Consider the following 72,089-nt stretch of genomic DNA (forward strand, 5'->3'; position numbering starts at 1 on the left):
AAGCATCGCGGCTTGTAGTTTCTGTTGAGCCAATATCACACCGTTCATACGATGTTTCAGTGCCCCAGGACAGACTTTCACGGCCACCTCTGGTCCTTTACAGCCACATAATTTAATGATATTTTAGTTTAATTCTACTTTATTCACCTTCTGGTCATCACAACCCCGTCCTCCAGAAGTTACATGCGTTAGTAACAGTGTGCAACAGAAACTAGCTTTGAGAGGAACGTAGTACTGCCACAGTTACTGTTTTACTCAATATAATAAGATAACTTGTTAACTAACGTATCTGCCAAGTTGCAGATTACCTAAAGTAGCTGTACAATCTTTACTGATGACATATTAAAACTGTTTCTGTATAAAATCCAGTCTAACAATATAATATCTGCCTGTAGCTTCTACAGCATGATTCATGTGTTCACAGCGCTTATTAAAGTAGTAAAAGAAAGATCCTGATCCTGGAAGGATCTGGATATAAGGTTTTCTTTCCAACAGTAAGAGGATATGGAAAACATAAATTCATCCTTTTCACAATCATCCAGATTTTACGTCGTTAGACGATCAAATGTGGATCAGTAAAGATGAACAGATCATTGTTTTTATGTCCTGACAAACTCTTCTTTACAAAGATATTTTACAACAACAGGATGCTTTTTGACAAATGATATTCACCAAAAATAAAACAACAAACAGCCTTCAGTGATTCAACAGTAAACAACAAAAGAGAAAAATTCAGTTTGTTACAAAGTTCAGCTTCTCAAATCTGTCCACAGTGAACCCTCTTCACAAACAAATCAATAAAGGATCTTTGATAAAGAAAATAAACCAACATGAGTTTCCTCTGGTACCAGTCAGCTGATCATCTTCATCACACAGGAGAACAGTCTGGAAGTGACGCTGCATGCTAACGCTAAGCTAGATGCAGGCTAATGCTAAGCTAGCTCGCACACAAGTAGGCACTGATGGAGAGAAGAGATACTGAGAGAATCATTGATCCTTCTCTAGACCTTGAAGAATGAAACTGAAGCTCATTTTGAGGTGCTGGTTGTTGGATCTTGTTACCTTTGGACAGAGTGAGGCTTTATGCTAAGTTAAGCTAACTGGTTTCATATTTACACTGCATTTATATTTTGGGCATTTAGCAGGTGCTTTTGTCCAAAGTGACTTACAGTAATTCATACACCGATGGTGGTGGCTGCCATGCAAGGTGCCGACCAGCACATCAGGAGCAGTTTGGGGTTCAGTGGCTGTGTCCAAATTCAGGGGCTGCAGCCTTCAAGGACGCGGCCTTTGCGGCCCATGGAGGCCGGGTCCTTTGGAGAGACCTTGAAGGCCGCGTCCACCATTGTTAAATGGGACGGTCCAGCCTTCGGAGTATTTCCTGGTTGCGTCACCAGGTGTTCATGCATTAAAGTCTGTTTTGGTTCAAATCTATCAAACGTGTACATTTATTTATGTGTGAACAATGTGTCAAATCTGAATTGAATTATCAACATTACAAAATAAACATGAACCCATTGGTGAATAACAACTATATTTACCATAGCAGTACCAGCGTCACGTATTTTAACTGAAAGTTAAAATTTGGAGGTTTTATAGTCCCTTGAAGTTTAACATATCTGGCGTTGGATGTTCAAATGAGTAAAAACCGAGTATGAACCCATTACTTAAATTTAAATGTCATGTCTGCGCCACTTGATGACGCCATTTTCTCTTGCTTCCTCTTCTGTTTCGGGACTGAGCAGCGGTGCGCAAAGGATCTTGGGATATGTGAGGCCGCGAAGGATAGTAGCGATGCGTCCTCCTAAACGAGGGTGGGGAAGGCTGCATTTGTGGGCTGCATGTGGAGCAGCCTTCGAATTTGGACAGCCTTCGCGCAGCGTTGTGATGTAATTGGCCTTCAAATGCGCCCTTCGTGGGCTGCAGCCCCTGAATTTGGACACAGCCAGTATCTTGCCCAAGGACAATTCGACATGTGGAGTTTCCACTACAAGTTAACATTTTTCATGTGTTTGTGTTGTGGTGTGTCATTATAATGAGGTGATTTGCTTTTTTTAGTGTCCTTTTATTTTCACGTTAACAAAGAATTGACCCTGACGTGATTTGAACACGCAACCTTCTGATCTGGAGTCAGATGCGCTACCATTGCGCCACAGAGTCTTAACTACAAAACATGAGGAACAAGAGGAATCAGTGTGAACATCTGAGAATGAAAGAAAATAGATTTCTCCAAATGAACAAGTACTTCTGATTTTGACCCCGACCTCCTCTGATTGTAACAAAATGTTTGTGAGCATTATCCAGACAAGAATTAGGGTGAGGTGTTTGTTGGATCTTCTCCTCTGTTAACCGTCTCATGACCCCTCAGATCTATCTTGTGACCCTGTTGTTGGTCCAGACCCCTGACAGTATTAATGTCATCAGTAAAAGTGCTTTCATGTCTCTTTATGAATCACTACACAACACTTCCTGCAGTTGTTCCACATTAAAAGCCTGTCAGAAAAAGTAAAGGATAAACGCTTTGAGCCACTTGAAGGCTTTTAATTTGAAACATCTGCGCAATTTCCTCTTTAAAACATATAAAGATGCATTACATGTAAATTTATATCTAAATGTTCCTGTTTACAGCTTAGTAATCACAATAATTGATCTGGAGTCCTGCTGCTGCGTCTGTTCGACACACGGGGAGATTTTGTGTTCAATCAGTCGATGCGACGCCGCGACAGCTTGAGAGCGGCCGCCTGATTCGTTCCCGCGTCCACGCCACAGCTCGTTTCAAACCTCCGCAGAGAAAGCAGCGAGCCTTAATGTCCCACTCGAGCTCCCAGAGTCGTAGTCTGTAATTAAAGGGTGATTAAGAGGCTGGGCCTGATGAATGGGAGCCTAAATACTCTAAATACCCCATGCTGCTGTGCTGTTGGACACAGCGTGGAGGACTTAATTGATTCGGGCTAATCAGTGGTCAGAATTAAAACAGTCACAGTTGTCTGGGAGAGAGAGAAAGAGGGGGGAGAGAGAGGCGAGAGAGGGGGGAGAGAGGGGCGAGAGAGGGGGGAGAGAGGGGGAGGAAAAGTGAGAGGAAATGAGGGAGGAGGAGGAGAACAGAAGGTTGAGGAGGAGGAGGAGATGTGTGTTATTGTGGAAGCAGCTCAGCAGAAGGCGTCTGTATTATCCTGCATAAATTAAGGACGCACACACACACACACACACACACACACACACACACACACACACTTTACCAACACACTGGCCGATATTAAAGGAACAGTTTGTCGGACAATTAGGTGATATGGAGACTCATTAGAGACGAACGTGACGGCCAACGACACGTCCGACTTTGGCATCCTGACGACTCAAACACCCGACTGACAGTTAAAGGATCATTCTGATGTTTTCAACTGTGATTTAGTTCTTTAACTGCTGTCAGATAACATTTTACTCAACAAATCAACTGCTGAGATGTCAGGACACAGCAAGGTGGGAGCACACATTCTGGGAGTAACATGTTAACAAAGAAAATAAATCAGAGCTTGTATAAAATAAAATGTTCTATTAAGCCAGAGTTACTACAAGCTGCAAGCAGAGGAGGAAGAAGTACTCAGATATTTTACCTAAAAGAACAGTTCACCCAAAAAAGTAAAATCCAGTCATCATCTCCTCCCTCCATGATGATATAAAGTCAGGTTTATTTAAAACATCAGATGTCTCCATACAGCTCGTCTGCTGTGATCACAGTCTGCAGAAGAGAAGAGATTACAATCTGATCTGAGGAGACCATATTTACACCTTTATTAAGATGAAGTCTTAACTGGAGCTGCTGAGCTAACAGAGTTAGCATGCTGAGCTAACAGAGTTAGCATGCACGAGCTCGACTGCACATCGAGGTTGTTAAATTATAAAAAAAATATAAAATTTAATAAATGAACTAATAAATTATGATGTATTAATACATCATAATTTATTAGTTCATTTATATTTTGTATTATTAATCAGAATGTGCAAAGTAACTAAAGTGATCAAATAAATGTAGTGGAGTGGAAGTATAAATGATCAGAAAATGGAAATAATCATGTGCCTCAAAATCAGTACATTTACTCAAGTACTGTACCTAAGTACAGTTACATCTGAGGTACTTGTACTTCACTTGAGTATTTTCTGCTACTTCATACTTCCACTCCACTACATTTATTTACGTTTGATAACTTAAGTTACTAGTTACTTCTCAGATTACATGCTGTATCAGAGCTAAGGTGGCACATTTTAATAATTTATTTCATCTGCAATCAGATAAATATTATGTATAATTTACTGATACTTTACTACATTAATATCAGATACTTAGGCCTTTACTCAAGTACTAGTCCTTTGGGTGACTTCCACTTTTACCAAAGTAATATTTTAACACCAGATCTTTACTTTTCTGACTTTTGAGTACTTTTTACAGCACTGCTTGAGTAAATGTACTTAGTTACTTTCACGTTAAGCCTTCAGGTAGGTTACAAAGAAACATCCTGGTTTTCTAAGTCAGAAACAAAAAGATTCGTCTCAGGTAATCATTGAATATTCTTTCTGCTACACCATCTCTGGATTCATGTCTCCAGATATGAAGTCAGAAGTGGAGGATATTTCTCCAGATGATTCACAAATGTTGGATGTCAGAGTGACTTTGAACGCAGTACAGATAACCTCACAGGTCCTCCAGGTCGTCATGTAGAGACTCCTGTATGTAAACTGAATATAATTCAACTGTATCTGTGTGACGACCTCTGACCTCCCTCCTGCTGCAGACTGAAGTCTGAAACACAAATAGTTTCAGCAGCATATGTCATGTTAAGCAGGAGCCGCCGTCCTGCAAAATAACTTCATCAAACAACAACAACAACAACGCCGCTGTGAAAACACGACGCGACGCCGGGAAACAATGGCCGCCTTGTGTGTCGGTGCGTGTTTGGCACGACTGCGCGGTGAAATATGTCACGGCAGCATGTTCGGCCCCGGAGTGGAAGTGAAGTCAACGCCTCCGGTTCTCACAGCACGAGTAAAACTGCAAATGAATCACAAGTGATGCACAAATTTTAAAAAAACTGTCTCCAACTCACAATGAGACGCTACACACACACATTAACACACACACACACACACACAGGCAGAGACATGCAGACACACACACACGCTGTCACACTCATAGTCATGTTTAGGCCCAATTAGAATCAACAACTTCACATATCTTCAGCTCCAGTATCAGGACATGTTACTGTTCACTCACATCACACAACACACACAGTGTCACACATGACAGACGCTCACACACACACACACACACACACACACACACACACACACACACACACACACACACACACACACACACACACTTCACAGTTTCTCAATCATAAATAATCTCAGAATGATTTCAGGAGTTTGTGTTTATTTTTGTTTCTGTCAACTGTTAATTTCTGCGTTTGGTTTCATGTGTTTTCTAATAAATCCGTTCAGTCTGCTGTTCAGCTGATGATCCAGAGCGTGTGAGCAGAGGACAGCATCATCTCACAACATCATGTATTACAGTGTAACAGTCACTGCAAAGTCTAAGTACTCTTACTGTGAATACTTAAGTAAATTTTCCTGATTATACTTACATTCTTTTACATTTTCGTTGCAGGACTTTTACTGCAGCTCTGAATGAAGGAGAGTCAAAATACAACATTTCATATTGTTGTTTTCTGAAATGTTACATATTCTGAAATGACCTTGTGTTTTCCCAAATGTTCTGTTTTGTGAAATATTGTTTTGTTTTCTTAAACATCATTTTCATGAAACGTTGTGTTTTCTTAAATGTCATGTGCTCTTCAATGTTTTTTTCAGAAATGTTTTTATTGTGTTTTATGAATGGTTGTTGTGTTTGGTGATGTTGTTAGTCTTTGTGTTTTGACCCTCAGGACCACCATACTGAACACTCCCTACGTGTGAGACACAGAGCTCGATCACATCGACATTTAAAAAACAGAGAAAAATCAGTTTTAGGGGAATCAGTGAGTTGAATGAGTAAATCTGTTTAACTTTGAGCCACAGAGCTAATTTTTTGTGTAAAAACTGAAGGAGACAAACTGTCGTCTCCACTTTCAGGTGTAAAAGAAGGTTTGAAGTTGATTAATCGAAGATGTGATTAAAAGAGGACAACTTAAATCCCTATGTGGTGCCTTTTCAGTAACAGCTGGAAACGAGGCAGCACCTGGAATTCTGACCTGAACGGTTCCTCCTGGTTCAGGTTTGAGGAAGCTGGAGGTTGAAGGTCTGAAAGTTCTGTTCGTCAGTCGCTGCTCTGTATTTACTCCATCGACTCAGTCACAGCGACTCCACAGATCTGAGTTCAGCCGGCGGTCCAGAGACGTTTCTCTTCTGAAATAGAGTTCAAGTGTTCAAGTGGCTGTTAACAGCTTAAATAAACAGTCTCCCAGCCGACCAGCTGAGCGTTGCCTGGAGACACATCAGCAGGTCGAGCTGATTTCTTTCCTCCTCTCTCATTTTATTTTCTAGGAGATTGTTCCCGATTCTAATTAAGTGGCTGTGAAAATAATAATTTGATTGTAATTGAGGCTCAAATTAATATTTTTTTTAATGAAGAAAATAACAGAGTAAGCTTAACGATATTGCCAACATACTAACAAATGTTTAAGGGTTGGAAAAATAATGGAATTATTTTACAACTGGTCTCAGAAATCCCAAGTATTAACATTAAAAGTCTGAATAAAGTCCATTTGGATGAGATTGTGCATGTTGGAGACAGAACGGTGTAAATCTAAGAGGAATAGGTGGAGATATCCTGACTTTTACTCTTTAAACTTCAGATCCTACATTTCCCACAATGCACCCGGTCATTTGTCATTCATTAGCGCCTCACTGCCTGGTAAGCATCTTTCAAAAGTTAACAATACGAGGTAATCATTTCAGTTTTTGCAGAAACACCTGCTAGCCTGACGCTAATTCTCTTGGTGCGTCTCTTTCATCGGCCCGGGTAGGAACAAAAAACTGAAACTTTAGTTCCTGCTGCTTCTTTAATAAAATAAAAGGATGGGAAAGACGTGAAATTAAGGCATCACAGCTGATTTATAGTAAAATCACATGGCTGCTTGTCGGTTGGTGAAGAGTCGAGTATCACATGACTTAATTATTACTTCACATTTGTGTGTGTGTGTGTGTGTGTGTGTTAAAGCAGCTGCTCTCTGTTGGTCCCTGATGACATCACTGTGGTTTGGTTAATGATGGAAGCCAAGCTGCAGGTACAGATGGCTGAGAGGAGACAGTTACTAGTATCGGTTGTGTGTGAGGCATGCTGGGAGCTAGTTAACTGTCAGCTGAGGTGGTCATTAGTGTATCTAAGGTCTCCTCTTGAAGTCTCTCTGATAACAGAGCAAACAAACTGAGTAAACAAACAAACACACAAACAAACAAACAAACAGCATCGATCGACACATGAACGACACCTCACCTGCATCAGGATCACACATAAAGCCTCCCTTCTGCAGGTGAAGCTCGACACTGTCAGGTGTAAAGAAGAGCGACGGTAACACTCGCTGTGGTTACATTGATCAATATTTCTGATTGGAGTTTCAAAGCTGAACTGTTTACATGGACGCAGAATATATTGATCAGACGAGACGTGTGTTTTCATGTCCCAAAGAATTCAATCAAACATTTTTTGACATGCACAGTGGTTCAACTGATGAATTGACAGATTTTTGAATGGAGTTTGGTTTGTTCTGTTCTAACATTTCATTCTGATTGGCCTACTATTCTATTATTAGTGGAATATTTGAGTATTAGTTGAGTATTTCGCTCCATGTAAACACAGCTAGAGACAAGGACTGAGGTAAAGACGATGTTAGATATTCCAAATGAAGTAGAAAACAGGAAATAATAAATGAAATCAACAGATACAAACATTTCAAATTGAGTACATTTTGATTATTTTCTGGATTAATCGATTAGTTGTTTGTTGGTGGTCAGTGGTGACAAATGTTGATCCAGATGATGTTCTCAAATGTTCAAAGATATTCAGTTTAGTGTCATAGAAGAGGAAAGAAAACAGAAAATATTCACATCTAACAAGTTGACAGCAGAGAAATATGACCTAAAAATGACTCAAATCAATTAACTGATTAATCTCTACAGCTCTATTTGTTTTTGCAGCACATCCACTATCTTGTTTAGTATCAGTATTTAACCAACAAGCTCATTTAGCAGTTAGTTCAGGCTCAGTTAGAGACTTGAGAGAGAGAGAGTTGGAGCGTTTAGCAGCTAATGAGACAGATATTTCCCTCAGGAGGAGCTGGTGGAGACCAAAGACGGAGCTAAAAGAGGGTCCAGATTCATCAGGTAACACAAACACGACTACAAATGAATGATAATGTTGCTACACAACTTCTTTATAAGATGATAGTAAGCTAACACTTGACTCAATTATCAATTAATGAAACGTGATTTTGGAATTTCTTTGAAAACAGAAATTGGTAGGAGTGAGCACTCTTACTTTCTAAACCCGTCTCTACTGTCAGCCATTTTGTAAACTTATCTCGGCACACACTCACACTGTGTGTGTTATCCATCAGTACACACTTTAACACAGGAGTAGGTCTGTGCCACACCTGGCAGGAGTGTGTGTGTGTGTGTGTGTGTGTGCGTGTGTGTGCGTGTATGTGAAGCCCATGTTAATTGTGACCCGTGGGCTGTGTGTTAAGTCTTTGTATAATTATCTGTGTAATTGTCGTGTATTTTGTAAAGTGCCAGATCATTTAACTCAGGATTAGCTCTTCTCACCTCCAACGGCCGAGGGCGGTGCTCTGCCACCACCACCCCTACCTACACACACACACACAGTCACACACCTCCTGTCCATCCCTGGTGACACCCGAAGGTGCTGCTGCTGCTGCTGCTGCTGCTGCTGCAATATTCATAAGGAAGTAAAGGGGTTTTAAACATCTATCTTAACTGATGTCTGCTCTCTCTCTCTCGCTCTCTCTCACACACTCACACACACACACTCACACACACACACACTTTCTCACTTTCTCTGCTGCTCTGTCGTTCTTTTTGTTCTCTCTGACACGTCTTGAGTTAAGGAGGGTATCAAGTCGCTCGCCCATCTGTGATGCAGACTGCATGAAGCTGGCTGACACACACGCACGCGCACACACACACGCGCGCGCACACACACACACACACACAAATAGAGTAGACACACACAAACAGTTAAAATATACACAATAATTTACATAAATATATTTTTTTACCCGTGAAGCACACGTACATCCACAGATGTACATACGAGCTCACAAACAAACGTCCTGCTCAGTAAATATCATGCTCATTATTACCCTTTAAAAGCAAAATGAAAAGGTTTAAATGTTAAATGTAAAGACACGAATATTGGACGATATTTTCTGAATAGACTCAAAAATCTATTATCGACATATTCTGACGAAAAGTAAACTCTCATAAACAATTTATGGATTTATTGCCTCGCAAACATCAAACAGTTGCAATTATTACGTTTATATAAAGACATCAAATAAAATAAACAGATAGCAAAATCTCACAAGGATTGGGCAGAGATTTTTATTTTGAAGGATACGTGTTGACACTGTTGGTCTTTTATTTCTGTTATTTGAGTAAACTGGCTGTATATTTATCTAATGTATAAATCAATAACTCTCATTAAACCCATATTTTGTGTTTTAACAGATAGTGCAGTGATTGTCTGACCTCTCCTGACTCTACGACGCGTTACACTACGGCTGGTTTTACTTCCTGTTTCAGTTCTGGAGACGGACAGTACATTTCTCTTCACTCTGTTTCAAAATGTTCAGTTTGTTTCTCTGTATGTAACATCAACATGTTTTCAACAGGTGCAAAGTGAATATATTGATATTTTTCTTTTTTATAGAGCTACTTTTATACTTTTAGAACAGAACAGATCTTTATTTATACATTTAAAAAATAAAAGACATGTAATTGGAAACACAGATACCTCTTTAAAGGTGCAATATGTAAAAGTATTGAACTTATACTCCTAGCGAAACAGCATATTACCAGAGTAGCTAACAGTATTCTGTTTATGATTGCAGCTACTGTTAGCTTGTGAGCTCAGTTAGCTGTGCAGCTAGCTGAAGTGTTGTTGATGGCACCACTGGCACAGGACCTTTGGACTGGGGGAAGAATGAGGTTTTCAGGCATGGGGCTAGCTGGTTAGCATGCTAATTTCAGTAGATATCTCTGCAACACAATGCAAAACTATATTTTTTCACATTCTGTTGCTAATTTTAGTTATTTTTTTAATGTTCTTATATTTTTCACCTTTAAGTTCTGATGTAAACTTTGAGGAAACAAGCAGAGGAAACTGAAGATGTCTGAATAAATGATTACACTGTTGAACATCTCGTCTCTGCTGCTGTTCACACAGTAGTTGACAGTCAGTTTCATTGGCTGACAGCGTTTCTGTTCACGGGTTAGACGATTTAATCCTCATCAATTACAGTTTGAGTTTCTCTCCAAGTCGACACCAAACGCTGCTGCTTTCCATCAAACTGCTCGACCTCGCCCCGCTGATCAGACCGGAGGCCAAAACATCAACCGCCACAAAAGTCAGTTACTGTTGACTGACACGTGGAGGAGAGACTGTTATAATCTGATAAATGAACTTAAATTGCATCATAAACTACTTAATTAGTCTTAAACATGAATCTTTATCTTAACCTTACCAAGTAGTTTTGGTGTGTAAACCTAAATAAACTGACTATTTAATGTAAACATGATTTCTGGCAGTCACAAACTCTCCACTTCCACCTGGTATTAAAATACGATCTATATCCCGACACGTTCTCCGTCTGGATTTTAAAAAACACATGTTAATGTGTCATTAAGGGAATGTGATCGGATCTGTCTGACTACATCTGGACGTAGTCTGTCTCGCATTGTGTTCAGATCTGTACAACATGCTGAAATCTGTTCGCAGAATAACATTGATACAGAGATTTGTTTTAGAGAGTGAACAAGCAAGAACGCTGACACTAACACAGATTTAGTTACTGATTAAAAGTTTATTCTGTGCAACGAAAGTGTCAAAAAATGTTTGAAAAATTAAAGCAATGAGGATGGAAAATGAACGATAAACAGTAAGAAATAACTGTTTGTAACTCTTCTGCGCAGCTGATCTTCTGCAACAAAGCAAATATGTTATCTACTCACAGAGCGGCCTGCATGCTGGTTCTGCAACAAACCAGGACGACCTGACACAATATTGTTTTAATGTGTTACACATGTCAAATTTACACGAGGGGGCATGTAATCAAAGTTTTGTAAGCGACATGTTTTCACAAAGTTTATAAAGTTTCTCTTAACTCAACAACCCTCAAAACTCTGATTTTTTAAATGGAGCCTGGGGCTGATTTGCAGCTGCCTCAAGAGGACGAAGATTAGGGAATTAGGATTAGGATTAGAATTAGGGGAGAACGAGAGTTAATTAAAACTACCAGGTGAAAACACAAAGGTAAGATGGGATTGTTACAGTTCACGTTATAATACCTGTATAATAATATAATACCCAACCTGTACAGTAATATAAAGTATCTTTTTGAGTATTGTATGTGATATATCAGTCTTTTAATTGCCTTTTTTTATTTTGGTTAATTCACTTAAACAATGTGTTTATTTGTTTCCTGACTCTTTAACCAATAAAGTCTCGTCTATCTGATCTGATAATGTTTCTTCTCAGGAACTGACGGACCTGCTGTTGGACCCGATGGCTTGTTACACTATAGTGACACACAAATTATGCAACCAACATGCTGGTGCAGACAAGTGTTGATCTATATTCATATTAATTTAATTAACCAGTTATTTTGTATTATACGCAGGCTTAATTTGACAGTGAAGAGTCGTCTTTAAACATGCTGCACCCAGACTTTCCCAGAGAAACAACAACAGGCGAGTGCAACATTAACCTCTTTAGATATAATGATTTCATCCGTAGATGAATATAGGGGTTAACTTAAGCATGCAATTAAAATTCTAGAAGCTATTGATGGACAGGCCTGTAAAGAAAAGTCACACCCTGGTTCATTGTGTTACAGTTTCACACACAGACTTCTGGGCCCAGTCCAGAACAAACGAGGTGTGTGCTGTCAGTGTTTACATACCACACAGATACATGATTGGCATTTGGTGTGTAGCTTCCTCTGCTAAAGGGATTACACACACACACGCACGCGTACACACACACACACACACACACACACACACACAGAGTTAACGTTAAGTGACAGATTGTATTACTGACAGAGAAAACTTGCAGCCTCGTGCACATTAACTTTCTTCAGCCTCCACTTGCAGTAAGGGATTTAACATTTTTGATGTTAGCTGTGTTGTAAGAGTCGGTGTTAAATAAATATAAATATGACTATTAAATAAATTGTGTTAACTGTATTGTGAGACATGGGTCAATACAAACATGTGTCTTTAATAAATGTAGTTCTTGGATTACATTTAAGATAACTAGCTTGCTATCTGACAGTTAAAAGCTAGCTAAATTTGCAGGATATTGTGGCTGATTAGAGCAAGCCTGCTAATGTTAGTCAAGACAAGACAGCTACTGCAGCTTATCAGCCATGTTTGTGGGTAGATTGGACGTTAGCTTGCCAGTTAGGATTACAGTAGCTTGCTTGGTATACTTGACAGTGCCAATAAATTGTATTAAGTTAATTTCTGGATTACAATTAAGTAACTTCCCTGATAACTGGCAGTGTAAAGCTAGCTAAATTGGCAGGATATTGTGGCTGGCTGTTAGGCGCCAGTTAGGCCTGTGGTAATGTCCTAATGGTCTTTAATGCCAAGAGTTAAACAGAGAGCATAAATGTATAAATGTATTGAGCTGTGTCATCAGGGGCGGTTTCTCATAGGGGCAGTATGGGCAGCTGCCCAGGGCGGCATGAGCACCCGCAAAAAAAATAAAAAATACCGAGCGGACAGTCGCCCACAGTAACCGGCTCTGTAGCAGCCGCCTCTGGGCTTATCTTGGCGGATCGCCCCCGGTGCCGACCCGTACCGGCTGCTTAAATTTGTTTGCATTCATTTCCTCCGGTTTTTGTATTGCTCATTTACACGTCAAGTCAACTATGTCATGTTGCCGTGTGGGGAGCCAGCGGCTGGGCGCCCGCTGTTTTGTAAAGGTGCGTCTGCTGCTACTGAGAAAGTCTCATAGAGGGGGGAAGGGGGGATAGGTTCACCTACTGGACCTCAGCTCTCCTGGTGCGGGGAGCGGTGAAGCAGGGGATTCAGAATCAGAATTCCTCTATTAGTCCCGCAAACGGAGTAATTTGTGCGTCACAGCAGCCAAAGGACAGTTCAATAAAACAATAAGCAATAATAATAGTCAAAAATAAACAATATAATAAAAAGGTAAGAAATAGAATTGTATATACATAATATGTACAAATATAAACAGTGTAATTATAGACCGTGTGGGCAGTGTATTGTTATTAATAAATAATACATATGAGCATGAAAATTGCCCAGTTAGTGCAAACCAAAATGAGAAATGAGTTATGTATACATTCATATTAGATTCATCTAATAGTGCACAACTAAGGCAATTAGTAGGCTAAAGTCAATCACATCACGAATTGCTTCGGCGCTGAAGGTGAGGTTCGCCCAGGGTGTCATGCAAGCTAGGACTACCACTGTGTGTCATGTATGAACATACACGTGTCTTCAGTCGACTCACGTTTCTTCTGGATTATAATGAAGCTAACTACTGTACCTACTAACAAGTTAAACTTGGCAGTCTGTTGTGGCTGGCTTCAGCTAATGTTAGCCTGCCAGCTACAGTAGCTCTCTAACCAGCCACAAGTGCTCACTGTGACACCACTTTTACGACTTCACCTTATGTGAGCCAAAGAAATGACTGTAGTGCTGTGGGAGTGCTTTTATGTTTTTATGTTCCCCAGGCCAACATCCTCTTAATGTGACACATTGATGTGACCTTTCAAAGAGTTTTACCTCCTCAGCAAGTTAATATGTTCCCCACATTCATCTATTCCCCACATATAAACCAGTTTCCTGTTAAAAAGGTCCAGCAGGGCAGAACTTGTTGCAGATATTGAATGGCGTTAGCGCTAAATGTGAGTTACTAAATAGTTAGTATTTGTTTTTTATCCTTCCAGAAATTATTTTTGTGTTTGTGGCAACTGTAAAACAAAAAACAACCACGATATTATAGTCAAAGACACATTTAACAACAAAGTGCCTCACATCACCACTCTGAGTGAGCTAATAGGACTGCTAATGTTAGCTGTACGGCTATGCTAGCAGTAACAGCAGCGACTACAAGTAAGGTTAAAACTACGTGTCCCTCAGGAGACTTCATAAACCACCTCTGTGTTGGATTCTTTGTCATCAAACTGGCTGCAGTTGGTCTCGGACACCATGTTCACTTCCAGCTCAGTACCGTTAGCAGCTTAGCGGTTACGTTAGCAGCAAGTAAAGACATCAGGAAACTGTGAACTAAATCACAAAGGGTTCAGGTAGAGCGACCAATGACATTGTACATATAAATTATGATCATGTTTCACCCAAATCACTGAATAAAATTATAAATGAGTTTTTTTTGTATTTTTTTGTAAGTAATCAGTGAGGCCCGGCGTCCTACTGACGCTACATCTTAGCTCTGTGACACTCACTGGTTGAAACTGGTTGGTTCAAGCTAACATTAGCACATGTGATATTTTGTTTTGTAGGAAAACATGACTGGATTTTGATATATTAACATTTACAAAAGGATGTGTGTGTTTTTGGCATTGTTACATTGGTGCACAATATGATCTATCTATCTATCTATCTATCTATCTATCTATCTATCTATCTATCATTACTCATCACATCATCCCTGTGTCATGGCAGGTTTACAGTGCGGGAGTGTTGAGCGGTTTTGTAATCGCTGCGTCATTTACAACATTATTAATCTGATTGAATCACCAGCTCACATGTTCCTCTCGACGTCTCCGCATTGTGCCGCGTCCAAAACTGCCTGATTCATCACGTCACTGTCACTCAGGTATGTTGATAGATGGCATCAGTGACTATTTGTGTCAGAGAGTTTTAATGGATGTTTTAAAGAGTAATTTATGGCCACTTGTCACGACCAGTTTACACTTTCAAATGCCAAAGCTTCCCTCCCTCCTTCAAAAAAAGAAAAAAGAAAAGAAAACGTCTTCGGCTACAATCATCGACTCATCCTGCTGCTAAAATACCTGTTATTATCCTCGACAGGTATGAAGACCTACAACCCCGTTTCCCTCCGCTCACATGTTAGGCAACATACCACCGAGGAGGACCGTCTGTCTCCCTCCATCTGTCTGTAAATTTACAACCATCTTCTGTCTGCTGCTTAAATATATAATTATTTTCACATTTCCTTCCTGAAGTGGTCTGAGCCGCACTCTGAAGAATAAAAGGTCCGACTACTACGTGCCATCACATACAGTCAGGTTGTATATGCTAATCATAGGCTATAAATGCACGTCGTTGGAAATTGATGTAAAAAGACAAACAGTTGTCTAATAATCGTGGAAAGGTTTCACCAGGAGAGATAAAAAAAACAAAGAGTTTTGGGGGGTTGGCTCAGGTTTGTGGGCTGGTTAAGTACAGACATGTGCAAATATTGAAGTTTCACAATACATACAATTATCTTGGCACAGCAAACCATCAACAATTATGACATCAACAGATCTCAGGAGGAAAGAAGAAGAAGAAGCAGAAGAAATCGTCCACACAGGAAGCACGAGCCAAAGATTCAGACGCTGCCAGACTTTATCGCTTATAATACAAAAAAAATGTGACACGTGTTGATATGATTGGATCCAGTTTGTACCTGCTGTTAGAAATCCCCTCCTCTCCTGACTGTCGCTGCTTTCATGTTTACTTTTGGTGCCACTTTACGCAGATGACACAATTCTGTACATGCAGTCGTATAGAGAGCCCCTTCAGGTTTACCTCATGGGATCTTGTTTCAGAAAAGTGTCAGTTTGTTGTAATTAAAGTCAAACCTCATGTAGTTTTGTGTTAAAGCACTCAGTGAACTACATCGTCTCATCTACACCAGAACCAACACCAACATGGAGCCAACTGGGCTCAGAAAAGGTCGTAAAAAAGATGAACATCACGATAAATCTGCTCATATCAACAACTGCAGTTCTGGTTCTGGTTCAGTTCTGTGAGCTGCTAATATACAGGAGCAGCTCTACAATGTTTCAGTTAGGAGACAACGTCACTAACGACACTGTCGGCTGTGTCGTCTTTATAATGACGTATTTTCACAGTCTGATGTTTCATCAGTTTGATGACAATCTGACAAACATCATCTGTGTGATTAATGACACAATTTAAACAGGATCAATACATTATCTGTCTCTCTGCATCACTACCAGACAAAGTTTATATATATTAATCTTCATTTTGTTGCACTATTTGCATACAGAACACTAATATATAGACTTTAATTCATGTTGTTGGTCATGTTTAACCCGTTCTTTACACTTCATCAGTCTTAACCTGTGTTTGTTCATCTTCTGTTGTCCTTATTACTGTGAGTTAATTAAGAACAATGAAAAACTGGAGTCAAAGTCCTCGTATGTGTTCACATACTTGTCACATAAAGTTGCATGAGTTCATCATGAAACCTGTTTGGATGCAGTTTAACCAGTGACAGTAACTCACGTCGTATCTCGTGTCATCTTGTCCTGAACATTTCTCCTGGCTGACCTCTGACCTTCAGTCTCTTCTCTGACTTTTTCAGTGTATTGTGGAGGCGATGGGGGTCTGAGGTGTGGGAGGCGTGACAGGGGGAGGAGGGTTCGCTTCTTATCTGATCCAGACCACTTTAGGAAGACACCTGTGGTATCCGGGACGATATATTACCACCTAAGTAGCCGTAAACCCCCCCTCAGGTTGAGTGTTGGAGGTGGGCAGAGCTGTCAGACGGCTGCAGGCAGGAAGTGAAGACGACAGGCGGGAACGCCTTTTATTTATGGAGCCGATTTAACGAGGCGGAGCATCAGACGGTGACGGAGATCAGGTTCAAAATCAAGAGAGAGGAAGAAAAGACGACGGGAAGTAAAAACAACTGACCAGATCTACTAAATTTAATTAAGTTTAATTGATCTGTTATGACGTCTTCCTGCTGATTCATCAATCACTTTATCTGTCGTGAAAAGAAACTAATGTTTTCCAGCTTTCTGCTCTGATGCACAGCTGAGTTTATCCACAATATAATCTCCCCGTTTTGGATTAAATAAACATGTTGCTGCCTTCGCGTCACCTGTACAAGTAAAAAGCTTCTTTAGATATTAAAAAGGTATTTTAATCACCAGTAACAGTTATAAAAACAAAAAATAAAGTCTTGCAGTCAGACTTGAGGTTGTAGGTAAGTTTCCCTTAACAAGAGTCTCATCAATTTCGGTGGATCATGAGATTTTAAAGAGAACTACAATCATGGCGGCCTTAATAACGTCAAGACGAGGTGAAGTATAAAGTCTAAAGAGTGGCGTAGTTAATTTACTCACTATTATAACACATACATGCAGGCATGTATACTCAGATCAACACAATGCATCACGTCCTGTTTAAGAGCTATGGAGGAATTTACTTCATTTTTAAACTGCAGTCATGTCGCCTCCCGTGGTGTCACCTGCAAAACTGTTCCTGGCCTCCACGACTTCAAGAGGTGCAAACTGCTGTAAAAACCAATAATAATGCCAACATGTCCCACATGTCCTAATTGGAAAGTGCTGCATGCACAATAAAGCCTAATTATGAACAGCCGATCAGATCTATCTGGTCTATAAATCGCTGTAATCTCAGCTTTGGTCTCTGATGCAGCTGATTCTGTAGGTGAGAGGGTTTCAGATGTGGTCCGTGATCTGTCAAGCACTGACCTCGTCCATTGTTTTTAGTATCAGTGGACCTATTGATCTATCATCATTGGTTCTGATCATGTGGATCGTTTGCTCTGGTCTGTGGAGCTGATCTGAGCTCAGTCCTGTCAGAGCGTGTCTTTGATCTGCAGATCTTTACCTGCTGGACGAGCTCAGAGGATGTTTGTTCCACACCTCGAGTGTTGACAGGTGTCATGAGGAGGGGGGCTGCTCAGGTGAGTCTGTGTGTGTGTGTGTGTGTGTGTGTGTGTGTGTGTGTGTGTGTGTGTTGGTGATAGACACTCCCTTTGTCTCCAGGTGTGTGTGTGTCGCTGAGGGACACTCATGCATTTCTTCTCATTTATACATCTGTGTGTGTGTTCTCAGTCAGGTGTATGTGTCCAGGTGAAGGTGTGTGTGTGTGTGTGTGTGTGTGTGTGTGTGGGGGGGGGGGGTATGGATCCTCCTGTGTGCCCCTGGGCTCTTCCTGTAGCAGTGTATGTTTCCTCCCCCCAGGCCTGGGGACTTTACAGGATTTAACTGAGGCCGTAACAGCTCCCCAGTGAAGACAATTAGCTGCTAAACGCCTCCCTGCTCAGCACTGTTTGTTTACCCGCCGGCCCGCCATGTTTTCTTTTTGTTCTTGTCCGTGTTTAAAACCGTGTAGCGCCGAGGCGACAGGAAAAGTCCGGAGAAGAAACGAAGAACAACAGAAAGAAAAACAAGTTTGTTGATGTGATGAGACAGATGTTTTATCTCATGACTCTGTCCACTGAACTTCACTGCTGCTCCTATAGTCACTATTTTTATGCTTTTTCTGTTTTCACAATAAAGTTAATTTCTAAAAGAGATTATAAGCCAAAGTTTAGCAAAATTAAAACTGAGCTGTGGTTTTAAATGTTGCTGTGTGATCGTTTCCATTTACTGCTGACATGTTAACAGAAGACGTGAAGATGATTTTACCCGACCAGAAGAAAACTGCATCACGTTTCTTTCCACAATCAGCTTGTTTTCATATATTCATACATTTTAACAAACAAAGTGAACATCGTTTCATTTTTACTCACTCTTTTCAAAGTTTTTATAAGTCATCTATCTTTTACGTTTAAGAATTTTTTTATATACCAATTTCCGGGACAATGCAAGAAGTGTTTTAAATATCTGTGTATTTTATAGTAGTTGTATAAAGTGTGGCACATATGTAGGATACTAGTAGTAAAACTGCAGTACAGGATTATCAGTGAAATATATGTCAAAGAACTTGAGATCTAAATACTCAAAAATCAAGACAAGATTATTCTCGAGGCATCAGCTCAAAAATACAGATGATAAAGTTTTCCGAGTGTTTCTCATCCATTAGAAAACATTTGCACAGCCGGTTTGTTTTTATCGTTTACATTGCAGCCCGTCCTCATCAGACAAACAAGCAAATACATCGTCTGACAAACGACTCAGCACGACTCATATTCATTTTCATTGTTAGGTGGCGACCTCTGGTGGCCATTAGGAGTGTGAATCTTCACTGACGATGTGGTTCGATTAGGATTAATCTGTCATCCGTTCCAATACAAAATTATACTCGATGCATCTCAGTGATCTATTTTACTATCACTTAATACGAGCAGTCAGATAAATCAACATGTCTTCATTTATTTAGAAAGTCCTGCAAAGATCAGACTACGACAGTCTGCAGTATAAAAAGCTTTTAAAGCAGCACTCAAACACAAACTGACCTTAAAGGACAACACAATTTATACTGTTTCACTTTGTTTATATGTGGCGGACCCTGCCACCTTTCTAGCTTGAAACAGGTGAAGGTCAATCATCCACATCAAGGAGTTTTCACACCTCTGGCAGCCACAGTGATTATATAAAGTGATGAGGCTGAGACCAACGAGCAAAGGACGGCTGCTCGTGTCCCGCGCCAAGTAAAAAGTCATCGGTGAGTTCTCTAAACTTATTTTAAACCAAACTGTGATATTTTCCTGAAGCTAACCAGGTTGTTTTAGTGTCTGAAACTGCGACCATTCGTGCAACGAAGGTTTCGTTCATTGTTTCTCTCCAGTGGTCACAGGTCATAGTGTTGGTGTCGTTGTGGGAGCAGTAATATAGGTCATTTGGTAGTTTAGGTTTGAGGACGTGTCGTCACATCCATGTGTACTCGCTTCTTCTACACTGTCTTTATTGACGCATCATTGAGTTGAATGTGTATCACGCTGTGTGACCAATAACTAGACGATCTATAAAGATGTAGAAGAAGTCTGTGTTAGTCTTGAGCTTTAATTAGCCTTTATCTCCTGTTCAGCTCTGACGAGATGACATCTGATAGATTTGGATTCAGTTTGCAGGTCGAGAGAACAAAAGAAAGTGCTTCAGTCCAGAAACGTCCTCTTAGATCATTTCACCGCGTCTCATTTGGGACTTTGACTCTGTGACGTTCAGACGTCTGTGGACTTGTCTGTGACGATACCAGCTACATATAGAAAATGTTCACTTTTAGCGCCGAGACGTGGAGGCCATTTACACGGAGAGCCGGGTGACGGCCGAGGTCGTGCCGAGACAGATCGTCCATCAGTGTCTTCGTAAAAAACACCCTGCTGAGCCTCCTTCACAGTGTCTCCGGCTGCTGGACATGTTTCACATGAATATATGAGGTGTCGTTTTATAATCGAGTCGTAGTTTTGATTTGAGTCCTGAGGAGGAGATGAAACCTGAAACAAGTTCACACTCTGAGGAGGCGGCAGAGGAAAAACTTTACTGCAGCGCGACACAAGAAAAGTCTAAAGAAGAGTCAAAGTCCTGGATGAGAAAAATAAACTTTGGATCATTTCAAGAAAGATGCAGAAAGAGAAAAGAGAGAAGTTCAGATGGGACGAGGAGGAGGAAGACGTAGAAAGACAGAAAAGAGATTTTTCAGGTGAAACGTGGTTGGACGACATTCCCTCACACACTCGAGGAGACATGATGGACGGCGGCACTCGTTTAAGCTAAGACGTTCTGACTTCGACTGTCAGGAGCTTTAAACAAATGTCGTCGTGCTTCCCGTCACTTCATCACGTCTGATGAAACACTGAGTTCGTCTCTGTGACGCAGTTTGTGATCCTTCACTGTACAAGTGATGACAGCGACACAAAACTCTGTCAGTGAGGTAATGAGAAGAAGACATATGTCGACTGCAGCTCAGGAGGAAATACTCACATAGTTACTGAAGCTAAAGTAGTAATACTTTAATACCACAGTGGAGAAACACTTTAAAGTGTTATAATCAAAGGTTACTTAAAGGAAAAATACTCGCTATGCAGATCCAGAATAATATACTATTGATCTGTGATTTTTGATTTATGTAAAGTAAAAAGTAGGTAAAGATGTGGTGTGAAAATATTTGTTATAAGTGAAAGTCATCCATGTGATTTAAATTAAAAATGAAAAACTCAAGTTTTCAGAATATTTAACTTTTAAAGATATAATTACGTTGTCTTCTTGTTTATTTATCACATTTTTAAACCCAAAAACAACAACTTTTCTCATTAAAGTACTTTATTACCCAAATTTTACGACTTGTTCTTTTAGTTCTTCCACTTTATGGCTCCAACAATCTGAAATACTAAACTAATGTTTGTGTAAAGGTAAGAGTAAGAATACTTCTTATGTGCTGCTGATGAATGAAGTTTCCTGAATGTATTGTAACTTTACTGTATCAGTGTCGTCTGTGAAACTCTATAAACTAACAGACGTGATGAGACGACTGTTTGACAGATTTGTGAGTGAAATCTAAAGACGATCTTCAGTCTGTAATTTTATGAATTCTTGTAAATCAAAGTTGAAATTTAAACGGGGACTCCCTCCAATCCCCTCGAGGACCCCGGGGAGTCTCCAGACCTCCGTTTCAGAACCACCGCCCCAAACTGTCACTCAGCGTTTGGGAGCGTCGGGGGCCTGCAGTCATCTCCTAAACGGTAATTTATGTGTTGTTGTGGAGGACAAATTGCTGCAGGAGGTGCACCATTAAGCTAAACTGCATTTCACAGCGACGTGTTTTCACCTGCAGCACAGCTATGCCAAAAATGTCATAACTCAGCGCCGGGCCGCCGCCGGGCCGAGACACAGGCTTTATAAGAGGGAGGAGAGGGAGAGGGGGTTTAATGACACACTGTCAGAGATTAAATATACACTGAGGAGGTTCTCACACACTCATAAACACACATTAATGCAAGTAAACACACCGAGGACACACATAAACACACACACATGTATGATAGGACAGATATTAATCAGAGGTCCAGATATCAAACAGTCTCGGTCCACTTGTGATGAACGTTGGAGGATATTCTGGATATTTCTTACGAACTCATTAAAGGAGTGTGTGAGATGGTTTCTCTGTCTGCAGTCATTAACACCCTCATCACCTGTCGACACGCAGGTCACACAGGTAACCACCAGCTCCTCTCAAGGATAATTAACTGATGCAGGAGGTCTTTTAAAGTTGTTGTGAAGGTATTTACAGAATCTCCAGAGACTTCGAACCATCTGGAGGAAAACAAACATATTTCATCTGATGAACCAGATTTATGAATCTTTTCCCACACTGGAAAAAAGAAGAAGTTTGAGAGTTACTTCAGAACAACAGCGTTTTCTAAACTGTTGATTATTAACGGTTAATTATCATTAGGAGAAACTGGTGGTTACCATGGTGACCTCTCCTCTCAAACAACCTGACAACTGTAACTCTCTCCGAGCATGGTGACGGCAAGACGGCTGCAAGCCAGAGACCACTGTCCGAGATTGTGTTCCAACATTTGTAAGCACGAAACCACTGGATATTTTTAACAAGACGTCGGGACAGTTTCCAGCCGTGTTTGTGGAGACAGAAGCAGGTATTTTGGTGTGTGTACCTAAACCTCACCAGGCCATAAGCTCAGCGTCGTCATAACATAAAACTGAAAACTGAACCTAAAGAAACATCAGGTTGAGTTTATACTTTGCAGAATGTTAATGTTTCTACTTTACTTGTAATTTAGAGTTTATTGTTCCTGTATAGTTTCTACTTTTACTTCTAATATTTTTATTTTACACAGACATACTTTTCATCTAGACTGATTTTTTGTCATTTTGCTGCTGCAGCTCCTGAATTTTCCCTCCAGTGATCAATGAAGGATCATTTGATCTTATTGTGACTTAAAAGCTGAATGTTAACTTCTATTTCAGTGAACCTCTTATATTTTTTTCCAGTTATTTTGATCGTTATGTTCAGAAAATCCTCTGGAAATCAACAAGTGCTTGTAACCGTCTCTTGTATTTCTTGGTTCTGACAAACTAAATAAATGAGTATGTATTCACCAAGTGTACAGTGTCATGTTCTTTAATTACAAACACTAATATTTTACAGGAAACATTTAGGAAATAATGAAGAAATTACAGGATGAATGACTATTTCATTTTATTTCTGTCACTAATTGTTCTTGATTGATGAGTCTGAGTCAGTTTGACGTCCGTTAACATCAGAGGAACAGAGAACATGTTTAAATCCACAGGAAACACTGATGGGACTCATTACAAACAGCACAGCGCCCTCCAGTGGTCAGACACTGAATCACACTGAGTCTGTATCAATAAAACATTTAACATGCTGCAGAAGTAATGTCTTTTAGTTACCTTATTTATTCTACTTCTTATTTTTTAATTAATTGTTTTATTGTTAATTGTCTCTGAAGTCAAAAGTAGTTTCATCATGTTTTTTTGTCTCGTCTTCTACTGCAAACAAAATCTACAAATAAAGTGACCTGAACCTGAAGTACTCAGATACTTAAGTAAAAATACTACATTACGAGTAAAAGTGTGTTTAAAAATGTTTATTTACACGCTGGTAGATAGTTTTTAACAATGATTTATAGATTTTGAATTTAAATCTTAATCTCCAGAGAAACAAGAAACTCAAGATGTCAGATAAAAGTAGTGGAGTAAAAAATACTACAGTGGTTTACAAAGTGTAATGGAGTATAAAGTATCAGAAAGTGTAAATAACTTTTAAATCGAACTTCTGGTTTCATTTAAACTAAGAGTGTTTGTGTTATACAAGGAAGTCACTTTAAAGTGAGGTGGGGAGTAATGAAGTACAAATACTCAGTTACTGTACTAGTATTTATGTTTTCTGACAGCTTCTGACTTTCTCTCCCTACGTCTGAACACAAACATCTGAACTTTCTCCTCCTCACATTTTCAAAACAGGCTAGTTACTTTAGTTTGATGCATTTGAGGTGAATTATGGATTATTTTTATTTGGAATGGGGAGAAAAGGCGTGTTAGTGTCTCGTATCTGCAGAGATTTTCTTATTTTCTCTCTTTGTTGCTGCTCGGGACGCTTTACCAACACAAAATGTGGCTATTTGACGTCCTGGGAATGAGACTCAACAATCAACTATCTTTGTGGTGCGTTCAGGAACAGCTGGGACAAATCCTACTGACTCTACCTTTAACTTTAATAGTCTTTGAATTATATTAATATGACGTGAGCTTCAGTTAGCTTCGACCACAAATGTCCTTCAGAGGGAGACTTTTTACTCTGATACTCTGAGTACTTTTCAGAGCCTGTACTCTGTTACTTTTACTGGAGTAAAGAAGTTGAATCAGTACTTCTACTTTTACCAGAGTCTGTTTTTACATGTCTTTTTTTTAAATTAGCCTAAATGCAAATATCCCATCCAGTTCTGTTATAAGTGACACATTTAATACAAAGTTTTTCTACCATGTTGAGTCAATGTGTATAAATTATTACAGGTATTTGAAAATGCATTACCTTTATATATAATACTGGAATATTAAACACATGAAAAACACATTAAATCTGACAGTCAGACAAAATGATGTCGTGTGTGTATAAAGTGTTTACAATGATAAGCAAATCTGATCTCCTGCCTTTAAGTTGTGTGTTATATTATTGCTTTACTGTCTTTTCCATTAGGCCTATATGCCATATAGTCAGTGTGTGTGTGTGTGCGTGTGTGTGTGCGTGTGTGTGTGTGTTGTCCTGTGAAGTGTCTGTCAGGTTTGGTTCAGAAGCTTCCAGCAGCAGCAGTGAAGCAGCCAATCAGAGTGTGACAGACGAGTGAGAGTCCGACCATCTGTAGGTGGACTGATGCCGACACGATGGCAACACACACACACACACACACACACACACACACACACACACACACACCGTGTACACACACACACACACACCGTGTACACACACGCACGCACACACACACACACACACACACACACACACACACGCACACACACATGCACCATGTAACAACACTCTCGTCCATAAGATAGAGAATACAAATGTGGAAGTAACTGATTACATTTGGTTCTGTAACTGTAACTGTAGTCTCCTCATGAGGATGGATGGAGGCGTCTACATACTTTTGGCCACACAGTGCACTTTAAAGGGCCCTAGTTTAGTGTTTTTGTCAACATGTGAACATTCAGTAAGAACACACTGAGTGCATCGTAGAGGTTTATGATTTTTAAATGAATACATTAATAAAATAATGATTTATTGTTAAACCTTCTTTGTTTACATCAGCTCATCTTCTTCATCGCTGTCTCGGCACATTACTGCCACCTACTGTCAGACAGCTGAGAAGCACCGAGCTGATCAGCTGTTTAATTACTATTTACTATTTTTACTTTACTAAATTACTTACTATTAATTTAATTTAGCAAAATATTAAACAGTTCAGGGAGTCGGTGTGACGAGAGTGTTTGACTGAGAAGAAATTAAGAAAAGCTTTTTGTTTGATTACATTTATTTGACTGAATATCAATCATTTTAATTGTCAGACTTTTTGAACAGGTCAGATAAACTGAACAATAATATTATTATCAGACAGATACTGATACCTATTCTTTTCTCTTTATAAAGTCTGAATACTGCAGGTAAATTGACTTGGATTGACTCGACTTTGCAGAGAAAAAATGATTCAGGACTCGCTTGATGACTTGGATTAAATGATTTGAGTCACAGACGGTTATTTTAGGCTTTATGTAATTATTTCACTACATTAACTCAAGTCGATATATTTGATGTGTATCCATTAAATAAATGATGTACAGAGTATTTACATCCTTCAGTAAAAGTACTAATACCTCATTTTGAAAATACTCACCTACAAGTAAAAATCCTGCATTTACATTTTTATTTAGTAAATAAAAAGTACTTTCAGCAAAATGTACTTTATGTTTACAAAGTAAAAGCATCATTGTGCCCTTAAATGTTCCCTGTCAGTGTTTTACAGTAATATATTACTTTAAGTGTAATATAATGTTTCTAACAGGATTTCAGTGATATTATTACAGTAATCATTGTCGCCCAACAGTAAGTGTTACAGTGACCAACCTTAACTTAATTTCCACCAGAACAAATATCCCCAGAAGAAGAATGGTGTTGGTCAGACTCTACGTTTTTGAAATGAGAATACTCTGATTACTCTGAGTTTATCAGAGAAAAGGAAACATAACAGTCGAGTGCCGAGGAAACTCTCTTCACTCTCTTCAGTGAGAAAAAAGTTTTCAAGTATTGATAATCGATCAGACTTTGATTCTTTATCTGCTGCCCAAATACAACATTGCCCCCCGCTGGATTCATGAAGAACTGCAGTACTCTTGAGCTTCGGTGACTTGATTACTTGCGATGAAACAGTATTAGCTGCTCATGTAATCAGTGACACATTACTCTCAGACAGACATATTGTGAATTATCATAATAATATTTAATTTATGATTATATCTGATGTTTGTGGATTCATTTTTCCTGCTGCATTAACGTGTTTGTGTCATGTGGCTGCTGCAGATGTTTAAAGCTGAGCTCATTTTAACTCCTCTACATCCTGTTGCCCTGTTTAATCTACAGCAGAGCTTCAGATTCTATAAGATCAACATGTTTAATGTGTTTTTATCCACGATGGTTTTACTACAGTTAAACTGAGTTTATTTTAACAACCAAGTCTCCAGAATAAACATCAGATAAGAACGTTTCTGCAAAGCTATAGATAAATTCAAGCTGAATGTTTCTTTATGTTGCAGCTTTATGTTTGTTACAACGCTGTGCTGATGCTCTGTTTAGGTTGAGGCTCTTGGTCAGGGTTAGAAAAACATCATGGTTTGGTTTAAAGTATCTGTTTTGGTCGCCAGGATCACGGATGGAAATGGTCCGTGGAAAACAGCTGATTTTGACGATACAAACATCTGGAAATGTCTCCAGGTCTCCTTAAAAATATCCAGCTGTGTGACTCGAACTGCAGTCCACTATTTTGCAGCCTTGTTGGCTGTAATGACTCCACCACCATCTCCTCCACCTCCACCGCCTGATGTGAAAGTCAGCTGATAATCATATAATGTGAACGTTTGGTACAATTTTCAACCTTGTACGTATCTGTGGTGTCCAGAAACGTTAACAGTGAACGTTACATCCTGGTGACTGGGCTGTAATTAAATAATCAAATAAAGTCAGTAAATAAACTAAAATCTGAGACTCTTCTGAGAACAAAACACTGACTTAAATACTCACTAAATCACCGAATTGTGCCAATTTTCAGTGGATGAAAGCTGTTTTCTAATCATGTTTTTATGAGGATTGTTGATGAAACGTAAAGGAATCAGTCTGCAGGCATCTACATGAGCTAACGTGCTAAAAGATTAAAACGTTTCTGCAGAGGAAACAGAAATCAGTTTAAATCAACAGAAGCGTCCTGATGCAGCTGTGTATAAAATCTGTGTATCTTCCAACAGTAAAACCACCAGATGAGACATTTGCTTGTGTTTTTGGCTCCGTCTGCTCTTCAGTGTTTTATTATCTGTGCAGTGAATATGATTACATCCTCTCATCGCTCCAGTTTCTTTTATTTTTTGCTAATTGCTGCATAATAGAAGCAATAATCTCCCACATTCATTAACAAAGGCTGAAAATTAAGTGTTGGCACCACATCTGCTCCTGAAACCCTCGCCGTCTATACCAGTGAACCGAGCCGCGCTGCTCAGCTCTCTGACTTATTACTTCACTATTTCCATTATCTTATGTTACTGCCGAGAAAAACCTTTATAATCACTGAGCAGGGAATTAAAGAATTAGCACAAAGCGGCGGCGCAGGAGTGCCGCTCGGGTCTATTTGTGGCAGTGGAGAGGTGTTTTCTTCCCGTCACAGTCACCTCCAAGAAAAGGTGAAAATTGAACCCGTGGGGGGTGGGGGGGGTGGGGGTGTTCACCCTCGTCCTCTTTGTCTCTGTCGCCGTCTTTGGCTCGTCCCCAACAAATCCACATCAGAGCTGGTTTGAGTCGACTGAGAGCAGCGAGGCCTCGAGGGAAACACGAGCTGCTGATTTAAAATCTACCTGTTCAACACACGTTCAGACGGCGAGCAGAGACAGAACACTGACAGTAAACAGGAAGAAGAACCTGAGACTTACAGGTGAGAGAAGAGCAAAGGTGTCAGTGAAAGTCACTCAGGACGGACATGTATTAACTTACTAGTTTATTGAAGATCAGAGAAAAGAAAACACTGATTCTGAATATTGGGTCCAATAATCGTTCAACTCATAGTTTACAGATAGAAATAGATTATTGTTTTATTTTATATTTCTCTTACTGTTTAATTTCATTATTTCTTGAACTGTTTCAACTCTTATTTTTGGGGCTCGAGCACAGAACGGTGCAAAGTGTGAAGAATAATCTCTCATACTCTCTTTCTTTGCTCAAAAACTCATGAAACTTTACACAAAATGGAAATTCAGTCGTGGTGGAAATGTACGGGTCTACTTTCACCAACATGTATGAACTTCAGGACACTCATGCCATGACCTAAACCAAACAGGAAGTCAGCCATTTTGAATTTAGTGCTCATTTTTGGCGATTTACACGAACTGATCGACTTTAACTTTTTTGGTCTTAACGACACTGTGATTAAAAGTGATTAAAAGCTGGAGTTTAGTTGAAGGGCGTGGCCGCAGCTAAGACGTTCTTTGTGTGTGTTCGTTTTTGGCAAATAAAAAAAGATTCTGATTCTGATGACATTTCTTGATACGAAGAGGATTAAACCCTTCTGATTTTAAAAACCTCGAGAGGAGGAGAGGTCATGAGACTCAACAGACATCTGTGTTACAAAGAAATGGACTTTCATCTCTGTAGCTCTTCTCCCATCGACTGACCGCTCAAAGTGTTTTACTTAACACTTGTCACATTCATACACTGATAGTCGAGGTTGCTGTGGTTCAGTATCTTGCTCAAGGACACTTCGACCAGCGACTGGGCGACCCGCTCAGTCAGACAAGTCCCCACTTAAAACTATAAGACCTCGTGTTCGGTCCAGCCTGGGATTTAACGGCCTGCTCTTCAGCAGAGCTGTAACATCAGCTAGCTCAGTTAGTTAGTTATCCTCTCGTCCACAAGTAGATGCACATTTCCTTCTGCGTGATGACGCAGAAAGAAAATAGTTCCCTCATGAGACTGCTCACAACGAGGTCTATGGATCGTTTTGCATAACTGGTTGTCATGATCTCTGCAGAGACTGAACGCTGCTGAGTTTTTAAAATTAACATTTACAGATCATAGGTTTGATTTAGCAGCGAGTGTCACTTCTAATAAACGATGAGAACTTCTGCTACCACTGCAAACATGACAATCAGGCTCATCAGAGGCCTAAACTCTCCTCTCTGCCCTAAAATCACTTAATCAGCAGCTCAGAGTTTTTAAAACTAAACTCTGGTCACAGATGATGGTAGAAAACACCGGCAGAAGGCTGATTACACGTCATTCTGTGAACTGCAGCAGTGCAAAAACAGTTTCACCTTCAGCTGACGTTCACAGGATCGAGCAGATATTGAAAAAGTATTTGCTGAACCACAAAGTAGAACTGATATAACTTCTGACTGACTTGTTGCAGCTGAAAAATGAGTCCAGACAGAATTAATGAGAATAAATATTTGGTGAAAACTCGACAAACTTACTGCTCAGTTCAGTCTCTGTGGTTCAGGTTCAAGGATTCTGATTTGAAAAGCAGATTCAGGTTTAGTATCTGAACATAAAGTTCTGTTGACTCGTCTCTCTCGTCTCAGTGACTGTGGTGAATAGAGAGAGCTTTCATCAGCAGCTCATCATGAGGAGCAGGATGACAGGCTAACTGTCGGTAAACGCCTGCTGTTCTGAACCTGCTAATGGCTCCGCTAACCTCTGATCCTTCACTCAGGTACCTGCACACCTTCAATTATCTACATGCACCTGCATTTACCTGCATTCCTCCTGCTGGAGTCTCCTGTGGCCACGGTAAAAGTCACACCGGCGACAGATAAGACATGCAAACCAGGAGAGAAGAGGAGGTGACAGGACAACATGTACACACACACTCTCTCACACACACACACACACACACACTAAAGAAAAAACGACCTCCAGATATTTTTCTTTGACTCAGATTTATATAAATACTGAATATTATACAAATACAATACAGTACCGTCGTCTCTGTATAATAAAAATCAGTTTGACATCAGAGCCCGTAAGTTAACAGACGGTCTGAAACCTCAGAGCGCCCCCTGCAGGCCGACCAGCTGATAACAACAGCAGAGAACAGGACAGTGTGAGCCGCCCTCTGAATGTAACTGAACAGACTGAAACAGAAACACCAGACAGGATTCATACCGACAGATTCAGATGAAGTTAAAGGGTTTTGAATCTGTTTCAAAGACTTTTCAATGACTCAAGGAGCCAAATATTTGCATTTTAGAGGTAAAAGTCTGCCTGATTATATAAAACCTGCTCCAGATGTTCCTCAGGACGGCCGTGTGTCGGCTCAGAGAGCTGAAACATCACCAATCTGAGTGTGACAAGTTTCCCACCAACAAACACAAGTAACTTTACCCCTGAACTGTTCGTACATCACATTTAGAAAAACTTTTTAAAAGGCCCTTTTGTTTAAAATGTAAGCTCCTAACATGGAAGTCTGGGCCCTGAGTTCTGGCTGCAGGAGAAAATGGCCCCTTTCTTTTGTAAATGAAACATTTGTAATGACCTTTTCAACAAAATGTTAAAATACAGGACTGATGTTTTTCTACAGATACAATAAAATAAATAATCTGAAATGTTCTTTGTTTCTTTTTTAATTCTCTGCTCATTTTTATTTTCAATTTAACTCTTATAGACATTTTTCAAATCTGGGTTCAACTTTCAAAGTAAATTTGAGAAGATTTTTTCTTTTGGCACACGCAAAAAAAATAAAATAAATAAAACGCTGGGGGCATCGCAGATCCAGGGTTTGGTTTTGATGATCAGCAGCTCATTTTGGATGATTTTTGATTTAGAGTCAAAATTGTGACACACATAGTAACTTTTAAATTATAGTTTGACAGTTTTTCCACAAAATGAAGTCTTTTTGACAACTTGGATAAAAAAAACTCTTGACAGAGAAGGAACCAACAACCCTACTAGAGACGAGATTAGAAAAATTAACTGCAACACTTTAAAACAAACGTTTTAGCCTGCAAAGTTAATCATTGACAAAAACTCTTTAAAGTGCTCAAAAACCCTCTACTGCACATGTGATGTGAAGCTGAAGACAGTTGTGGGTCTGTGAAGTTGGATATTATCAACTGTTTTCATTTAAAGGCCAAACCATTGATCAGTCTGTTGTTGGAAGTTGTGATGTGATCGTAACAACGCAAATTTAAATCACTCCCTGTGAATTCTGCACAAACTTTCAAACTTTCTAATGACTGAAACTTTTCTGCAAATTTGACCAATATTTGTAGTTTCTGGTGAGTTCTACCAATTTGCAAAAATGTGCAGAACGTTGAGTCAAACATGGACGCCAACAAACTCACTCCCTTGTTTCTGGTTGTGAAGATGCCGACACGACTCGAACTTCCCACATTTACCAACGAAAAATACTTCTAAAGGTCGTGAAAGGCAATTCTGCTTGTTGTGTATGTTCTGCAAAAAAAAGAGGAGTAAACGGTTTTGCATGACGTGCTGTGTTGTGTTGTGTTGTGTTGAAACAAAAAAATGAAAGTCATCAACTAACTGCAAAACACACCCAGAGAATTGTAAAGAAAAAAGTGTAGGAACAGAAAATCTCAAAGTAAAATATGTAAACATGATGTGAAAGCGTTATTCAAAATATCAAGTATGATGTGTGATGAAATCAGAGATGGAGGGTGTGTCTGTGTGTGATTATACCCCAAGAAACCATCAAACAACCTCATTTTATTGTAAAAAACAACAAAAAACATCACATTTTGGAGTAAAGCTGCTGTGAAATCAGCCATTTTAGATCTCAGAGAATCTGTGACATCCTGGATGGACTGAGTCATAAATGAATCAAGAGAATAATCAGATTAATTGATAATGAAAATAATCTTTAGTTGCAGCCTTTAATCCTGCAGACTGTTGATCTGCTCGTCACTTTGGTTCCTTCTCAGTCAAAAAGGGACATTTATTAAAGTTGAAACCAGAGATATTGGATTAAAATATTAATTTATTATCTGGTCATTGAAATGCTTCAGTGTTTAGTTTCTTTCTGATGGTGCAGGTGAAGCTCCCGTCACAAACAAACCATCTCTTTGTTGTTATAATCTGCTACAGTTCAGCTCCGCCTGGTTTGGCTCAGTTTACTTTATAAAGAAGAGAAACGCGTCACGTTCACCAAAGAAAATAAATCTGGAGACGTCATGATGAGGAAAAAGATGTTGTCATAACTATAAATAAACAATAAAAGTCTCCAATTTGTTTTTCTTTGGTGAATTCAAAGTGTCTGTTCCAGAGGGACACGCTGTAAAAACAATAAAAATAAAATTCATTTACTTCCTGCTCGACCTCACTCAGCAGGAAAATAAAAAGTTTTCCAAGCTCCTCTTGTTTGTGAGGAATTTTAAAATGGATCATTTTCTCCGACATGAACAAAAAGCTGAAGTCTGACGTCACAGTATGATGCATGTTTGGATTTCAGATCCGGAGCTGTGGCGCTCCAACACCTCTGCTCTGTTTGCACAATCCCACAATAAAAAAAATAGACTTTAAAGTTTGTTTTCACACCAGCAGGAACAAAAAACCAAACAAGAGCCAATGAAAACAGCTCCGGTTCAGTTTGGTGTAACAGATCGACTCTGTCTGCTGCTCTGAGGTTTGAGGTCAGACACCAAAAAAAAGTTCCGGGTGAGTTTCAGTCAGAACAAAAAACATCATCAGGAGGTTTTAATCCACTCATGAATCAGCAGTTTGACTGTTGAGATGTACCTGATCATATTAAATGTCCGTCTGATGCTCAGGGATAATAAGCTCCAGGTTGGGAATCACTTCATCAGTGTTCAATATGTCCGTTTGTACCATTATTTTCCCATTAGTGCCGTCGCAGCAGCTACAATCTGTTAAAAACAACCCGTTAAACATTTCAGCGACAGTAAAATCTCCGGGAAAAAACTTGACCCACGTCCACCGTCTCCGTTAAGGATCCGTGCAGCTCTGCCACATAATAAAACATTAAAGCCTCCAGGAGGACGAACAGAACCGAACCGACAGCATTCGTCCTCTATCCCAGCAGACACCAGGGCGTCTGGTTCTGGTCACACTCCAGTTTGATGTTGATGACGGTGCAAGGGGCGCCGCTGATGGTCAGCTCCTGTCTGGACTCCACCTGGTAACGGAGGTTAGTCAGCCCGCCGTCCGGATCCACCTTAAACTGCTCCTTTAGGGAGGGGACGGGGAGTTTGAAGAGGTTGATGTATTAAAGTTCAGTTTAATATCATTTTCAATTAACTGTTTGTTATTTCTTGGACTTTCTTCAAAAGCCCCCTTAAAGTCCCTAAAATCTGTACAACATAAACTAAAAGGTTACTTAAGTCAATTATTGTCAAGTCAACAATAATAAATGATTAAAGTGATGAAATTGTGTTGATTCAATGTTGTTTTTGATCTAATTTCACTCAATAAACATACACAGATTCCTGAATGTAGAAACATGAACAGAATATTTCTTGACACTTCACAACTTATTTGAACTCATGTACATATATTTCAGTTTTTGAGATGTTCTCATGTTTCTGAGCCGAGTACAGAGATGTTTGATAGTTTCATCAGCAGTAGAAATATGTCCTCCAGTGGCCTCTTTGGCACTTTCTCTCATTGTGATGAATCGCTTTAAGAGTTTGCCAACATTAGTCCTACATATTGTTGCTTTAATTCTCCACCTTAATGCATGCACACTGGCTGCCTCTCCTTTCCGTTTCTTTCTATCAGCAACGTTATCCGCTTTCTTCTTCAGCGGTAAGTTTTATAAAGTTGACCCAAAGAACCTCACGTTCATGATTTTTTCCTCCCTTGTCATAACAGCAGGTGAGCCACGTGTGGAGGAAATTATGTAGCTGATCAAAACCAACGTGCGCTGAATGACATCGCAAGTTTGTACAAAACAACCGCATAAGTAGGCCTCCATTAAAAGTATCTCAGCATCTCAGTGAATTTACAGGAGGGATGTAACACCAGAGTGTCGCTCTCTGCAGAGCATGTGTGACTGAAAGTAGACGAGAGAGTGAGGGCAGATTATCACCTAGTTAATCAATTCTGGATGGTGTTGTTCTCGTGGACAGATCATCTTCTCCTCCTTGTGTTAATATTGTGTAATAGTGAATCTTGTGAATCTTCAGTGTAGCTGATGAAGTGTTGTACCTGTTTCTGAGCTGCGACTCTCTTCTGGTCTCTCTTCCTCCAGGCCGGGTCGTGGATGTGCATAAAGGTTTTATATCCTGTTGTGATTCCACTCGGTCTGAACAGCTGCACAGAAAACAACAACAGACGTAAATCCAACTGATCGAGTCGTGAACATTAAAACACTTTCTGTAGAAAAACTCCTAATATGAGCTGTTGATGGTTCCTTGTTGTCTTGGGACTTTTACCTGTAACTCAGCTTTCCTCAGTCGTCTGTAGAACTCATCGTCCTCTCGGCCCCAACCCCAGAACCGGTTTGACATCCCGTTACACTGAAGGGAAAAATAAATAAAACAAACCATTTTATTTTCTGCTTCAGAGCCAATGAAGTCACTTCTGTCCAAAAAAAGAAATACTTGTCCTGCGCTCTGATTAAAACTGGTTAAACAGCGTCATCTGGTGGACAATTCAGATCATTACACTTGACTGTGTTGGAAAAGACTTTGAGAATGCCACTTCACAAATTGAACCAGGTGCTGGTTCTGGGCTGGTGTTTCAGCATCACTCAGTCACTGTGTATGTCTCCTGTTTCCCAGCATTGTTAGGACGAGCTGTGGCAAGCTACATCAACTCTTTACAAGCTGCTCCTGACATTGCATGACTGGTCCTCGAATGACTTTTGCTTAAAATTTGGCGTCCATAGTTAAAATCTTTTTGTTTATTCATCGATGGATGAGTCAGAACACGCTGCTCTGGTTTTTAAAAATGGTGGTGATAGGTGGCTTTAGTTGGTCCTTGGTCATGACAACCCCGCTCCCAGCCCCTGATATAAACGGTTCTTTGTTCTAGACCAGCAAACCCTGTTTTCCTGGCCAGGAGCCCAGTTCTTTGGCTGTCAAAAGAACTGGTTCCAGAGTAGGCACTGGCACCAAACCAGCACCTGAACCTCATTGGTTGAAAAGGGGCAAATGAGACTTTTTTTCAGGAACTTAATGAGATGAAATCTGTGAATTCAACTCAACTGATTTTATTTTATTTTATTTTTACTTCAGTAACTTTAGTGTTTATGTCATCACCCTGTATGTTTTCAGCTAGCTTGTTCCAGCACTTCAGTGAAGCTTCATGATGTTGAGAAAAACATTTAAACTGGACTCTATAAGTTCTGACTGAGTTGAAGGTCAGTGGAATAAATTTTAACCAACAGCTGCTGGAAGATGAGAAGTCAGTCAAACTGCTGATGAACAACATTAATAGCCCTGACAGACCCGTTAAAGACACAGTGTGGTGCAGCTCAGTACCATGCTGTAATGCTTCTTGGTGAGCAGCAGGATTCCTCCCACGTATGTCTTGTAGTGGTACAGCGGGTGCAGCTCAGGCGAGGCCACGTGGAACGGGCCGTCCTCGGGGAAACCGTAGTCCAGAGCGTCGTTCAGAGGCAGCAGGTCCACGTCGTGCATCGCCAGGTAGTCCGTGTCGTTCCCGCTCTCCAGGTGACCCACGTTGATCAGAGACGCCCGGTTAAATCTGAGAAACACAAGAAATAGTGCCGTTAGTCTCGTATGACTTTTGAGATTTAAATCAAACTGTTAAGGATCAGTTTTCCTTCTGAATGTTCACAGAAACTAAAAATCGTTGTGAAATTTATAAGATAAAGTTGACAATTAGCTTTGCTATCATCTGTATTGGGATGTTTGTGACAAGTGGAGCTGCAACGATTTGTTGATTAATCAATTAAAAAAACTATTTTGACAGTCGATCAATTGTTTCAGTCATTTTTTAGCAAAAACATCAAACATTTGTTTCTTCTAAGACTTTGCTGCTTTTCGTTGTAATTTCTGACAGTAAATGAAGAGTCTTTGGGTTTTGGACTGTTGGCCGGACAAAAGGAAATTTGAAGACGTCACTTTGGGCTCTGGGAACTTTTTAAGCAAAACACAGCAGACTTTTGGGGTACAGGGACGATGGCGCCTGTCTCGAGGCAGGTGGGAACAGTCTCCTATGAGAGTGAGATGTTAAAAACATCAGCCTGCTGATTGGCTCATGTGTTCAGTACATGGTCATGGATGTTATCAGGACCAGCAGCTTTTCTCATATTAACTGTCAGCAGGAATTTTCTCACATTTCTTGTGGACACTGACAGTAGCCGGTCACCTGGAGATAGACAGATACGTTGAAGAATGACATTTGTCGCAAACATCACATTCATGTCATGTGCTTATTAGACACCGTTCACATCAGGAGGTGGAGGATTAAAAGCCAATAAGTCTGCCAAATGGCCAACTGCTGTTTGAGTCACACCACTGGATGTTTTTAAGGACACATGGAGACGTTTCCAGTCATTTTTTGGCAACTAAAACCGGCTATTTTTCACAGGAAGATGGACCATCTCCATCTGTGATCATGGCGACCGATACAGGTATTTTAAGCCAAACCATGATGTTTTTCTAACCCTAACCAAGTGGGTTTTGTGTCTAAACCCAACCAGAGCACAAACACAGCATTTTGACAAGAGAGAGAAAAAAAGAGCTCTTTTTGAAGAACAACAAAAAACAAACACTAACAGTGGTCAGCACCCTGTCTGTCCTGAAGGCTGGATGCGGTTTTGTTAAAACAATAAAAGTATAATGTAATAAAATGAACACAGACAGATCTGTTGATCACAAACATCTCCGCAGGTCTTCCTCACCTGTAGTGATCCACCTGGTTGATGACGACGATCTTGTGGCGGATCTTCTTCTTGTTGAGGAACGTGTGCATGAAGGGAACGAACACCAGCAGCTCCTCGAAGCGTTCTCTGAACGGGACGATGAGGGCCAGTTTGTGAGGGCCCCAGGAAGGGTCGTCCGCTGCAGATGTCTGACTGTCAGCAGGACAAGGCGGTGGCGGCGGCTGCTGCTGGAGGCGTCTGTCTTCGTGCAGGGCGGCCGACATGTCGCCTGAACAGCTGAGCTGCAGCCAGAGCAGAGAGACGAGCAGCAGCACCATGCAGAGGCCGAACAACTTGTAGATGGTACATCTACCAGACAGGAACCTGAAAACACACAGAACAGAGACAGAATGAGTGACGTCTCCATCTTCAGCAAAAACATACAGGTAACAAGACTCTGACCAAGACTGGAGTTAGACATTAACAAACAGAAACCCTTCTATTTGTTTATTAATTATTATGACAGATATGTACCAGAGGTCAACAGATAAAATTTACTATATTAAATAATCAAATATATCAGAATGCAGCTTGATAATCAGATTTATGATGAACTGTACTGAACTGTAATAAACATTAAAGGAAGTCATGTGTTCACAGCTGTATGAGAAACATTTATTTTTTTAAATAATAAATTATTTCTTTTAACCTCTTTTATTTATTTTTATATGATGTGATTTATTATTCATGCCAACAGATTCAACTACAATCAGAAATGCATTTTTTAAACATCTGTAAAATTTCATACAGAGAAATATAAATAAATATCTGTAATAAACTCAAAACAGACACTTTCACTGGACAGGCAGTTTTTTAAAAAGGAAATTAAAGACTCACATTTTTTTCATCTGGCTCTCAGTTTAAAGTAATAAACTCATAATCTTAGTTTTAAAAGTTTGAATCATTGGTTTTTAAATTATTTTATAAATGGTGATTATTATTATTTTTTTTTACTTTTATTTATTGATTTTCTTTTTCAACATTTTATTGTTGTAATTTTTAGTCCTGTAGATTTTTGTCTGAGCTGGTGATTGTGGGGCGAACGAGCAAAAAGACATGTTTCATGTTTTCTGATGTCTAACAGACAAAATCTGATTATTTAAACTCTCCTGAAGTTTTAACTTCTCTGATTTATTAAAGACGGATGATTTTTAGTTTAGAAGCAAACAAAGACACAAACAACAGGTGAAGCAGACGTGCAGAGAAAAACTCACACACAGTGTTTTAAAGTCACACACACAGAAAATATCCAAAAACAAACCTTTTCCAGCCTGTTTTTTCTCTCACTTGCTCTCAGTACCTCAACATTTACTGTACATCATACTGTATTTACAGTATGTTATGTTATCTTGAAGAAATGATATACAATAAATAAGCAAAAATAAAATAAACTAAATGTGAAAATATTTAATTTATTTGTCTTAGAATTTAATATTTCCATGCAGCATCATATTTTCTTATATTTTCATGACACATCTACAGTATTATAGTTTTTAAGTGCTGCAGTTGTTTGATCAACAACAGTTTTTGTTTAATTAATCATTTAAGTTTAAGTTTTTTGCTTTACTCTGTCCTATAATAAAGTAAATCTTTTGGACTGTTGGTCAGACAAATCAACACATTTAAAGACTTTACTTTAAAATGAAATGTGTGAAGTATGTCTGTCATCAACAACAGTCAGAGGATTCACTGATAATGAAAACAAACATCAGATTACAGCTGTAACCCTCATATTCACACAGAAAGCGATCGTCTCCACAGAGATAAATACAGTTGGATCAGTCTGTTGTGATCGTGTTAGTTCACAGATGCAGAGGAGTCAGTCAGCTCCATTTAGTGTCTCATTTGAAAACGGTTATACTGTAAATATTAAGGACTTTTACTTTAAATTCTGCTTCACTGTTCAGCTGCAGGTGTTTGTTAAGCATCTATTCACTTGTGGTTCTGGTTTCGTAGAGCGAGCAACATTTCTATTAGAAAACAACCCAAAGTACCAAAGTACACAGTAAACAGACACAGTTCACAGCTGGTGAACACAGTTCATTAGCTAAAGAGACAGATATTATTCATTTAAACTTTAATTAAAGCTGTGGTGTGTTTATTTGACTTAATGTGATGTTCGAGACAGAAATGTCAAATATAACTTCAGTGATTACATGAGAGACACAAACAGAGAACAATGCTGCGTTCATGCCACAAAGACAGGACGGAAGAACAGAAAAACCTCCTGCTGTTGTGACTTTATTCTAAAACCACTGCTGGCTTTGTACTCAAAAAATGGATAAATTAGCTTTTTAATTGTGTTAGCAATTCATTAACATATGAAAACTGATCACATTAATCAGCTGAGTTGATTAACTTATTTACTTATTTATCTTTTTGTTGAGACTCCTGTTGATGAAGGACAACAGATAACAGAGAAGTCTGGAAATTCCTATACAACTCAGTGCGCAGATTTACGGTCCAAGCGATGTCACATGAACGCAGCATCAGACCTGCAGCCATCTGAGGGTCAAAACTGTGTTTCAGTCAGTGTTTGATGAAACAAACCAGCCAACAAGGTGACAAACAAGCAGTCGACAACAGAGGTTCCCAAACTGAGTCTCATAAAAACAGATTCATACTCCAGCTCGGTCTAGTTTTTGGTACCAAATGAAATCTTTTCTTATATTTTATTAAGACAAAGTTTTTGTACGACTCGTTGTGTTCAGGAAACATTCAAAACTTTTGGCTGCTTTTGTTCAGGTTTTTAGAAAAGACACATTTTTATGTTCTCAAAGTAATGTCTCAAAATGTTTAGTCCATGAGACGACACCTTAACTCAAATATTTAAACTATAACCGGCTCCACTAAATCTCACTTATAGACCTGGAGGGTTGACAGTGAAACCTGATCTTTCCTACGTTATTTACACAAGCTGAAATCTTCCCTGTAGCTGCTTAGAGAAAAGCATTAGCGTGCACATCGAGGGTGTAAATAAGGACTTTTTAAATCAGCTATCCACAGAAAGATCTTTAACTTTTTTTTTTTAATTCTTTTTTAACGTTTTCCCTCTTAAGTAGCTTTGAGTTGTCTAAATTGTTTATCGCGTTGTTGAAACTTTCCACAGAGTGAAAGAAAACAAGCCTAGCACTCAATTTTTCACAGCTGCATTAGAAATAAATATTTATCATGAATTTTGCATCATTTTAGACTCCTGAAGTTCATCCTGGCAGATTTAATTTTTGGAAACTTTTTAATTCTCATTAGATTTTAAATAAAGTCTAAATAAACCCATCGAGTAATTACTTTAACAGAGTTTTCTCTGCCATTTTAAGGTTTAGGTGCAGCATCCACACCATTTTGGGTCCCACAGCACCAAAATGAAATGACTTTTCCCAAACCTGATGGTTGTAACAGGTCCTCAATAGACTTCTTTGGCAGGACTTATCAATAAGCCTCTTGGGTGTTGATTATTTATTATCTGCTCTATCTTTTCTAACTTTTTGTATAGAGATATGGTCATAATAATAGTCTTTTATCTTAGGGGAGGACCCCTGCCAAGTAAATGCACCTAAATCTTCCACAAACATAAGAAACCCCTGCTTTAATAACCTGTGAATGTCTCTGGACCACAGTTTGGGAACCACTGTAGAAACATGAAGTCACATCAGTCTTTACTCACTTCTGTTCTCGATGAGGAACTTTAGAGAGCTCATTTCTTAAAAGGCCAAGAAACAGTGTTACTTCAACAGATTGAGACTATACTTGTTTTTATATGTACTATTACTGTGAATGAACATGAACACAGTGAACATCAACAGCTGGATGTAACTGGCTTCATATCGACAGAAAAAACAAAGAATCATCCATCTTACTTTCTCTCTTCTTTGAAGTAGAGGACAGGCTTTCTCCTCGATGAATACATCATCTTTACGATCTTTGATTTCAGTCCTGTTCAGTTAAAATCGACGACAGAGGCTCCAACTTCTCACAGAAACAGAAAACGACAGAATGAGTCGTGTTGTCTCAGAAACACGTTGATGTTCACTCCTCCATCCTCTCTCATTTGTAAGTGTTGGCTGGGACCAAACTGTCCTCCATGCTAACTCCTTCTGCACACAAAACCCCTCCGCCGCTTTAACAGCTTCTTGACATTTCTTTAGTAAAATATGAAATTAAAATTCATGTTTGTAACCGGTTTGTTCTGGCTCCATGTCTGCCTGTCCTCCTGTCTGTCCGTCTGTCTGGTAGCTAACTGTTACTGTACACGTAGCATGTAGCGGTTCATACACACCGCCGCTCCGGGTTCAACATTTTCATCTTTTTACTTTCATTTAATTTTCGTCACCGACAGACAGCGACCGTCTCCGAGCGTCCGTTAATGTTTGAATTCAGAGAAAAATAAAAAATAACATAACAAGAATCGACAGGCGAAAAATTTTAGGGTAATTTCACACCGAAAAATATCAAACAGAAGCCGATTGTAAAGCTGTCCGAGCACGGTACGAGTCCGACGGGAAATGGCGGCAATTAGTAGGAAGGGTTCCTACCTGACTTTAAACACACACTACGCCAGTAGGGTAAAAAAAAAAAAAAAGATCACCAACAAATATCACCATGAAACTTTCCCGATTAATATATTTACATTAAGACAATTATTTTTTGTACTACAAGTGTTCTGATATTCAATGTTTAAAGACACAAATGAGGCATCATCTCATTAAATTGCACTAATTTCCATTCATTTCCACAACATAAATCTGAACACTGGATAAAGCTATAATCAAAATTCTTGTTTCTTGTTGTTGACATATTAAAGTCAAAGTTTTTTACTGAGGGACTTTAAGATATCTCTTTACATCACTCTATAAATCAGAAAAATACTGTCAACAGCCATAAAAAAAATCACCATGTTGTTAGGTTTAAAATGTTCCATGAGGCTGTGAATGAAATATAAATAATAAGTGTCTGTTTGTGTTGCTGCAGTGGAGATATGAGGAAAATTTATTTTAAAAATATGCATTAAACACTTTTTGGGCCAAATGTGGTGAATAAGGTAAAAACTATATCTAATAATCACTCCAAAACTTCCCCAGTTTTTGATATTTCTAAGTTTAAATCTGCAAAAATAAATATGTACTTATTTAAATAAAATATCCAGAGCAGAAATCTGAACTTATAAACACCTAAATGGTGTTATGGAAGCAATCAATTGGTCAAATTTGACTAAAACGTGAAAAAAAATGTTTTCACCTGTAGTGTCTCCACTGAAGTAGCTGCTCAGATTTTTGTTTTACTACACATCAACATTTAAAGTAAAATAATGTGCTTTTCACAACATTTATCTGATACCAAGCCTGTAATTTACTTTTCATAAAACATAATGCATTTTGTTAGACTCTTACTATATAATAACTTTGATTAATTCTAGCAGTTTTATTTCCAACATGTCATATTATTGTTGTTTATCTTATAATTGGTATTTTATTCCATTTTATTCTGTTTTATAACTGTCTTATTAACTGTCTGATTTTATTTGCCTTATTTTATTTAAATCCTGGTTCAACCATGTAAATCACTTTATGACTTTGTTTTGTACCAGTGCTGTCTTAATAAACTGTATTATTAATGTTATCATAACTAATGTCTGCTTGCTATTTTTAAGTCTTCTCCACACTGCAAGAATTTAATTTCTGAGGGAGAAATATAGCCATTACTTAACTTTGTTTGGCTCAAATGTGGTCAGATTCAAAGTTCAATGGGCTAATTATAATAAATACATAAAAATATTGGAGACATGACCTCAGTGGAAGCCATCACCCTTAAGTTAAAACATTAAAATGCTGCATTCACCTTAAAGTCACAAAATAAAATACCAACATATAACACTGATAGGGATGCTCTGCTGTGTACCTTGCCTCGTAAAAAAGTACATACAGCTGATGATACAAACATTTTCAATGTAGGACTTTAACTTGTAATAACGGAGTATTTTTACATTGTGAATAAATGTTTAATGTAGTAACGCTGCTGAAGAAATGCTTCAGAGAACAATAATGCAGAATGTGTACAATAAGCACAGATCATACCAAAGATAAATATGACCTGTGTTGTTTAGTTTTAACTTATTTTGCAGTCACATTTCTTAATTTGACTCTCATCACAGTTGAATTAATTTCCTGCTTTTAAAAAGCTCTTTAAAGTGAATTTTTTACTCTGGGTTTTGGTGGAGAAAATGACAAGAATGAAAGTAACAGTCAGTCGCTGCGTCCTTTAAACCAAATGTGACAAAACTTTATTTCGAGTGCAACTTTAGACAGATTTCACATTGACAGAATCTCTCTAAAAATAAAATAAATTCAAGCCCCTCCTCCAGCCCAAACCAACTGATTTATTTCTAACTCAGGAAAACATTTCTGAAATCTACCAGCAACATAAGACAGTCCAACACAAACCACCAGAAAGAAAGGAAGGAACAGAAATAATAAAAAGGAACAAAATCTTAATATCTGAAGCTCGACGGTGTTAAACATCTGCATCTACCGTCTTCCTCTAAACCCTGACAGCTGATTTCTCCCCTCAGATAGAGATTTATTCCACAGTTTCTCTTCATGGAGGATTTGAAACCATCTCACTGCTCATGTCTCACGCAACCAACTCATGTGGAAGCTGAATGTTTAGAGATTCAGGACTTTTCTGTTTTGGTTCTGTCCGAGTCTAAAGACAAAACTGAGCTCACACTGGTGAAAAAAGAAAGAAAGAAAAACCTTGAGGTAAAGATCATCCAGCCAGGAGCTGATGGTGACGCAGCGCTCAGGAATTTTATATTTAAATGTTTTTCTTCAGCAGATCACTCAGTGTGGCTTTTTAGCTTTTTGACAAGTCATCAGTTTTTGAGTTAAGTTAGAATTTTAGGACAGAGATCCAAACAGGGAGGTGTCTCCGGCAGTGTTGAAGCAAAAAAAGATGCAATTAATAAAAAACTATCATCTATTATGATTAATGGACGCCTCGAGAACTGAAGCTCCTGTTTGATCAAAATGTTCCAGGAACTAAAAGTCTCCTCTGAACGTTCACGTTTGTGTTTCCACCAAATCTGAAGATCTGTGAAGATCGGGCAGATTGGCGGTTTAAAAAAACGATGAGCCGAACGATCAGAATATTTTTTCTATGCCTCCGCCAACAAACCAGCACCGAGCCCGAATCAGACGAAAAGAAACATACATTCAGTTTGGACAAAATGTAGATTCACTCACGCAGCAACAAACAGAAAACATTTGGTTGATTTCACACAAACTGCAGAGCTTCGTTCTCACAAATACCAAAATTCTCAGCCTTGATAGGTCAATATTTCACCTCATAAATGATGAATATTTTTACCCAGCTATATCCATATGGCTGCAAGCGTTCACATAACTTGAAATTCATCATGTGAGCACATATGCGAGGAACTCAAAGTTTATGGTACGTGCTGTAAAACACGAACATTTCCGTGTGCGCAGACTCCCAACGTAGACTAACAGAGCTTCTTTTTCTGGCCCTAAAGGTCTGAACGTGTTTGTTCTTCCTTATTGTTTAAATTGTAGCAGCTTCCACTTCTTCAGGCGTTTAAATCAGTGTTGGTATCAAAGCCAAAATATTGATAATGTGAAAAAATGATTCAAAAGCTGCACAGAGGTCAGAAATCGGTTGGATGCTGCAGCTCTGCTTCAGTATTTCACAGCTGCAGGGACAAATAAATGCTCTGATATACTTTTAACTACAAGTTCATGTGTACATGATGGATGCCAGACAAATCCTGTGATCCTTGTAGCATCATATTGTGCGTCCTCAGACATGTAGTTAACCCCATTAACACCGGGGGCAGTATATCAGAAAATACTTTTCTGCCACCGTCTCAACATTTAACAGAGTGTTGCTGTTTTTGTCATGTTCACGCTGTCGCAAAATCAGAATTTACAGATTAAAATATTCCTTCAAGAGGCAGAAAAAGAATCACAAAACTGTTATTTTACAGAAGAATCCAGATTATAATTTCAGAAGATGAACTCGTTTACTTCAAATCAAACTGTTACTCTTCATGCACGACTTTGAGGAACATCTCTAATGGCCAGTAACACATCATGTACTCATCGCAGTGAGCAACAGGGAAGAAAATGGGCCGATTAATTAAAAAAAAAAAAAAATCCAATACAAAGAATTTAGTTCTGTGGTGTCAACAGAGAAGAAATCCTGCGTAATAAATAGAGATGTCACATCCTCCCTGATAGTCTACTGCACACACGAGGGCCTCGTGACAAACAGGGCTGGTGAAACAACGAGAACATTCAAAATAAAAATAATCTAAAGATGTTTTCAAGCCGAATCTTGCAGCTGCTTTTCTCCGCGTCCCGTCTCCTCTGACAGCAGCGACCGCCGCCACTCAGTACTGCATCAAACACACACTCACACAAACACACACACAGACTCACACTCTCATTTACACCAGTTTCTTTGCCTCAAAGAAGCTCTTGAGGTGTCTCATCTGCCAAATACCGATGGCCACCAGAATGAGGGTCTGCACGATGGACCACCAGAGGACCCGCTGGTTGGTGCTCTCGCTGGTCTGACGGAAACGCTCCTCACGGTACTGAGAGAAGACAGACAAGGGCCACTTAATAACTGGATATTTTACACAACCAACTGCCCCCACATAAGTGTTTCTCCTCGACTGACCCTCTGGTAGTTCTGCTCCTTCTGGATCTGGTCCACCTGCTCCACCAGCTGTCGGACTCTCAGCTGCAGCTCCGACAGTTTGTCTTTGGCGGCGATCTCAGCGTAGTTGTTGGCGTGTTCGCCCACCTGGATGTCCAAGTGAACCCTCTGCAACACAAGTTCCACAGGAAGTCATGAAGAAGAAGTGCCCTCTTCATTAGACAGATGTTATATTAAAAAAAAATCCTTCACCAACATTAAAACTAAATTTAAATTAGAGCTGCAACAAGAAGCTGAATAATCAATTAGTTGATTATTTCTTTCAGTCATTTTTCCAGCTTCAATATCAAACATCTTCTGGTTCCAGCTTCTTAAATCTCAACATTTGCTGCTTTTCTTTTCAGTCTTTTTGGACTGTTTGTTCAACAAAAGAAGAAATTTGAAGACGGCACTTTGGACTCATGATGAGCATTTTTCACATTTTTAAAAAAAAAAATATTTTAAGACTGAATGATTAATCCTGAAAACAATCGTCAGTTGCAGCCCTTATTTAAAGGGTAAAAATGTAAACAGAGTCAAACAAAAGCCTTGTGGCTTCAGGCTAATTCAGTTTCTGTTAAAAATATTTAGGTGTGAGTAAATAACTGGAGGAAAAAGTCTTAAGTGTGTCTGCTGAGTGAAGCGACTCCTCACCAACATGCCTCCAGCGAACAGAGAGAACTTGGATGAGTTGGAGTGCAGACAGATCTGATGCTCTCCAGGTGTGTGCGATGTGAAGGTGAACCTTCCCTCTGAGCCGTACTGACGCGACAGAATCACCTGCAGGAAACACACACAACACACACACACACACAGCAGGTTAACCAAGAGGAAATGATGAGCTGATGATACATTCTGCTTGTCCTTGTTGAATCTTGTTGTTCACCTTGTCATCTGGATCTTTGACCTCCACAAACATCCCCAGACCCTGAGTGGCCGGCAGGTATTCTTCTCTCTGTTTATCATACAGCTGAGTCCGGTAGTTTCCTGCAGAGAAAAAACAACATGTGTCAGAGTTATATGTTTCATTTTTAAGTGTGCTGATCATTTATTAAGATGTGGGACAAAAATGCCACTTCATCGCTTTGTTCAGAGAGACTGTGTAGTTCAGATGATGACACCATTCTGTGGTTTAGTCTGTCAGGTTTGGTTCAAAGCTCTGAAAAAGCAAATAATTGGACTTTTGATTTCAAATAAGATTGTCACACACTGTTCCTGATCTTTTCTTTGGTAATTAACACAATTTACAGAAACAAGAGAGTGCAGTTTTATTTTGAAAGTGTTGCAAAGTGAGGTAGTTTCAGAGAAAGTCATTTTCCAGGACTTTTTAAATGGAACATCTAAAGCATTTATAATAAAAACCATCATCTGATATGAATAATTTAATCTGTGTTTAAATAATGTTAAAACTGACGTGTTTTCCACCTCCTTACTGGGAACAGGCTAAGAAGAGGATTTACTTTGTTGTTGTTTTTAATCTGTTTACTATCAAAAGTGTTAGTCCACTATTAGATTCTTTGTTATGTGAATAGGGATGTGTCATGATTATAATATTCAAATAGTCAGCATTAGAATAATTCTAATAGTTCATGCAACTCTAGTTTTGTCTGGAAAAACATTAGTTTCCGTTGCTTTTTGCCTTGTTTTTACCGGCACAAATTATTACAGAAGTTGGTATAATCACATTATTATTGCCAGGCTCCAGTCAAACATGTGTAAAACAGTCTTTTCCTCACTGAGTCTGTGCCACTATATGCTACAGTACACACAAACAGCAGATCTTCAAATAATCGTTGAATAGTTTCCGGTGACTGAAGTGCCCAGCCCTGGATGTGACCTCGATAAAACACTGAGGAAGGTTTTGTTTTCTTTTGAGATTTTTTTAATTTTTTTACTGCGACCACAGAAAAACATGACATGTGAAAACACTGCTGCTGCCATTTATACAATGATGGTTTTAAAGATCAGAATCACGAGGGCATATTTACAAAGCACTGGAGCGGTCTCCAAAAATGATTGCAGTCTGGAGGCCTGCTCACATTAGATCAGTGGCTGTGTGCAGTTCATTTAGGAAAAATGATGCAGTTTGTGTGACAAGAAGACAAACCTGTACAGAGAAACTCTTTTTTTTCTATCACTCAAAATATGAATTTGTGGAAGAAACAAATTTATTGACTCACATCTTGTACAAAATTAAACATGTTCTTCTATCCTGACTGATATTAATGAGGCTGTGATCCTTTATATAACAAAGGTAAACATGTTAGCCAGAGGTGAACTGAGAGCTGAGAGGTGTAATCACAGGAACTAACCAAACTACAAGATCATGTCACAGTCTTTCACTTTTTGCTTCTCTTCCTTTATTTCTGTCCACCAGCAGCTCTGACAGATGTTTCACAAGATATTACAGCCACTTCCTGTCAGTGTCGCCCTCTCATTCATTCAAACAGGTCGAGCTGTATTTGAACAAGCAGGTGTAAAGTCAGAGGACAGCCTGGTACATGAACAGCTTGCGTTTGGCCAGAAAGGCTGATGTAAACCTTATAAAACATGACTGAGGACTTCCAGCATGTGAAACACTTGTTTTTTAACATCTGTTGGATGCTTTTGAGTTTCTTTACCTGTAGTTAAATGTCACGTTACTAATTTCTACAGTTGGGTAACTTCACATGATTGTAATGACGTTCTTCGTGTGTCTATAGTTAGTAAAAGCACCATTGTGAATTCTTTCAGTCATTTGAGAAAACCACAGCTGTCGCTGCATGTGACCGAATGTGTTGAAGATTTAAGATCTGAAACACATGAAAACATAAAAAGGAGGTTTTTACGTATTTTGTGACAAGCTAACATCACTCTGTACTGAGCTGTAAATCAACACACGAGCAGAACAGAACCGTCTGTGTGGACACGAAAGACAACTTGAGCTCAGTTAGCCGATTAGCTAACTAGCTAAAGTTGGAGAGCTAGCAGTTAGCATTAGCCGGTGACTTCCTCTCGCTGCAGACACTCACCGATGATCATCGTCTCGTCCGGGATTTCCTCTATGAAACATTTCTTCTCGGTCTCTCCGATGTGAAAGTACAAAGAGGAGACGAAACTGTAGAAAACGTTCAGGAGTAAAACTGACAACACACACGACTGCATCCTGACAGACACCATCTTCCTGCCGGGACAGAGCTCGACTGAGCATGCGCAGGCACAGCAATGCCACGTAAACCCTCACTGGAGTCTGGCCAATCAGCACGCCGTAACAGGGCGCTGGGAGTTGTAGTCATGAACACGTTGAGCTATTTCCCCCCCATCTACATCAAGTACTATTATTCTTTATTAAGATGTTTGGTTTTGTTGGGCTTTTTGTCCACTTTTTTGTCCAAAATTTTAAATAAAAATAAAAATATGAAGAAATAAATAAAATAAATAAATAAATGCAATATAGTAAATTAAAGGATTTGAGTGTGCCTCATATTTTATACTAATATGTATATATATATATATATATATATATATATATATATATATATATATATATATATATATATATATATATATATATATATATATACATATATATATATATATATACATATATATATATATACATAAATTACCAATTTTAAATTGGTAATTTTCTTCAATAGCTTCCAGGTCATGTGACCTGCTGACTCAAAATCATGACTTCCTGTACTGGTTGAGAGGAGACACACCTCTTTATATTGAATTCAAGTGGTTATTCTATTTTTGAATTATATTCTATTGGATTTTAGCCTGGCTCATATTTTGTATTCATATTTTTAATGAAAAATCATCAGTTTTTATAGCGTCCAGGTCATGTGAACCATTGACTCAAAATCAGTGCTGAAATATCTTCCTATTCTGGTTGAATGAGACACACCCCTTTATATTGGATTTTTTAGTGCTTCTTCTGATTTCTTATTCATATACCATTCAGCACTTAAATAAATTCAAAGGCATAAAGACTATTATATATTATATATCTACTATATAATTGTCTGAGCTGTTAAAGTTTAATTTATTAGTATTAATAATTTGTGATTATTTTAACACACAGCCCCCTTGGCATATTTGTATTATTGTGGTTTGTTACTGCAAAATTAAGAGCAAACTACAAACTACATAGAAATGAAATTACTTTAACAGACTTGCTATTTTCAATCAGAAATGTTTTGTTGCTGCTTTATTGCTTTATTTACATAAATTGAGGAGACCTACTAAGTCAAGTGCAATATCTACCCAGTCAATGCTTTTACATCAAGAATATTTAATATTGATATAGACGTTGTATTTTCTCTTATTTACAGTGGAAACGTCTTCTTTCAGTACAAAAGAAAAACATGTGGATGCACCTTGAAGCTGAATAGCAGTTGTTGAGTGTTGTTTAACACCAACTATTTGTCGAAGGGAGCAATTTAAAAAAATGTAACAAATAATTCAGTTGAATTTATTTAAGAAAGGACAAATTCACATGTTAATACATATAGTACAAAGTAAAAATAACTGAATTAGCCAAAAAGCTGTTTTTTAATTATATTCTGTTATTTTTATTATTATTATTATTATTATTAGAATACGTAGTAGTGGTACTACTAGTACTAGTAGTATTAGTAGTAGTAGTGGCAGTAGTAGTAGTATTAGAAGTAGTAGTATTACTAGTAGTAGTAGTAGTAGTATCACATACAGCCTGCAGGGGGCAGCCGGAAAAAGAAGCTCCGCTTTAACTCAACACGAAGAAGAGTCACTTCCTCCCAAGCTGTTTCCATGGTAATCAGACATGGCGCCCGGTGAGTCTCATTCTTTGTGTCAATAAACATTTAGAAACATAACTCACTAACGCACTATGTTTATTAAAGTATTCACTGCTGAGGCGGTTCACAGGAAACTGTGACAGAGACGGATAGAAACAAAATGTCCTGTTGTGAGGTCGGAACCTCCGTTAGCTTCTGATGAAGTTAGCAAACGTTAGCTGCAGTGTTATCAGACTGAGATGCGGATTTAACGTACAGAAGTTTACAGTCAGTTCAAACCGCAGGGAGCCAGCACAGGTTCATGTCACAAGATTGTTCCCGTCCGGATGTTAAAAACCCTGAAACATCTAGTTTGTGTCATCATGGTGACTCTGAAAATTAACCAGATAATTAACGTTACAGTTACAAATACCAGCCAATAACAAATCTATCGTTCAACACGTTACCGGCTCTCCTACATCTACTGCTGATCAGTGGTGGGATGTAACTAGTAGACACACATTTAGTAGTTTTGTGATACATGAAGTAATCCTGTTCCATGCTACTCTCTACTTGTACTCCACTACATGTCAGAGGGAAATATCGTGTATTTACTTCACTACATTTAATGGATATTTGAATGTTGATGAACTGCTCAACAGAAGCCATTTAAACAAAAAGACACTAATTCTCTTCTTCCTTTTAGCCACTTACTCAAGTACTGTACTTAAGTACACATTTGATGTACTTGTACTTTACTTTTATAATGCTACATTACATCTTAGAGGCAAATATTATTACTTTTTACTTCACTTTAATTATTGGACAGCTTTAGTTACTAGTTACTTTACACAATGGATCTGAGTACTTCTTCCCCCACAGTTACTAATATTATTGCTAACATATCATTATCACTATTACTATGAAAGTGTAAAATGGAAAAAAAGCCTCCATATGTAACCAATTTACTGTTTTAAAGTACAAACAGTAAAGTACAAAGTACAATATTTTTGACAAAAAAACCTGAATATTTTTCTGTGAATGTTTCTACTTTTAGAAGATATTGACAGTTCATTCTGAAAATCTTTGCAGCCAATCAGCTCCTTTATGTCATTAAATATATTATTTTGCTTTGTCATGTTTCTTTTATTTGTTTGTTTTTAACTTTTGCAAATAAATAAAACTCCAAAACACAATAATTGGTAATATGGAACATTTGGTTAAATCATGGCTACAATGATTAATTGAGAAAAAACTAACAACTGTTTTTTTTTTTTTTGTCTGCAGGGAGCCAACCAATCGTATCCTTCACATGAAACTCAGCAGCTCTGACTGTGTGTGTGTGTGTGTTCCTGTGTTGTCCTTGACTCTTCCTCTCCCTCAGCTCTCATCCACTCCCCTGCAGGTGCTCTTCTACCTGAACAGCTGGTACTTCGCTGCCTTCTACCTGGCAGAGATCCTCATGTTCATCTATAAAGGTCTGAGAGGCTCAACTCCTCTGGAACACATCTACTGTCTCTGAAGCGACTGTGCTGAGAGAGTTCAGTGTTTCATAGCAGTCAGTATGGGGACGCCTGCTGGACAAGCTCTGATATTACATATGAGCAAAGACCTCATGATAAATCTTAAGGGTTAATTGTTTTTCAATATGCGATAAACAGATAAAAATCTTTTCAGGAAAGCTTTTGATCAAACTCCACATTTTAAACCAAAACTACACACAAACATCTTGAATTCTATCACAGGGAGTGTTTGGAGGACTTATCAAAGATCACACTTCATCGCCCAAAACTCGACTTTCTGTCTTTATCTTCGGTGTAAATCTGACTCTCTGAGAGCTGCAATAGAATCAACTTCAGTTTCTGGTTCACTGGCAGGATTTTACTGGTGTCCTGACAAGGATTAATGTAAAACATGACATAAATCTCTCTTCTTTCTGTATTTGTGAATAATGATGCCTGTAACAAAAAACAAGTCTGAAGCATCAGGACAGATTTCAGTTTTTACTCATTAAAGTGAATATACAGGTGGCACATGCTACAAAACAAAGTGCGGATCAGGTACTCAGAGTACATTCATATAACCCTTTGGCACATTAGACACAGTGCAGTGTTTACACAATAACACAATGAAAATGATTTACAATTAAAATGTTCTGCCTTGGTGGCGGCTGAAGGAAGGTGGTCAAAGGTCACAATGTTGTTGTCCTGATGAGTTGAGATGATTTTGTGAAGTTAAATCATGTTTTAACATTTGGAATGTTTTTCTTCTTGTTCTGTTTCCTGCGTGCAGGGATTTTACTGCCCTACCCATCTGATAATCTGGTTCTGGATGTGGTTCTGCTGCTGCTCTTTCTCGGTCTGGAGACCCTCCGGATCTTTTACGGTGAGACACCAAACAGAAATACTCGGACGGGTAGAAAACAGCTCACGTCTGTCTGATCAGTACCTGAATTGCACAAGTCAGTACTCATGATGTTCAGTAGTTATTGTGCAAAATATGCAGCAGCTTCTTCTGGCGGTGAACATGGCAGCTGCAGTCATGTGACAGAGAGACGAGACCTGTAATGACATCATTGATGACCTCACTGATGACTCATGATGCTGTGTGGTTGTTCAGGTTGGAAGGGGAACCTGTGTGAGCGCTCTCTGGCCTCGTGCGTGTCACTCTTTATCCTTTTCCCCTGTGCGGCGCTGGCTGTTTACTTCCTGCTGCTGCAGACCTTCGTCCTGCGGCTGGAGTTCCTGCTCAGCGCCGTCCTGCTCTGCTTCTACGGCCTCGAGTTCCTGCTCGGACTTCTCTCTGTGTCCTCCTTCTCCAGGTGACCTGATCGTCTGATGCGTGTGTGGGCGGGTCTCGGTTTGTTAAAATGTTTTATTTATTGTAATACATGTGGAAGATCATTCTCTGTTTGTCCCTTTTTATTTTTTTTCCTGGTAGGTCCAAAGTTTACTGAAACATCCTGAATTCACCTGAAACAGAGCAGCAGGTCCGATCAGCAGAGGAAGGAACATATACAGACGCCACGATGTAAATAAAACATTGTCTATTTTCACAATGAAAAGTAAATCTGTTTGAATATTTTCTACTGTTGGTTTGCTACAAAATGTTTGTAAGAATGTACCTGAGATAAAGACATTTTATAATTTTGTTTTTTAAATTATGATGATGGACGAAGTTCTGTAAATAAGATCCAAACTGAAATAAACCACACATTTTCTTCAATGGAACATCATCATGAGAGTCATGTGATTTTACAACTATAATCAAAAGTTTATTAAAAAAGATCCCAAAATCTGAAGAAGAAACCGAGACCTTATAAAGTCTACAGCTGGGTGGCACCAGCAAGGATTCATTTTAACTTTAAATTATGTTGCACTAAACTTTAAAACTGGCTTAAAATTAAAAACAAAGATAATTTCTTTAACTAGAGATACTCCACAGAGCCACAATGAGTATGCTAACTAACTTTTTAGCTAGCTAGCAAACAATTTAACATTTTGTTAAAGGAAAAGTTCATCCAAAAATGACCAACAACAAAAAAAACATCAAATGTCTCCATACAGCTCGTCTGCTGTAATCCAAGTCTCCAGAAGCCCCGAGGTCACAAACTGATCTGAGGAGACGATATTTACACCCTCGTGCAGCCACTTCAGACAGCACGCTAACACTGTTAGCTCAGCAGCTCCAGTGAAGACTTCATCTTAATAAAGGTGTAAATATGGTCTCCTCAGATCAGGTTGTGATCTCTTCTCTCCTGCAGACTGTGATCACAGACGAGCTGTATGGAGACATCTGATGTTTTAAATCAAGTCTCCAGCTACTTCAGTTGTTTAGCAGAATGCTGCAACTCTGTTTTACTGTGAAGCTCCAGAAATGTTTTGTGGACTACGAGACTTCACCTGACTTTATATCAGCATGGAGGGAGGCGATGATGACTGAGTTTTCATTCTTGGGTAAACTGTTCCTTTAATAATAATTAATTTTATTTCCTCCTGGTCCTCCATCACACTTCCATACTTTGGTGGCTATTCAACTGCTTTCTATGTGGTGATAAAATGATCATCAGCAGCAGAAGTCAGTGGAGCTATAATAACATGAAGGTACACGAAAGACAGTCTGTAAACATCAACCATCCATCCTACAGGTAAAAGCTGGTAGTTGTGGATGTTGTGAAGGATGTAGTGGATTACATGTGAGTAATAAAAGTCAGCAGAAGAAGAGTAGGTGTTACCAGGAGTTGGTGCTCGCGGTGATGACAGCGACCACGTAGAGCGAGCGGACAACGGGCCACCAGAAGATCCACATGTTGGTGTTGTGTTCGACCTCACGGAAATGTTTCTCTCTGAGCTGTCGATCAAACAGACACACAACTTCAACACAAACACCAGCTGATCGCTCTGCTTCACTCTGTCCTTCACAGCTTTACTTTTCTTTTTTACTTCTCTTAATTTTCTCACTTTTCTGAGCAGGACTCTTCCACTGTGTTGCTTCAATAGTTGCATGTTAAAGCAGAACTCAGCAAAACTGAGTGACGCGGCTGAAAACTCCAGAATAAATCTACTAAGTGGGCCTTGACACACACACACAGACACTTGGACTGACCCTGTGGTAGTCCTGCTCTCTCTGGATCTGTTGGACCTGCTCCATCAGCTGTCGGACTCTCAGCTGCAGCTCCGATAGTTTGTCTCTGGCAAGGATCGCGGTGTAGTTGTTTGTGCGTTCGCCTGCTCTGATGTCCAAGTGAACCGTCTGCAGCGACGCAACAGGAAACAGGAAGTTCATTATAAAGGAAGAGGTTCACAACATGTCATTTAAATATCTGCATTTAATGATGTCCTGCAGGCGGGCTGGACTGCACTCACCAGCATGCCTCCAGCAAACAGGGGGCGCTGTGAAGAGCTGGACTGCAGACAGATCAGGTGTCTTCCTGCTTTATGTGATGTGTAGTGGAATGTTCCCTCAGAGGCGAATTGTTTTGATAAAACCAGCTGGAGGGAAAAGAAGACACAACACACACATCATCAAAACCCTGCTAGAATCACAATCTGATGCTGACGGCTGAACAGACAAAAAATTCATTAATGTAAACTAAATAAAAAATACCACACAGCAGCAAAACAAACAATAAGACTGCAGATCAATATGAGGTCAGCAGTGAGAGAGGCTGATGTAAAAAATCAAAACCGGAGAGATTTTTAAAAAAATGTAACGTGCTCTGTGGTGACAGAATATTCTGCACCATCCAGGACGAACCTTGTCATCAGGATCTTTAGCTTCTACTAACATCCTGAGGTTCTGATTGGCCGGCAGGTCCTTGTCCAGGTGAGTCTGAAAGTTTCCTGCAGAGAGACGAAGACAGAATGACATGTCAACATTAGTGACATACAGTATACACACAAGAGAATATATATCATAGAGTAAGTAAGGACACTCAGTAGGGTTTCTGCAAACACTATCAGGCTTATGGGCTGAAATAAAGTACTAAAAACATGCGATACAAAGACCAGAGATGACAGAGAGTTCACCAAACTGAAAATACAGCTGTCACAAGTGACACAGAGAATCTGTGGACATTAAAAAAACACTCAAGACCTGTTTGGACTTTTATGCCGCTTTCTATTTACTCTTAATCTGAATTTATTTCTATTTTACGATGTTTTATTCTTTTTGTATTCATGTCTGTTGCTGTATTTCCCGTCTGAAGCACTTTGTGACGTTATGCTCTTTTTAAATAAAGTTACTTTCTTTCTCTGAATGATTTCTAAAGTCGCCAAATTCAGTCCATTAACGGTGGAATCAGGTGATTAAACATGATTTAGAGAGTTTACTTTTCTCAAAAAGTTTAGGTTCTCCAGGTAGAAATGTGTGCATAGTTTACAGGAGCTGCAACGACTGATCAATGAGTCGTCGACTATTAAATGAATCACAAACTATTTTGATAATCGATTGAGTTTGAGTGTTTTTTAAGAAATAGAAAGTCTCCATTCTGTGATGTCAGCTTGTTAAATGTGTTTCTTTCCTCCTCTATGACAGTAAACTGAATGTCTTTGGGTTGTGGACAAAACAAGACATCTGAGGACGTCATCTTTGGCTTTTTTCACCATTTTCTGACATTAAATAGACAAAACAACTAATCGATTATTGACAGACTGATCAACAATGACAATACTCCTTTATTAATTTAATTGTAACATTACAGCTGGTAAAGATGGAGCTCATTTGTTAATGGTTTGCACACTGCTGGGCAGCGTTTGTATTTCCCCACAGGGATCAATAAAGTTTTATTATCATCTATCATTATAATTGGTTTGTTTAACAGGAGCACAGTGATAAACTGCTGTACATCAAGGCTCTAACAAGGAAAATCTGTGAATATATAACAGTTATCTTAATAATCACATTACCATTTGTTGATTATATTGTTTTTTATCATTAATCAGAATCTAAAAAGTAACTAAACTTTATTAAATTAATGTAAAACTTCAAACAACAGAATATTTCCCTGTGGATTTGTTAAGAAGTGAAAGTATAAAGTAACAGAAAAATGAAAATACTCAAGTAAAGATTATATTTCAGTTAATAACTTGAGTAAATGTACTTCGTTACTGTCCACTGGTTAATATCGTTCAGACATAAAGTTTAATGTTTGTTGTGTCGACAGGTTAGCTGGTTAGCTAAAGTTAGCTGGTTAGCTAAAGTTAACTGAGTTAGCTAAAGCTGCTATGCTAACCGGAAGTAGAAACTGACCTATGATCATCGTGTCGTCGGGGATCTCCTGAATGAAACATTTCCTCTCGGTGTCTCCGATGTGAAAATACAAAGAAGAGACGAAACTGTAGAAAACGTTTAAAAATAAAACTGTTAAAAACAGACTCGACCTCATCCTGACTGACATCTCCCCGCTGCTACTGAGTCTGCGCGGGAGCAGAGGCTGCTGGGAGTTGTAGTTCTTGACATAAGCGCAGAGGGATGTAGAGGTTAAATAAAAGGTGGGTTAACTATGTAATGTTAATTAATGGTATCTTAATGACTGAATGTAACTAAGTACTTTTACTCAAGTACTGTAACTAAGTGTATTTCTGTGGTATTTGTACTTTACTTGAGTAAATACTTTATACATTCACTCCACTACATTTTGGAGGCAAAATTTGAGATTAAATTATTTCATTTATTTTATTTTAAAATGTAAAATATCAGATCTGATAATAAGTCGACCCATAGTATACAGTATTTATATACATGTAAATATATGTATCAGTTACTTTTACTTACTTTACTTACTTAAGTACATTTAATATCAGAAACTTAAAGACTTTTACTCGAGTACTATTCATACGGGTGACTTTCCCTTTTACCAAAGTAATATTTTAACACCATATCTTCGGGTGTCTGTTTCGGTATCTTTTGCTCCAGTATGACTTTGGGTACTTTCTACAATCCTGTTTAAACTCATAAAAAGGTGAAACAAAAGCCTGTGTTTCATTTAATAAACTGAGTTTATGTTTGTTTACCTCCACTACAGCCCTGGAGAAGAGAGTGCAGTACAGCACACAGAGGAATAACACTGCGGTTCTGCTCGTGCAAACACAAAGCGAGAACGATGCAATAGTGTAGGTGCAGATCTTTACTGGGACCGGTGTGACAGTTACAGGGTGAGAGTCACTGATTCAGGACACTGTTGACTCTTTTGACACCGGGGTGATGGAGGTGGTCTTGGAGCATTAATGGACGACCACTTGATCAGGGAGATGTTGAAGATGTTAGCGAGCTCATCTGGTTTTCTGGTCTGCTTCCTGAGCATGTTCATGTCTACTGTCGGGTCCAACAGCCTCATTGGCTTCATTGCATAAAAAGTTGTTCCCTGTCTCTGGGAGTGAAGGCCCTTTTAGACACAACATGACAACAGCACCACTGCGATCTGGAAGAAGTATTTCCAGTGGCTTCTGTTGCGTCACAATGGGTTTTTGCTGTGTTGAAGAAAGTCAGCACAGAGCACACTGCTCGGTACTGTGACTGGACTGAACCCGGCAGCAAACGCAGCTCAAATTGCGTTGTGTCTGAAAAGCCCATGAGGCATCGCTGTCACAGGTGTTGTAGTGTGTGATGTCCTGAGAGCCCTGCCACATGCACACAGTCCATGAGGATTTTCTGTGCATACGTGCGCTTTGCTAGTGCTCTTCTGATGGCTGGGACACGGTGGACCTGTCAGATCTGAGAGCTGCCATGAAGCTGGATTTAAAGACAGAATCTTATTTCTCAGCAGCACACATCGTCAGCTACTCAAGTGACCTGAAACCCCATAATTACATTAAAAAGTGTATTCAGCTGCTGTTTTCCTCCTTGTGTTAACCACAGTCGTCTTTTGGAAAAACAAATCCAACCATCACCAGGGTGCAATAAATCTCGGGATACAGTCGGCCATGAAGGATTCAACGGTCAGATCCTCCACGATGTGGGAGAGGAAGGCTGCATGTGAAGGAGCCTTTGAAACGAGACGACCTTGTCAAGACGCTTTGACGCATTTAGCCTTCGAAGGACGCGGCCCCCGAATTGAGACACAGCTTTTGTGCTAAGCTAAGCTAACGACTCCAGCTCCTTACTGAAAGATTAGTTTTTAATCCAAATTGCAGAAGGCTGAAATCATAAACATCATTCTGACACGTTCTCACTGATGAAATGAATTAAACTTAAGTCAAAGCAACAAACTGAACCACTGCAGTCATTTTAAGCTGTGAAAAGAGACTTTCCACCACAGACAAAGTGTCTTCCCCACATTTTGTTTTTGCATATGTTCAGTTTACATAAAGTTGAGGAGCTTTATCAACTTTTTGAGGGAAACTTTTCTTCTTAAGCCGTCTCTAATCTCAGATTGACTAATTTAACAGTAAGCGAACAAGCAGAATGTGACTGCCGGCGTTGAAAAGCGGATAAAGAAAGTTGAATTCTGCCTCGGCCATCAGCGCCGCTCCTCCTGACCTGCGCGTGTTTGTGCTCGCAGGGCATTTGTTCTGCTTGTCAAAGTCGGTGTCCAATTGGGTGAAGCCCGTATTAAAGAGATCAGTGTATTTGCATGTCTCCACAATGGCTGCCTCGCTCGTTTCCTCTTTGTGAATATAAAGTAGACAGAACTTAAAGCTGAGAGGTTTCATTACTGAGTCTATCGCAGCCGTGCAGTTCCTGCCACACAAATTAAATTGTGCCACTTTGTTGAACACCGACCTCCGTTCATAACTGCAGATTCATCTGCACGCCGTGTCCACGGCCGTCAGCTCGCAAAAAAGTCCCTGTGTCATTTATATTTTTACATATTTTTCCTTTAGTTTTTCATCAGATCGTTTCTTCAGCTCTCAAGAATGTTTCAGGTTTTAGGAGCAAAAAGAAAAAAAGATAGAAAATCTGAATAAGACAAGCTGCTCTTAAAAACACACTTTATATTGCTGAAGTTAAATAGATTGTAAATAAAATAGTGTCTTCCTTAAAGGGAACTTCCATTATTAAACACATACTAAACAATATACTTTCTATTATTTAAACCAGACTTAATATAAACCACAGAGGTGAGATCAGATCTCTTCAACATGTAGTTTTCTCTTTTTTAAAGCACTTTGAGCTGTATTTCTAAACAGAGCTGAAACTAAAAAACACAGAAATGTTAACCTAAATTTAAAAAATATAACAAATGTTTAATACTTATCCCCTCAGAATGATACTGTAGCAGTGAGGAGATGCTTTTAATGCATTAAGGAGACAAATTCACTAAAAATACACTTGAACACAAAATCTAAAAAATGAAACTCCAGTAGTCTTTTTGGGGAGGTGAGACACGGCACAGATGACAGCGCTGTTTCTTAAATCTGGAACTATATAAAAATGTTGTATTTCTCTGGTATTTTCCGACACAGACAGCCGGCCGTGTGAGAATAAATGTTGAAACACTGAAACACGCTGTCTTCCTTTTCCACATATATTTAGATGTAGCAGCTTTTACCTTCCTCAAAAATAATTTAGTTATTTATTCATCAGTCATGGTGGAAACTCACAGCTAAACTGTATATATTATATGCACAGACCTCCACCTTTTTACTCAGTATAAACCTGCTTTTATCTGATTGTAATGTTTTGGTTATTTATATTATATATTATTCACATGTGTGATTGTGACTACACTAAAGACATGCACTTTCTCTTTTAGTTAACTGTAAATAACACAGTCAGGATGTGAAGCTCTTCAGCTCGGACAAAAAGTTAGTTTACCTTTTTTTCTGCATCACTTGATCAGACGGATCAGTTTCTATGAGCACAGCCTTTTAAAAAGCTGCTGATCATAGGCTGAAGACAGGACAATGAACAAATCCTGCAGAAATTAAATGTGATAAATGTACAAAAGTGAATCTATTATTCTTCTAATAATCACAATAATCTAATCAGAATAATAATGTCTCATGTAAAACACCTCAATCTGAAGAGACTGATCCAATCCGACCTGAGCTGGATGGGTTTTCAGAGGGTTCGGTGTAAACCTTTGTTAATCCCTTCAATAGGAGAATATTCAGCAGAATAACATGTGAACTCTTCATCGGATCGTTTCTCTCTGGGTGGAATAAATATAAATGATTTCTGTGCATGTTCGCCTCATGAGACAGATGTGTGATGATGCTGAGATTCATATTTCTGTTTCTGTGGTCTTTGAGTTTGTAACCGACTAGTGTGAGACTGAATCACTGAGATGTGTCTCAGACTTATTTCACCCTGTAAATGACCATAACTCATTTATTTATAATTACATTTCATCTGTGCAATAATGACCATAATCAAACATACAGAGCTTCATAATGGTAGTTTTGTGCAATATTCAAATTCTGTATTTTTTCCAGTTCTATACCGACACAATGATCCCACTGTGCAGTCCTCTGGTGTATCGTAGCATTTATAATGCAAAGTATTATTACAGTATTACTCAGTATTATAGTAGTGGTCGTTTAGTTTACTAGTTTTCTGTCTAGACAGATTTGTCGTACAGGTATATTTTTATTTTTTACAAACTCTATTCTCTATCTTTATATTTTTAATTCCTCCACACGGAGGCATTTCTATATCTAGAAGGAGAAACTGTATTGAACCCAGTTTCCTCCTCAGGATCAATTAAGTGTTTCTGATTCTGACATCTGGAGTCGATCCAGCTCGTAGCTTTAACCCTGATTTCATTTTTGTGTTTTAACAAGCAGCCAGACAACGTTTGGAGCCACAGATGAAGTGAAACCAGAAACACGAATGACTTTAAATCCAGCGCTGTGTTTTACTTCATGTGTCAGGACAGTAAAAGTCATCGTAGGTTTTGCTGTTGTAATAAGTAATAATTCTGTTTTCAGCTCCTTTAACAAGCAACATTTCTGAATCTCTCTTCATCTCCTGTTCTGTTGCAGTTCTGATATTTAACCACTAGATGTCAGTGAAGCTCCATCAGTCGGAGCTCTTAACTCCTCAGACGAGAGGAGAGACGGCAGAGAAGAAGCAGACGGAGGAGGAGGAGATGTAGAGGATGAGGACAAGGAGAGAGATATGAGTTTGGATGAGAGGAAAAGAGAAGAAGGAGGGAAGATGAAAAGATGGTGACAAAAGAAGAGGATGAGGAGAAAGAGAGGAGGAAGAAATCGAGGAAGAGGAGGAGGAAGCTTCAGTAATGTGTATTTCCTGTCAAGACGCTTGATGTTCAATTAAAGACAGAATAATTAAACAGAATCGTTAATCGGCACATTTAATAACTTTTATGTCCCCGTCATTTAAAGGCAAATTGAATTTTTAATGCCATAAATCATCTTAAAGTCAGTTATTATAATTAATGAGATAAATTGCCTATAACACTTGAGCCTACACACTTAACTAGGTTTGGAGGCCGAACTGGCCAATCAGGAGCGAGGGGTCCTAACGAGCAAGCAGGGGGGGTGGGGCCTCCACAGACAGATGGATGGATGTGTGTGTCTCTCGTCGCTCAGCTGTGTTGACAGAAAGCAGAAAATGATGATTTACTAGGTGAGCTTTTATTCACGCCGTGTCCCGGATGAATAAAGATCAAATTAGAGGTTTATGAGCTCCGCTGTCTCTCCTGACATTTATATGAGCTCTGGGCTCGGCTCGCTCTGATTTATGTTTACAGCAGCGCAGAGAAGAGAAGAGGGAGAAAAAACAAATGAAGTAGCCTGAAATCATTTTCTAATGCTCTGTCAACAGCAGCACACACGCACAGAGGCATGATGGGAGGCCGAGAAGAGTCACAGGTGAAGAAGAAGACGGAGGAAGTTAGTTAGTAGCTACTGATAACATTTCAAAACATTTCGTTTTTTTAAGTCCATCCAGTTGAAGACAGGGACGGCTCCGGGCCAGGACCGGCCATCGCAAGCACTTAGGAGAATTCCCAGTGGACCAGCTGGGAGTGTCAGGCCAGAAATCAAATGTGCGCTCAATTTATGGCTGGTGTTTCAGAAAGATAAGAACATACGGGCAGGGTTGCCCTTAGTTTATCAGCCTACCTTTCCTGAGTTGATCCTGTGTTTTAAAAAGCTTACTCATGCAATGAAGGTGCATATAAATGTAAATCTGGTGGAAGAGACAGTAAACTCTTTATCAGGTGGAGGTACAGTCAGAGCTCTGAGGAAATGTCTCCATTTTTATTCCTGTGGTCTTACAGAAAGATGTACTAACTCTTGAACCAAAAGACATTTGGCAGGAAGCTGTGAACATGAGTTGTTGTGAATGGATAGCTACTAATTTAATTAAAATTGTAATAATTTCATATCTTCTTGCGTTCTGTATGTTAGACGTTAAGGGGTATCACTGTTATTCTGTGTGGTTATTCTGGAAACTGCAGGTCCAAGATGTTTAGCTGTGGTCTGTGATCGCGCTGTGTTACTCGGTCTTTCCATTCATATCTTGGCGACAATATGACGCAAAAATGTGGTTTAAAAATGATCTGAATCTGTAGAATAGATGATGCACGACATGCACAATGTACAGGAGGCTGAGAAGACAATTAGCTACAGTATGTACACATGCAAATACCTTTAACAGTTCAGTTTAAGAAGATATGAACATTTAGAAAATACCCTCAGACCTCATAGGGTTCATTTACAGGACTTATACTTCTACTCCATTTCATTTATCTAGTACTGGTAACTTTAAATATAAGGTTGGTTTTAGCTCCACTTACTTTACATAACTTCATGCTGTTTATAATCTTCATTTTTAGAAGGTAGGTCGGCCAACTAATGTGGATTATTATTGTCAAACGAACTGTTCAACCAAACTCCATTCTAAAAGCAGGTGTTTTAAGGTCGAGCTATGTTTTTCCACAGTAAAAACATTAGTGACATCATCACAAAGACTTTTTTTTGATTCACTTCGATCTTCAGACACAATCGGTGCACACTTCATTTACTCAGTGACGTCATAACCAACCTGTGATCAGGTGTTTTCCATCAGATGATATAGACTGGGTTTTTATGGTTTAATGTACAAAATGCAACACAGCATTAAGACCTGGTGCTACTAGTTTTATCAGTTTGGCTTTGGCACGTTACAGCGTTTTGTTTTCACTTAAAAGGGGGCGTGGTTGTTCTGGTGACAGGAAAGTGACATATGCCACCTGTAGTGTCGCCTCTCAGGTATCAGGTCAAAGATATCTTGAGTCTTTTGTCCAGAAATGGAGCGATGCCTGCGAGCATCCACCTGTAGCCTGCGACCGGGGGCTTCAAGATGTTTTGCTCATCACTCCTCAATATCTCTATGTAAACATCTCTGCGGGTAGTGCGGGTAGTTCAAACGTGAACTACTTATACTTTTTATACTTTTATTTATGATTGTAAAACATTTGTACTTTTAGCGACGTAAGATGTTTAAAACAGGACTTTTACTGTAGTTGTAATGGAGTAATTTTGTATTTTTAATGTTGCAGCTTCTACTAAGAAGGGAAAAATACAGGAAGTCCAGGATCCGAGCATCCAGCAGAGTTTAAAGAGGTGAAGAAGAATAATTAGCTTCATCAGAACTGTGAGGGTCTAAAATCTGCAGCCACTTGATGGCAGTGAAACACCGCGATACGACTGAGAGGAGGAACTGAGAAAAAACCTGCATTTGTCATAAAAGGTAGTGAAAGAGGAGGAGGAGGAGGACGAGGAGGAGGAGGAGGTGGAGGAGGAGAGCATCCATAATGTATGTGATCAGTCAGACAGAAACACTGGAGGAGGATGCATATTTACAGAGGTTATGATACTAATGATGACACAGATGCTGAGGCCGACAGAGAGAGAGGTCGAGAGACACAGACAGACACACAGAGAGAAAGAGAGAGAGAGAGAGAGAGTGAGAGCTTCCTGTCCGAGCGAGCTGCTAAAAAAATCTCCATTATTGAGTCGTAAAGTCTGATGTTCTTAAAAACAAGAGAAGAAGAAGGAGCCAGCGAGGGCGAGGTCATCTCACCTGATGCTGCTGCTGCTTGAAAAGGAATTTAAAATGTGTGGCTTTCATCTTGATAACACGTCCAGGTATCGTCATCCGACAGGTGGGTCTGAAGTCTGAGGTGGAGGCAGGAAGATGTGAAGTATTTACTGTGAGCAGGAGTTAAAAATGAATCATACATATATAATAATACACAGATAACAGTAAAGTGCTCATAATAGACATTTTAGAAAAACATATATTACATTAATAAATGATGATTATTGATGCGGCTGATAAAATTGATGCTGTGTAGCCTGTAAACTGGACCAAAGGATCAATTAAGTTTAGTTTTAAGTGATAATAATACATCGATTTTTATTTGTGGATTATTTTGTGTATTATTAGTAAATGTAGTGATTTAAAAAGTACAATATTTCTAGTAAAAAATATAAAGTAAAGTAGTAAAAAGAAGCATAAAATGAAAATATTCTGTGTTGCATTTCAGATTACATCTTTATGAGCTGACTGTTATTTAAAAAGGTGGAGGTGATGGTGGAGTTACAGCTGTGGCCAGAAGGCTGCCAAGCCAGAGACCACTGTTCAAGACTGTGTTTCAATATTTGCAACATGAATGAAACCTCTGGATATTACTACTTTTTGCTTAATTTGATACAAATTCGTCACGTGTTATAAATTTACTGAAAGTATAACAATATATATAAAAAATGTTGTCTTGTTACGTCTCATTAGTTCACTAACGATTTAACTATGTTTGTCTACTTTCAAATAATGAACAATTAATGTCTAATATGAGCCTTATTTGATTCAAAGTAAGTCTTACTACAGCTCATTAGTGTTTCCAGTTGTGTTTGTGGTGACAGAACCAGGTATTTTAAGTTAAAACATGATGTTTCCTCAGCCTGACCAAGTGGTTTTTGTGTGCCACAGATAGCTACCAAGCCATTTCCTGTTTTATGTTGAAAGTTTATCCTCACGTGTCACGTTTTACTTTCCACTTCCTGTCTTTGTCTGTTTTCATGCCATGTCACTTTCTTTGCCTAACTGAGACATGGCAGCATCAGCAGGACTTCTTAACTCTAAATCAAGCTACTCCCCCAGGCTATGTTTACATACAGAAGCCTCGCTCCAAGGGCCGTGGTGGTGGGCTGGCAGTCATACATCGAGCCGACATTCTGGTTAAACAACTTCCAGTGCTGAATTTCACCTCATTTGTGTGCAGCCTTCTCTCTGGCTGGGCATACACAGCTACAGGTTGTCCTCATCTACCGCCCTCCAAAAGCCTCCACCACATTCCTGTCTGAGCTGTCTGAGCTTCTCACCTCCATCTGCTCCATGTCTGCATCTACACTCCTGCTTGGTGATTTCAACATCCATGTGGACTCCACCAGCTGCCCCTTTGCCTCTGAATTCCTGCCACTCCTGGACTGCTTAAACATCACACAGCATGTTAAAGGTCCCACCCATGTCAAAGGCCACACTCTGGATCTGGTGTGCTCCACTGGTACAGCTCCCTCCCATCTGCAGTGCCTGGACCTCGCTGTTTCAGACCACCATGCCGTCCTCTTCACTGTTCCTGTCCCTGTGCCCAAACAGCGCATAAATCGTACCATCACATACAGGAACATCAAGACAGTGAACACACTGGCCCTGACCAACATCCTGGCAACCCACCTGGCCTCTGATCCCCTTGACACCTCACTGGATGGGCTGGTGGACCACTATAATGCTGCTATCTCCTGGGGTCTTGGCTCCCTTGCCCCTCTTAAAACCCGGACTGTCTCCTTTACCCATCCTGCCCCCTGGTTCACCACTGAACTCCGTACCCTAAAGACCACTGGTTGCCGCCTGGAGAGGCTCTATAAAAGATCTGGCCTCACCGTCCACCATGAAGCCTACAAAGACCACGTGAGCTCTCTCCAAGGCCAAAACAGACTACTACACCACCCTCATTGGAGACCAGCAAAATAACCCCAGAATGTTGTTCTCCACCATTAACCGGCTCCTTAGTCCTCTTGATGTCCCCTACCTTTCTGGTGCCCCTGACCTCAAGTGGCTTCAAGTTCCTGGACTTCTTCCAGGAAAAGGTGGCTACCCTTCACCAGCAACTCCTGGCGTCTGCCACCCCCCTACCACATGCACCTCTGACACAGATCGCTGATCCTCCCACTGTTCGCCTGTCCCAGTGCTCTCTCTCCTCCTTCTCTCCTGTGGACTCTATTTCGGTTGCTAAGTTGGTCTCACAGGCCAAAGCCTCCACCTGCTCTCTGGACCCCATGCCAACAACTCTGGTGAAATCTTGCCTACTTGCCCTTTGCCCCCTCATGGTGGACATTATTAACTCGTCCCTAGAATCTGGCATGGTACCATCCATCTTCAAAACAGCTTCAGTCACCCCCATCCTCAAGAAGCCAGGTCTGGATCCAGATGACTTACATAACTACCGGCCGATCTCCAACCTTCCTTTCCTAAGCAAAATCCTGGAAAGAGCAGTTGCCGCCCAACTCCATCAGCACATGTCCAACCATGAGCTCTATCAACCCCTTCAGTCTGGTTTCAGGGCACGCCATAGCACAGAAACTGCCCTCATCAAGATCACCAACAACCTCCTCATCGCTACCGATTCTGGCCACATCAGTATTCTGATCCTCCTGGACCTCTCTGCAGCCTTCCACACAATCTCCCACACCATCCTCCTCACCCGCCTATCTGACTACCTTGGCCTCACCGGTACAGCACTCTCTTGGTTCCTGTCTTATCTAACAAACAAAAAACAGTTTGTCACCATTGGAGACTCCAGTTCCACCCCAGCCCCAGTCAACCAAGGCGTGCCTCAAGGCTCTGTGCTTGGACCCCTCCTCTTCACCATCTACATGCTCCCCCTTGGTCAGATAATTCACAAACATGGTCTCAACTTCCACTCCTATGCTGATGACACTCAATTATATCTCTGCACCAAACCATCCACCCAGCTACCCCCACAGTCACTCGTCAACTGCCTGCACGATATAAAACTCTGGATGACATCAAATCAACTCAAACTAAACACCAATAAAACAGAGCTCATGGTTGTAGCCTCCAAGGCACTGCTCCAGAAGGTTGGAGATCTTCTCCTGGACGTGGACGGCTGCTCTATCTCCCCATCCATGGAAGTCCGCAACCTGGGTGTCATCCTCGATTCCACGCTAACCTTTCAAGCACACATAAAATCCATCACCAAATCAGCTTCTTATCATCTTAAAAACATCTCCAGACTCCAGCCCTCCGTCTCCGAACCTGTGGCAGAGACCCTCATCCATGCCTTCATCACCTCCCGCCTGGACTACTGTAATGGAGTCCTGTCTGGGCTCCCTTCCAAAACCCTGGACAGGCTCCAGTATGTGCAGAACTCCGCTGCCAGGGTCCTCACCCGCACCAAGCCCTGGCAACACATCACCCCCACTCTCATCCGCCTTCACTGGCTCCCAGTCAAATCACGCATCACTTACAAAATTCTCCTCCTGACCTATAAATCTCTCCATTGCCTCGCCCCCCAATACGTGTCTGACCTCCTCCACCCCTATACCCAGTCTCGGAAGCTGCGCTCATCAGGCACACACCAGCTCTCCATCCCTCACACCAAACTGCAAACCCTCAGCGACAGAGCGTTCTGTGTGACAGCCCCCACTCTCTGGAACACTCTCCCAGCTGAAATCCGCAAACAGACTTCTCTGGAGAACTTCAAAAAAGACTTAAAAACCTATCTCTTTAATAAGGCCTATCAGCTCTAGCTCCAGCCCCAACAATCAACTTTTCTAGTTCTTTATCTTATATGTATTTTTGTTTATCCATCTATTCTTTGTTTTGTATGTTCCACTTTGTTAAGTGTCCTTGGGTACCCTGAAAGGCGCTATATAAATTAAATGTATTATTATTATGTCTCGTCTGTTTCTGATCCAGTCTACCGGCGTGTTTTACCTGCGTTTACTTTGTTTTTGGGTTGTACTTTTCCTTTTTTGCTCATGGATTACTCCTGTTTTGTTGTCTGCTTTTTGTTTGGGATTTTGGAATTTATGGACTAAAGAAAACAAAAAGTTTGAAATTATCCCTACTGTATGTCTTGTAGAAATGTTGATATTATGAAACATACAAATTTAACACATACATAGTTTTCAGGAATGTACAATGCCAACATTTACTTTGGTGTCTAGACTGAATACTAACAAGGTGCTGCTGAACACAATTTGTATAGGTATCGTGTTCAGGTGATGTGTTCAGGTGTCGTGTTCTGGTGATGTGTTCAGGTGTCATGTTTAGGTGTTGTGTTCAGGTGTTGTGTTTAGGTGTGTTTAGGTGTCATGTTCAGGTGTCATGTTTAGGTGTTGTGTTCAGGTGTTGTGTTTAGGCGTGTTTAGGTGTCGTGTTCAGGTGATGTGTTCAGTTGTCATGTTTAGGTGTCGTGTTCAGGTGTTGTGTTTAGGTGTTGTGTTCAGGTGTCGTGTTTAGGTGTTGTGTGTAGGTGTGTTCAGGTGATGTGTTCAGGTGTCGTGTTAAGGTGTGTTCAGGTGTTGACTTCAGGTGTGTTCTCACCTGTCTTTGGCTCCACAGAGAAGTATTGCTGACCCTGCAAGATGCTGTAAATCAGTCTTGCAGAATTTCCATATGTTGGATCATCAGCATCTGTTGTCACCACCGTCACCACCGACGTCACACAATGTATTGGAGAAAGTGGTCCTTTTCTTATTTGCTAAGTGTTTGCTAACAAGTAAGCTAGCTCAGGACTTTAACACATACACAGCTGCAGGTGAAAAGTGTTGGAGGTGGTGTGTTTGCCTCCAGCGGGTCTTAAAATCAACATTATCGAAACCTTTTCTCTACAAGGTTTGTGGAGCTTTAACATCAACACTTTTTCTGTTTTCTAGAGTAAAATGTTATTTTCATGATCGTCGTTGAACCCTCATAACTCTCAAGATTCTGAATATTGCTGCTCAATTTTAGCAACCAGCTGAAATAAGAAAAAATGTCTCCTCTTCACGACTGTGAACACTTGAATAATGTCACCCTGTTGGCTCTTCTTCTTCGGTATTCATATGAAGAATTAGCTCTTTGTCATTCACTCTGCTGAATCCACAACCTGCTGAATACTTTGCCATCGTCGACATAACTTCTATTTCATGTGTAAGAAAAGAAATATGGACTCTGTGAAGGCGACATAATGAAGGCATCTTCCTCTGACCTCGCTTCCCTCCGCACATTTCCTCAACATGAAAAGCTGCCTGAAGCTGAAGCTGCCGCACAACAAAAGTGATGCATTCACATGTTCACATCCACATGTTTAATGCACACGTTGTGCTTATGAACTGAATGGAGGCAGCAGACATGTTGTATTGATTAACATGCATTCAGCCTGCTGAGTGTCAGATGTAAGATGAATAACATCTCATGTATTTTGTGGTCAGTTTACCTGTTTGTTCCCTTAACGTCATCATTTATGCCCTAAAGTTATCTCACTTTTTATTACCTCAAATTACAAAACAAGAAGCTTTAAGATTCATAGTTTAATGAACTGGATAATTATAGTTTTTTAGAGCCAAATATTCTGTAACTTACAAAAATACATCCCGGCCATATAGTTCGTTGCAAGCAGCTAAGTACCACCCATATTTATAATATGAGGTAGCGACCTCTAGTGATTGTAATAATTATGACGGGAGCAAAGGAGGAAGGCAGATGACGTCATGTATGTCATATACTGTATAAACTCATGCCATGTTGTGATTTGATTCATGGGACCCAGTTCAAGGTAAAACCACATTAGGCAGGTACAAACAAACAAACAAACAAACAAACAAACAAACAAACAAACAAACAAACAAGTGTGTAGGTAGTTTTGGCAACTCACCAATGATGCGTCTGGTTGTTAAACTGTAAAAACTGTTTTTTCTCTCATTCCCAAATATCCAGAAGATCCATTTCAGTAAAATATTTAGTCCAACACACAGTAATACATGAATAAATGGTGCTGAAATAACAAAGCGCTACTTTTACATGTTGTTGACTGTCAAAAAAATTGCATGGAGCTTCTATGCCCGCCCTAGAGCCTACAACAACCAATAAGTGATCGCGTAGACGGGAATCAAATTTGAATTTGTACGATGTAAGACTTTATGATGTGGACCTGATGTGTTTTCCAGCCAAAAGGGGAAGTTACAGCTTATTAAAAAATTCAGGAGAGAAAAAAAGTATTTTTTTAGTGCATTCGAACTCCCAAAGAACATTTTGCTGGAAGCATTTAAGCATTTACTCCAAATGGTTCAGCAACGGCTTTGAATGTACTATGGGCTCGACTGGGACGGACATGTTAGGATAACTTTACAACAAATTTCAGGAATGGTACCACCTGATGACAAAGGTCCAGTCCAATTCAGCCGGTGCTGGTACGCTCCAAATATGTTGACCGGATCAGTACACTAAGCTAGTAATGTTGTGTCGTTTGGACTCAAGCAAGGAAAGCCGTCCAGAGCGGTCCGAAACATCTGAGAAGCAGAGTGTGGAAGTATTTTAGGTTCTACGCCGTAGACTGCAAAGTACAATGTTACTGGTTGTGTGTTTCACATTTATTGTACCTCCTGGTGACATCTAGTGTTCTTCACACAGCTTCCAGAGATGATCTATAATAAGGTCCAACCAAACATGATTCTCCTGAGGAGGCTCAGAGGTTCTTACAGGACATTTCAGCAGCAGTTTACTGACAATCAGTCCTCACATTCAACATCCTGCTACAACTTCAACCAAAAAGCACACAAGAATCATCAAGGACGCACCCAAAAATCACCGACACCACTCCAACACAACTC

General features: G+C 39.5%; 4 protein-coding genes and 1 non-coding gene across 5 annotated transcripts; 1 reads left to right on the forward strand and 4 right to left on the reverse strand.

Moving 5' to 3' along the window:
• Positions 1-2,088: 2,088 nt before the first annotated feature.
• trnaw-cca (transfer RNA tryptophan (anticodon CCA)) lies at positions 2,089-2,160 on the reverse strand. The gene has a single exon. It is a non-coding gene; the product is annotated as a tRNA-Trp (tRNA).
• A 30,292-nt stretch (positions 2,161-32,452) lies between these two features.
• b4galt7 (xylosylprotein beta 1,4-galactosyltransferase, polypeptide 7 (galactosyltransferase I)) lies at positions 32,453-41,831 on the reverse strand. Its single transcript, XM_073486238.1, has 6 exons — positions 41,200-41,831; positions 37,322-37,666; positions 35,934-36,159; positions 34,884-34,967; positions 34,657-34,761; positions 32,453-33,676 (listed from the first exon to the last, which is right to left on the reverse strand). The coding sequence occupies exons 1-6, from the start codon at positions 41,250-41,252 to the stop codon at positions 33,521-33,523; spliced, it is 969 nt and encodes a 322-aa protein (XP_073342339.1). The 5' UTR covers positions 41,253-41,831; the 3' UTR covers positions 32,453-33,520.
• Positions 41,832-43,593: 1,762 nt separating this feature from the next.
• Positions 43,594-49,241, reverse strand: LOC141013362 (transmembrane emp24 domain-containing protein 9). The gene is made up of 5 exons (XM_073487061.1): positions 49,069-49,241; positions 46,944-47,044; positions 46,712-46,837; positions 46,040-46,186; positions 43,594-45,953 (listed from the first exon to the last, which is right to left on the reverse strand). The coding sequence occupies exons 1-5, from the start codon at positions 49,214-49,216 to the stop codon at positions 45,804-45,806; spliced, it is 672 nt and encodes a 223-aa protein (XP_073343162.1). The 5' UTR covers positions 49,217-49,241; the 3' UTR covers positions 43,594-45,803.
• Positions 49,242-50,810: 1,569 nt separating this feature from the next.
• On the forward strand, positions 50,811-54,034 carry tmem216 (transmembrane protein 216). The gene is made up of 6 exons (XM_073487521.1): positions 50,811-50,856; positions 52,087-52,100; positions 52,184-52,277; positions 53,092-53,184; positions 53,419-53,620; positions 53,740-54,034. Exons 1-6 carry the CDS (start codon positions 50,847-50,849, stop codon positions 53,753-53,755), a joined length of 429 nt encoding a protein of 142 aa, XP_073343622.1. The 5' UTR covers positions 50,811-50,846; the 3' UTR covers positions 53,756-54,034.
• On the reverse strand, positions 52,789-57,715 carry LOC141013695 (transmembrane emp24 domain-containing protein 9-like). The gene is made up of 6 exons (XM_073487520.1): positions 57,550-57,715; positions 56,056-56,141; positions 55,665-55,790; positions 55,405-55,551; positions 55,034-55,149; positions 52,789-53,771 (listed from the first exon to the last, which is right to left on the reverse strand). Exons 1-6 carry the CDS (start codon positions 57,695-57,697, stop codon positions 53,768-53,770), a joined length of 627 nt encoding a protein of 208 aa, XP_073343621.1. The 5' UTR covers positions 57,698-57,715; the 3' UTR covers positions 52,789-53,767.
• Between the last annotated feature and the right edge of the window lie 14,374 nt (positions 57,716-72,089).

The sequence above is a fragment of the Pagrus major genome, chromosome 18, assembly GCF_040436345.1.
Source record: "Pagrus major chromosome 18, Pma_NU_1.0".
Lineage (NCBI taxonomy): Eukaryota > Metazoa > Chordata > Actinopteri > Spariformes > Sparidae > Pagrus > Pagrus major.

What these genes read in the sequence shown, in the direction of transcription:
- b4galt7 (XM_073486238.1), bottom strand. Translation starts at nt 41,252, where the DNA reads ATGATGTATTCATCGAGGAGAAAGCCTGTCCTCTACTTCAAAGAAGAG. An exon ending in AACCAGGTGGATCACTACAG is followed by an intron (nt 36,160 to 37,321) that starts GTGAGGAAGACC and finishes TGTGTTTCTCAG; the next exon opens with ATTTAACCGGGCGTCTCTGA. An exon ending in GAGTCGCAGCTCAGAAACAG is followed by an intron (nt 33,677 to 34,656) that starts GTACAACACTTC and finishes CCCTCCCTAAAG; the next exon opens with GAGCAGTTTAAGGTGGATCC.
- LOC141013362 (XM_073487061.1), bottom strand. Translation starts at nt 49,216, where the DNA reads ATGGTGTCTGTCAGGATGCAGTCGTGTGTGTTGTCAGTTTTACTCCTG. An exon ending in GGACGAGACGATGATCATCG is followed by an intron (nt 47,045 to 49,068) that starts GTGAGTGTCTGC and finishes TTTTCTCTGCAG; the next exon opens with GAAACTACCGGACTCAGCTG. An exon ending in TGTTCGCTGGAGGCATGTTG is followed by an intron (nt 46,187 to 46,711) that starts GTGAGGAGTCGC and finishes CTTGTGTTGCAG; the next exon opens with AGGGTTCACTTGGACATCCA.
- tmem216 (XM_073487521.1), top strand. An exon ending in CCTCATGTTCATCTATAAAG is followed by an intron (nt 52,278 to 53,091) that starts GTCTGAGAGGCT and finishes TCCTGCGTGCAG; the next exon opens with GGATTTTACTGCCCTACCCA. An exon ending in GACCCTCCGGATCTTTTACG is followed by an intron (nt 53,185 to 53,418) that starts GTGAGACACCAA and finishes GTGGTTGTTCAG; the next exon opens with GTTGGAAGGGGAACCTGTGT.
- LOC141013695 (XM_073487520.1), bottom strand. Translation starts at nt 57,697, where the DNA reads ATGTCAGTCAGGATGAGGTCGAGTCTGTTTTTAACAGTTTTATTTTTA. An exon ending in CGACGACACGATGATCATAG is followed by an intron (nt 56,142 to 57,549) that starts GTCAGTTTCTAC and finishes GTCTCTCTGCAG; the next exon opens with GAAACTTTCAGACTCACCTG. An exon ending in CTAAAGATCCTGATGACAAG is followed by an intron (nt 55,791 to 56,055) that starts GTTCGTCCTGGA and finishes TTTTCCCTCCAG; the next exon opens with CTGGTTTTATCAAAACAATT.